Source organism: Bufo gargarizans, chromosome 5, assembly GCF_014858855.1.
Source record: "Bufo gargarizans isolate SCDJY-AF-19 chromosome 5, ASM1485885v1, whole genome shotgun sequence".
Lineage (NCBI taxonomy): Eukaryota > Metazoa > Chordata > Amphibia > Anura > Bufonidae > Bufo > Bufo gargarizans.
Window position 1 is genome coordinate 65,980,140 of NC_058084.1, and position 72,089 is coordinate 66,052,228.

Below are 72,089 nucleotides of genomic sequence, written 5' to 3' on the forward strand. Positions count from 1 at the left end.
AGAAAGAAGGAACAATCGGAGCAAACACTAGTCTCATCGAGTATAGTAAATCTAAGCAAAATACAGTTGACGGATTCACAAATAACTCTCCTAAACAAGGGCCTAAAATATGCTCCTACGACCAAATTGGACAAATTCTCCACGTATATAGTATAGGCATGAAAAATATATAGGAAAAATTTGCCTAAAAAAATATTTTATCAAAAATCCAATAATTAATGGCGCTGATCCAATTGTAAATGGCAATAGATACCAACACAGGGTCGGCGTCATAACCCGGCATCCCCGGGCAAGTGCCGGGGCCCAATGCTCCTGGGGGGGCCCACTGAGCTGCTATGAGCACTTCCATCAATACAGATGGAAGGTCTCACTGCTGTCATTTCAGTTACGCAGTACCCCTTTGGTGGGCCCTCTGAGCTGCAGAGACTCAGACACGCCCCCTCTACACAGGACACGCCCCCTCTACACAGGACACACCCCCTCTACACAGGACACATGCTGCCTGAGGAGAGAGACCGGAGGGCTGGAGCTGGAGCAGAGAAGTGTGAAGACTGTGAGTGAGTCTGCACTGTGACTGTCTCTTGTCTGTGGGACATAAGGAAAGGGGGGGACTCTTCGATCGGCTGCTGCTTCATTCTATTTAGTTGTGTTACTGTTTCATTAAGCAGTTTGCCTCCATGACACCTGCCCTCCCCCATATCCTGTCCTATGTCATCCTCATGGAGCCCCTTCTGTCTCCTTTCCTCCCTCATGTATCCAGAGCTCCTGTTTCACCCTCCTATCTCCTATTGCTGCCCTGCACAGACCTCCTGCCCCTACTTGTATGAATCCCCCTCAGAGCCCCTTCCACCTACTTTCTGTGTCCACCCCTCCTGTCAATCCAAGGCCCCTGTCTCACTCCTCTGCCTCTCATTATGGTGGCATCTGAACAGCATTCACCATAAGGACCTTCTAACGTCACAGGGTCATGTGACTGTGCCCCCCACACCGTTCTGTGCCCCTTTATACCCTGAATTGTGTCTCCTCTTACCATACCCTGTGCAGTGCCCATAGTCATTCCCTGTACTGTGCCCTCTTATACCCTTTTATCCAGTCACTGTATGGTGGTTTTATCATTGTATGGCGGTGTTATCACTATATGGCGGTGGTATCCAATAACTGCATGGCCATAACTATATCCCCTTCCCTGCCCACACCACTTTTTTTAGACCTGGCATGAGCAGGAAAAGATACAGATTGCGGTGCTAAGGACCTTTGCGCCACAATCTGTGTCAGTAATACGCCTAATATAGACGTATTTCTATATAATAAATGACCCCCTAATTGTATTATTCGGGGGTAGGGATAATATCTTTATATTATATAGATTCTAGTGTATTATACTGTGCCCTGTATTTCCCAGTAGAAAATGATCCTTGGGAAACACAGTCCTAATCCCTGACCACCAGGACCAGGTAGCGCTCTGTCAGTACATGGCGGCCTCCCCTCTCCGCTCCGCTGTGTACTGGTGCTTATTCTGACACTAGAGATGGGTTCACATCCCATTTGTGCCATCCATTTAATGTATACCAAAAATGTATGCGTTAACAGATGCCTCAGACTGATGCCGTACAGTGGCGTCCGGTCACCATACAGTTCCATTGTAAAAAAACATATACGTTAACGTATGCATTTTTTACTTGACTCTGCAGGATACAAAAACGTGGAGTGCTGCACATTTGTATACATCAAACCGATAGGAAAAACGTGATGTGAACACACATTGGGGGGGAGGGGGGCATACTAAAATTAGCTGTGGGGCCCAGTCAGTTCTACCTACATCCCTGCACATCTCCTTCTCTCCTCCAGGCCTGGCTCACTGCTGCAGCGGGCCGCCGGAGAGAAGGAGCGCAGGGAGCTGCGGCAGTGAATGACAGGACCACCAGCTCCCCTGCAATGATAGGTATGTGAGGGGGCCACTGGGGGGTCATTCATCACACTGTGAGGGCCCCTTACACAGTATAATGACTCCCAGTGCCCCCCATTTAGTATAATGATCCCCATTGACCCTCCATTTAGCATAATGACCACCAGAGCCCCCATTAAATATAATAACCCGTCGTGCCCCCTCCATACAGTATAACCCCCAGTGTGGGGGCGACTGGGGGTCATTATTCTGAATGGAGGGTCATTCTACTGTGAGGGCCCTTTACATAGTATAATGACCCCCAGTGTCCCCCATTTAGTATAATGATCACCAATGACCCTCCATTCAGTATAATGACCCCCAGAGCCCCCTCCATACAGTATTCCCCCAGTGTGGGGGCTACTGGGGGTCATTATTCTGAATGGGGTGACTGGGGGTTATTATTCCGAATGCAAGGCCACAGGTGGTCATTATACAGTGTGTGTGTGTGTGGGGGGGGGGGGAATTGGGGGTTCATTATACTGTGTGAAGGGCCACTAGTAGTCATTATACTGTGTGAAGGGCCACTAGTAGTCATTATACTGTATAGGGGCCACTGGGGGTCATTATACCGTGTGGGAGCCACAGGGGGTCAATGTAAAAAAATGCCTCATGGGGGCCCACTGGGATTTATCACCCAAGGGCCCACATGAACCTGGAGCCGGCCCTGTACCAACATACAGATCTTAAAATGAGATCTAAAAAAAAAAACAGACAGGAAATAGGTCAGCAAATAGCAACATTTAAAAAGAATGTAAAGGGAGACCTAAGGAAAATAAAAGATCGTAAGATCATAAATAATCTTACGAGGAAAGAAATAGAAGCTATACAGGAATTACAATCAGAAAATGAGATTATAATACGTCTAGCTGATAATGGAAGGGCAATAGTGATCCTCAATACCGAAGACTATATACAGGAATGTAGGAGTCAACTAAATGATGAACAAACATACAATAAATTAAAACAAGACCCTACAGAAATGTGTTATAAACAACTCATTCAGTATTGTGTAAAAGGAACTACATTAGGAATTCTTTTGGAACAAGATTTTATATAAATATATTAGAGATACACAAAAGAGAATACCGGTGCTGTACTGTATCCCTAAAATGCACAAAGACATGAGTAAGCCACCAGGTAGGCCGATAGTATCGGGGATCAATTCAATAACCTCTAATTTATCGTGCTATATAGACAAAATATTACAACCAGTGGTAAAAAAATATTCCCTCATATATCAAGGATACGACTGATATAATAAAAATAATAGAACAGATTGAATATGGGGGAAAATGTTTTTTAGGGACTTTGGATGTTAATTCCTTGTATACTACAATTGATCATGAACATGGGTTGGAGGCACTTTATAAACAACTTTCAACAAATAACACGATGAAGGAGGAATAAATCCGATTTGTGATAGAAGGAGTGGAGTACATATTAACACACAATTATTTTTTATTTGAAGATCTTATTATGCCAATCTATTTATGGCACAATGGGAGGCGGATACCATCCAGCTATTCCTGGGGGCGGGTCTGGCCCTATGGCGTAGATATATAGATGATATCATTTTTATTTGGGATGACACAGAAGAACGACTAAATAGCTTCCTTGAACATATAAACTCCATAGGAATATAGGAATTTGAAATTTACCTCCACTGTTATTGAAACCAACATACAATTTTTAGACCTTGATATCAAGGGAGAACAGCAAAAATTAATACGTAGTACATATTCAAAACCTGTATCAAGAAATAATCACATCCTATATTCCAGTTGTCACCTGCCTAGGTGGTTAACTAATATTCCTAGGAGTCATTTTAGGAGATTAAAATGCAATTGTACACAAGAAGAACAGTTTGAAATAGAGGCCAAGGAATTACAACAATTTTTGCATAAAAAATATTCCCCAAATACATTAGAAGAATCCCTAAAAAAGGTAAGGGAAATGAACAGAGGAGATTTCTTCACATCGGGTGGGACACCACAAGTTAACGATACAATTAGGATGATTCTACCATTCAATGTACAACGTAAGAAGGTAGAAAAGATTATAAACAACCACTGGCATCATTTACTTGATGATAAAATAATAGGACCCATACTCACAAACACCCCTAAAATCACGTATACTAAGGTCCAAAACCTGGGTTTAAAAGTAGCACCCACTGTTAAAAATAAGAAAAGCATAATTAATAAAAGCAATTGGCTCTCTTTCAGTGGGTTCCATAGATGTGGGCGATGTCCAAATTGCAAGATCACATCCTTTCCCAAAAAAACTTGAGTGCACAATCTAGACAAAATATGTTCTACATAGACATAAAAGAAGGTTTAACATGTGACTCGACTGAGGTAATATACCTAATAGAATGTCCTTGTTTTAAGCAGTATATAGGGAGAACAAAAAGAACCCTACGTAAATGAATAACAGAACATATTTCAAACATAAAGAAGAGGTATGAGTTGCATTCTCTATCTTAGCATTACAAAGAAGTACATAGTTGTAATCCTCTACATTAAAATATATGGCAATTGAGAAGATCAAGAAACCATGGAGGGGGGAGACCTAATCGCTCAAATGTCTAGAAGAGAGTCTAGAAGGATTTTCGAGTTTGATACCATCATTCCTAGGAGTCTCAATAGTGAAATGGAGTTATTTGAATTTTATAGATGAGGGTGCACTTCCATGATGAGACATATGGGTCTGGCTTTTTTCTAGCACTCAGATCTCTCCTCCTGGATGTGCTTACCTTCATGTCCATCTCCCAGTGTTGCCATATGTAACACTATACATGAGATCAAAAAGATACATGTCAAGGATGCAGATAAAGTATGCTTTCTAGCCTCTATTTTGAATATTATTTGCAAACCACCTACTAATTTGAAGACGATACATGATCTTGCTTACACATGACCTTCCTTAACAAAATTTTGATGTGTTCAATAATGTGTAGGAAATGCATGTGCACCCAACATATATGGGTAATACATATGCAGGTTCACGCCCTATAGATATATGTTTGTCACAACGAACGGATATTCCTTCTTTTACCATTAATGGTGTACAAAGGGATTTTTAACACTAAAATTTATCAAATTTAACCACCTCAGCCCCCCTAGCTTAAACACCCTTAATGACCAGACCACTTTTTACACTTCTGCACTACACTACTTTCACCGTTTATTGCTTGGTCATGCAACTTACCAACCAAATGAATTTTACCTCCTTTTCTTCTCACTAATAGAGCTTTCATTTGGTGGTATTTCATTGCTGCTGACATTTTTACTTTTTTGTTATTAATCAGAATTTTTGCAAAGAAATTACATTTTTCACTTTCAGTTGTAATTTTTTTTTAAAAACGACATCTATATATAAATTTTACTCTAAATGTATTGTTCTACATGTCTTTAATAAAAAAAAAATAATGTTTGGGCAAAAAAAAAAAATGGTTTGTGAAAAGTTTTAGCTTTTGCAAACTATGGTACAAAAATGTGAATTTCCGCTCTTTAAAGCAGCTCTGACTTTCTGAGCACCTGTCCTGTTTCCTGAGGTTCTACAATGCCCAGACAGTAGAAAACCCCCACAAATGACCCCATTTTGGAAAGTAGACACCCTAAGGTATTTGCTGATGGGCATAGTGAGTTCATGGAAGTTTTTATTTTTTGTCACAAGTTAGCGGAAAATGATGATTTTTTTTTTCTTACAAAGTCTCATATTCCACTAACTTGTAACAAAAAAATAAAAACTTCCATGAACTCACTATGCCCATCACAAAATACATTGGGGTGTCTCCAAAATGGGGTCACTTATGGGGTAGTTATACTGCCCTGGCATTTTAGGGGCCCTAATGCGTGAGAAGTAGTTTGAAATCCAAATGTGTTAAAAATGCCCTGTGAAATCCTAAAGGTGCTCTTTGGAATGTGGGCCCCTTTGCCCACCTAGGCTGCAAAAAAGTGTCACACGTGGTATCGTCGTACTCATAAGAAGTAGGGCAATGTGTTTTGGGGTGTATTTGTTACATATACCCATGCTGGGTGAGAGAAATATCACTCTAAAAGTAAACTTTTCCCATTTTTTTATACAAAGTTGTCATTATAGAGAGATATTTCTCTCACCCAGCATAGGTATATGTAAAAAGACACCCCAAAACACATTGCCCTACTTCTCCTGAGTACAGCGATACCATATGTGTGACACTTTTTTGCAGCCTAGATGCGCAAAGGGGCCCCAAATTCCTTTTAGGAGGGCATTTTTAGACATTTGGATCCCAGACTTCTTCTCACGCTTTAGGGCCCCTAAAATGCCAGGGCAGTATAAATACCCCACATGTGACCCCATTTTGGAAAGAAGACACCCCAAGGTATTCAATGAGGGGCATGGCGAGTTCATAGAAGATTTTTTTTTGGGCACAAGTTAGCGGAAATTGTTTTTTTTTTTTTTTTTTCTCACAAAGTCTTCCTTTCCGCTAACTTGGGACAAAAAGTTCATTCTTTCATGGACTCAATATGCCCCTCAGCGAATACCTTGGGGTGTCTTCTTTCTGAAATTGGGTCACATGTGGAGTATTTATACTGCCCTGGCATTTTAGGGGCCCTAAAGCGTGAGAAGAAGTCTGGAATATAAATGTCTAAAAATTTTTACGCATTTGGATTCCGTGAGGGGTATGGTGAGTTCATGTGAGATTTTATTTTTTGACACCAGTTAGTAGAATATGAGACTTTATAAGAAAACAAAATATAAAAGAAATCAATTTCCGCTAACTTGTGCCCAAAAAATTTCTAAATGGAGCTTTACAGGGGGGTGATCAATTACAGGGGGGTGATCAGGGAGTCTGTATGGGGTGATCACCACCCTGTCATTGATCATCCCCCTGTAAGGCTCCATTCAGATGTCCGTATGTGTTTTGCAGATCCGCGGTGTCCGTGTTTTGCGGATCCACGGATCCGCAAAACACATACGGACGTCTGAATGGAGCCTTACAGGGGGGTGATCAATGATGGGGGATGATCACCCCATATAGACTCCCTGATCACCCCCCTGTCATTGATCAGCCCCCTGTAACGCTCCATTCAGAGGTCCGTATGTGTTTTGCGGATCCGCGGATCCACGGATCCATGGATCGGATCCGCAAAACGCATACGGACGTCTGAATGGAGCCTTAAAGGGGGTGATCAATGACAGGGGGGTGATCAGGGAGTCTATATGGGGTGATCACCCCCCTGTCATTGATCACCCCCCTGTAAGGCTCCATTCAGACGTCCGTATGTGTTTTACGGATCCACAGATCCATGGATCTGTGGATCCGTAAAACACATACGGACGTCTGAATGGAGCCTTACAGGGGGGTGATCAATGACAGGGGGGTGATCATGGAGTCTATGTGGGGTGATCACCCCCCTGTAAGGCTCCATTCAGACGTCTGTATGTGTTTTGCGGATCCGATCCATAGATCCGTGGATCTGTAAAACACATACGGACGTCTGAATGGAGCCTTACCTGGGGGTGATCATCCCATATAGACTCCCTGATCACCCCCCTGTAAGGCTCCATTCAGACGTCCGTATGTGTTTTGCGGATCCGATCCATGGATCCGCGTATCCGCAAAACACATACTGACGTCTGAATGGAGCCTTACAGGGGGGTGATCAATGACAGGGGGGTGATCAGGAAGTCTATATGGGGTGATCATCCCCCTGTCATTGATCACCCCCCTGTAAGGCTCCATTCAGACGTCCGTATGTATTTTGCGGATCCGATCCACTTACAGGGGGGTGATCAATGACAGGGGGGTGATCAATGACAGGGGGGTGATCAGGGAGTCTATATGGGGTGATCAGGGGTTAATAAGGGGTTAATAAGTGACAGGGGGGTGTAGTGTAGTGTGGTGCTTGGTGCTACTTATTACAGAGCTGCCTGTGTCCTCTGGTGGTCGATCCAAGCAAAAGGGACCACTAGAGGACGAGGTAGCAGGTATATTAGACTCTGTTATCAAAACAGCGCCTAATATACCTGTTAGGGGTTAAAAAAAATCGCATCTCCAGCCTGCCAGCGAACGATCGCCGCTGGCAGGCTGTAGATCCACTCTCTTACCTGCCGATCCTGTGAACGCGCGTGCCTGTGTGCGCGGGTTCACAGGAAGTCTCGCGTCTCGCGAGATGACGCGTAGACGCGTGACTCTGCCTGAGACAGCCGCCTCCGGACCACGATCCTGCGTTAGGCGGTTAAAAAATGTTTTTTTATATTTTTTTACTGCAAATTTTACTATTTTTAAATACCTTGTATTTTTATACATAGACATGGTCACATCATTATCAAGGAAGACGCATGTGCGTTTCTTTAAAAATTTTTTAGGGAAAACGCACACGCGTTTTTATATGGTGGAAAGTGACATTGCCTATAGTGGAATAATGACAATAATACAGAATACATTAATGAATTTTATTCTCATTTTTACTATTGATTGAGTCACCACTGGGTATTATGGTCGGAATGTATATAAGAATTGGGGATAATTTGAATTATAAGATTTTATTTTGATATTATATGGTTGAAAAAAGCAATTTTGGAAAGAACATATGGAAAGCGCAGAGGTAATTTTGAGAAACGTATAAAAAACGCACATGCGTTTTGAAAAACGCACATGCAATTTTGAGAAATAATTGAGTGATTATAATGTGCCCTTTAAAAATAGGACATGATTGTCGCTCTCAATATGGAAATACATGTGAAGTTTCGAAAATGTATATGCGATTAATTGTTTAAGATATGTTCAGCGAAAATATGTGTAGATATGTGTGACTATAATATGTTCTTGAAAAGTACAACATGAATATCGCTTTGAATACGAAAACACATGTGAAATTGGGAAAACATAATTGTGATTTATTGCTTCTGATGTTGTCTTTCGAAAATATGATGGAATTTATGCTCTTAATATGAAGACGTACATGTGCGATTTACTGATTAAAACTATCGCTTTTTATGCGATATTTTCCATTCAAAGACACTTTTTGAAAAAAAGCTTGATTTCTCATCTTCATCTGTAAATGTTTGATTCGATATTCAAAGACACGCCTTTATTCAGAGTCACGTGAAAACCAGGTGACCGATTACCAGGGATACTGCAGACCACGTGGGATGCCACAGGTCCTGCAACAAACTACCTTGGATTCAAACATCGCGGTGAGAACTTCGCTACATGTGCGATTCGATTCTATATCTAACGATCGAATAAATAGGACACCTATCTACCCACTGTGAGTAAAATACAATCGATCACGAGAGGTAAGAGACAACTTATATTACTAAGTATTATTGATATTTATTGCGATCTTATGTTGATTGGAATTATATGCAACAAAACACAATTTATGCTAATTGGAACTTTGCTTGGCAGAATACCACTATTTTCCAAGGCGATTTCCCCAAGGCGTTTTTTTCTCGAGTATCATCGATATTTTGGACCATTATGCTATCAACTGATAGATAGACATTGTGTCACTTTTATATCCTATTTTGTACTTTTATTGTTGTTTACATTGTTTATTATTGTTCATTATTATAGTTTTTGATGATTTTATATGTGACAATAAACCTATCATCTTAATTCATGTGTGGCCAAATTTAGAGTGCCCCTCATCCACTTTATTGCATATATCTTTAGGTCGATTTTAGCATAGGGGGTGCTAAGGGGTGTGCACCTATCCATCAGGAGGACTGGTGAGCCACTAATATTTAGCTTTTCGTACTTCTGATATATATGAATGCATAATATGTGGGAAACTACTACTAAAGTTTTTACCCATAATAGATTTGCATATATTATAATATATTATATATTCTAAATATATAATAATATATGTAAATATATAATGACAAAAAAATATATATAAAATTTAGCCTCTATTTCTGAAAAGTTTCTGCTGGGATTTGAACTCATAACCTTCTACATTAGAGCCAAGAACCTTAACCACTACACTATACAGCTACACGTTAACCTATAGTGAAATATGAAATTATACTTCTGCTGTATAGGCATACACTGACCCCCCCCAAAGTGCCCCGTCCCTTTAAATTGGACCTCCACAGCAGCCCGCCTCCTTAACTTTGATCTTTACAGCAGCCTTCCCCTTTAACAGTGATTTTCACAGCATACCACCCCCTTGACAGTGACCTCCACAGGGGCCCACCCCCTTAACAGTGGCCTTTACTGGATCGGGGGCTTGTCCTTTTGAACAGCTCATTCTAAGACAGCACTACTGTACTGTCTGAGTGTGAGCTGCAGGGAGAAAGTCACCCTCGCTCCCACCCCTGCAACTGACAGAAGTTGATTTATACCTTCATTTTTTCAATCCCCGTCAGCTGAGGAGTGGAGGGAGCGTGGCCTTACCATATCAGGGGCATATCATATCATATATTTCCTTTTGAACAGATCACTCTAAGGGTCCATTCACACGTCTGTAGAATGGGTCCGCATCCGTTCCACAATTATGCGAAACAGGTGCGGACCCATTCATTCTCTATGGGGCCGGAAGAGATGCAGACATTTACGGAGCATGGCCCCTGCAGCGGACAGAAGTTGATTTTTACCTTCATTTTTTCAATCCCCATCGGTTCAGGAGTGGGAGGGGGCGTGGCCTAGACAGATAAAGGCGTGATTCTGCAGACCTGGGGGCGGGGTTTTAAGTCTTTTGAGGGTGGACACATTGTGGCAGGGGGCAAGTCTGAGCTCCTTCCCGCAAGAGTGACGCTCTTCTGGGCACCTTACTGGCTCATTTGCATATCAAATAAACTGGATTTTCAGAGAATAAAAATAACTATTGCTGGAACAAAGGCACATCTTGAAATAAGGTACTAAGTGCTATTAGGCCATGGCTTTACTTCAATAGCGATTATCCTTGTGACAGATTTCCTTGAAAACTCATCTACAGCAGTGAAAATAAATGACTGGGTTGTTATGGAAACCTGAAGTAAAACTGTATGTGGAGGCTGAAGGACCTATTCTATTGGCTAACGGTCATGTGACCAAGCTTCTATTGGCTAATACCTTTTTTTGAGGAATATCTCAAGAACGGTACACCCTAGAGAGCTGAGACCTGGTCTAAAACCTCCCTGGACACCTGATATACCTCTGTGCCAAATTTCATGATTGCAAATGCGATGGTGCAGATTCCTTTAGCAGCATACACACACACACACACACATACACTCAGCTTTATATATTATATATATATATATATATATATATATATATATTGTAGGGATTTGCTCTGGTAGGCAGGGTAAGCGAATGCAACACAGAGGCAAGACCACGGTTGAAAAACAAAAGTTCAGTGTTTATTCACACCAAAACAAGCAGAAAAGGAAAAACACTTCACAGGGTCTTGGTATTAATTCACACAGCAAAATTCCACAAATCACCTGGCAGTCCACAGCAGGCTGCTCTCATGTGTCTCTCAGCCTGGCAGCGTGGAGGATCTCCTCAGCTCCGAAAACACAGAGATTCCAGAGCTCCAGTATCAATGGAGAATCACACCACACTCAGCTGATCTGCTGGCTGGGTTTTTAAACCCCAGCCCAAAACCTGGCCTGGACGTGGGGAACAGCCACCCACCCTGCTCTTTGGCTGCTCCCAATAAGAACCGGCCCGGATTGGCTTTACAGCCATACTAAATACAACAGTGTCAGCGAGCACTAGCTGCCACTGACCCACAAAATTACCGGTTCTTATCTCACCGAGGCCAGGAACCTCGGTGACACGTACCTTCCGTCAATGAAGACCCATGCTCCTTCCAACATACCTCCCCCTTTGTTCAACCCTGAGGGGGTGAACACACGCCATACAGTGTACTCAGGACAGGGCATTAGCTTTTCCCTGTAACCGGCCTGCCCTGTGTTCTACTGTAAACTTAAAGTTTTGCAGAGACAAGAACCACCTGGTGACCCGAGCATTCCTCTCCTTGGGCTGGCTCATCCACTTGAGAAGGGAGTGGTCGGTCACCAGATGGAACTTCCTCCCCAACAAATAATAGTGGAGATACTCGAGTGCCCACTTGATGGCCAGGCACTCTCTCTCCACTATACTGTACCGGGTGTCCGCTGGAGTGAGCTTACGGCTGAGGAAGATAACGGGATGCTCTTCCCCGTTGACTTCCTGAGACAGTACCGCACCAAGACCTACTTCAGAGGCATTGGTCTGTACCACAAATTCCCTCTTGAAGTTGGGCGTCACCAAAACTGGGGACCCACACAGGGCTGACTTCAAAGCGGAGAAAGCCTCTTCCACCTGGTCATTCCAGCGGACTATCACAGACTTCCGTCCCTTTAAGAGCCCTGTCAACAGAGCCGCTAAAGTGGCAAAATGGGGGACAAACCTCATATAATATCCCACCATCACCAGGAACAACTTTACTTGTCTAGAGGTGGCAGGTCGGGGCCAATTCCGTATCGCCTCTATTTTGTCTACTTGGGGTTTGATGACTTCGTTCTCAATGACATACCCAAGGAATTTAGTCTCCTCTAACCCTATCGCACATTTCTTTGGGTTAGCTGTTAGTCTCGCCTTTCGAAGGCAGTCCACTACAGCCTGTACTATAGGCAGGTGACTTTCCCAGTCGGTACTGTCAATGATAATATCGTCCAGGTAAGCCGAGACGTACCGCCGATGTGGACAAAGTACAATATCAATTAGACGTTGAAAAGTGGTGGGGCGCCATGCAGGCCAAAGGGTAACACCTTATATGGATTGGTACAAGCCCTTCTGGTGTGACGAAGGCAGTTTTCTCTTTGGCAGCCTCCGTCAAGGGTACCTGCCAGTACTCTTTGGTGAGGTCCAAAACAGAAAAATACCTGGCTTGGCCTAACTTTTCAATTAGTTCATCTATCCGAGGCATGGGATATGCATCGAATTTAGATATTTTGTTCAACTTCCTAAACTCATTACAAAATCGCAACGTCCCATCTGGCTTAGGAATTAAGACTATAGGACTGGCCCACTCAGTTTTAGATTCCTCACTGACGTCTAGCCGCAGCATGAGCTGCACTTCCTCCGGGATGGCTTTTCGCCGATCCTCGGGCACCCGGTATGGCTTTAAGCGGACTTTTGCCTGAGGCTCAGTGACAATGTTATGTTGGATTACGGAAGTGAATCCAGGGAGGTCCGAGAACACATCCGTGTTCCGACTAACAAACTCCCTGGTCTCCTGAGCCTGTTTAGAGGAGAGGCTGTCAGCAATTTTTATTGTGGCAACCGCTGCCCTTGCATCAGACAGAGATGCCGGAATCTCTTCCCCTAGAATACCCGGTCGCGAGCTGTCTTCCGTATAGGTTTCCCTATCCTTCCAAGGTTTTAGTAAATTAACATGGTAAATCTGCTCTGGCTTTCGCCTCCCTGGCTGGTGTACCTTGTAATTTATGTCTCCAATTTTTTCACGTACCTCATAGGGCCCCTGCCACCTGGATAGGAACTTACTGTCCACGGTCGGCACCAGAACCAAAACCCGATCACCTGGGTTAAAGATCCGGACCTGGGCCTGCCGATTATAGATCCGACTCTGGGCTCGCTGAGAGTCCTCCATATGCTCCCTGACAAGAGGCAAAACGGTCTCTATGAGCTGTTGCATCTTGGTAATAAATTCAAGGACGCTTTTATTCAGAGTGGGTTGTTGTTCCCATGCCTCTTTGGCTACGTCCAACAAACCACGAGGATGTCTCCCATATAGCAATTTTAAGGGCGAGAACCCAGTAGAGGCCTGGGGAACCTCTCTCACTGCGAACATGAGATAGGGCAGAAGAAGGTCCCAATCCTTTCCATTTTTGGACACCACTCTTTTTAGCATGGTTTTTAGAGTTTTGTTAAACCTTTCAACCAGTCTGTCCGTTTGTGGATGCTACACGGACGTCCGTAACTGTTTAATACACAGTGACTTACAGAGTTCCCTCATGACCTTGGACAAAAAAGAGGTCCCCTGGTCAGTCAGGACCTCTTTAGGTAGCCCCACTCGGGAGAACATTTCCATTAGCTCTTTAGCTATAAGCCTCGCCAATGTATGTCGCAGTGGCACTGCCTCCGGGTACAGAGTGGCGTAATCAAGGACAACCAAGATGTGCTAGTGTCCCCTAGCGGACTTCGGTACTGGGCCTACTAGGTCCATAGCGATTCGCTCAAATGGTACCTCAATGATTGGGAGAGATACCAAGGGACCGCGAAAAAGGTGCTGGGGGCTAGTTGCCTGGCAGGTCGGGCAAGACTTACAGAACTCGTCCACCTCTTTAAACACACTGGGCCAGTAAAACCATTGTAGTATCCGGTCCTGTGTTTTCTGCATTCCCAGATGACCTCCGAGAACATGCTGGTGGGCTAACTCTAACACGAGTTTGCGATAAGCCTGGGGCACCACCAACTGTTCAATGGATTCACCTCACAGCTGATTTACCCGATACAACATATCCTGATGAACCACAAAATGGGGGAACACTGACTCTGCCCCTGGTTGTTGTGGTTCACCATCTATTATTAGTACATTTTCCCAGGCTCGGGATAAGGTTGGATCCCGGTGTTGTGCAGTACCAAAATTATCCCCGGAGACATTGAGGTCTGCCAGCTCAGGCCCCGGCGGCAAGTCCTCCAAGTCTCCCACCATTACACTTGTAAACCGAAGTGCTGGGCACCCTTACCACTGGCCCTTCGGACTCAGGTTCTCAGGGTTCGGGTCATCCCCTGAGCTGGGCCACTCTTCTAGGGTTACCCCTGTCACATGGGTATCAGTCACTCTTGTAGCTGGCCACAGTGCCGGGAAGCCCAGGGAGTCTCTCCCTATTATAAGTTCATAGTGAAGGTTGGTTGCGACAGCCACCTCGTGGGTCCACCTGCTGGAAACCGTGGACAGAGACACCATAGCAGTGGGGTAGTCTTTTAAGTCTCCATGTATACACATGACTCTGACCTTACGGCCCTTGTACTCAGCGGAGCGTACCAGGGAAGCCCTTACCAGGGTCACCAGACTCCATGAGTCCAACAGAGCCTCCACTGGAGTGTCCCCCACCTTCACCTGGCACAGGTGGTTCAGAGACTCCGGAGCACCCACGGCACACAGTGTCCTGGCATACAATGATTAACAGAAGCCATAGTTCATGTCCATGGGTTCCCCCTGCTCGAACATGGCCAGGCTCCCTACACCGCCAGCAGATTATTGGAGCGGGGTCCACAGGGGTTACATCCCAGGCAGGTTTGGTAGGCACTAGTCGCCGGGTCCGGGGTGGAGGGATACGCGATTTAAGTGCCCCCCTCCCAAAAGAACCCCCCTATAAGTTCCGGGTAGCCTTATAGCACTCCACCAGGTCGACCATCTCCCGCACATTACCTGGAGAGACCTGGCCAATCCATTGCTGGAGAGGGCGTGGCAGAGCCCTCCAGAACCTGTCTGCTAACAACTAGTCCAGCATAGCAGTGGGGCTCAGCATGTCAGGTTGTAGACACTTTTGCAACAGGTTGAGCAGGTTATAATACTGGGGTCCCACGGGCTCAGTCGGGTTGAACTCCCACTGATGCACCCGCTGGGCCCGAACCAGCACATTCACCCCCAGTGTTGCCAAAATCTCCTCCTTTACCTTTGGGTAGTCGGCCCCTTGATCATCCGGTAAATCGAAATACACCCGCTGAGATTCTGACACAAGGAAAGGAGCAACGACCTCAGTCCACTGGTCCTGGGGCAGACTTTCCCTGGTGGCCACTTTCTCACACATTGCCATGTAGTTCTCGATGTCATCTGTGAGTGTCTGCTTAGGGATTGCTGCATGGACTGCTTTCCGGGCATCATGGACGCTTGGGGTTGCTCCTGCTGTTTGCAAAGCCATAACGTGTTGTTGCAGCAACTGGTTGGTCTCTTGCTGCTGCTTGTTAGCCTCTCGCTGCTGCAGGTTGGTCTCTTGCTGCTGCAAATTAGCCTCCATGAAGGCCTTCACAACAGCCTCCATTTTGTCGTCAGCCACAGGTTTGAATTTAGCTGGTTAAAGAAATGACATACAACCGTGCCCAAAAATGCAAACCAAAAATACTTTGGCATTCACGCCAGCCTCACTGCGCTTGCCTGCATCCTCCACCAATTGTAGGGATTTGCTCTGGTAGGCAGGGTAAGCGGATGCAACACAGAGGCAAGACCATGGTTGAAAAACAAAAGTTCCGTGTTTATTTACACCAAAACAAGCAGGAAAGGAAAAAAACACTTTACAGGGTCTTGGTATTAATTCACACAGCAAGATTCCACAAATCACCTGGCAATCCACAGCAGGCTGCTCTCATGCGGCTCTCAGCCTGGCAGCGTGGCAGGTCTCCTCAGCTCCCAAAAGACTCCACAGCTCCAGTATCACTTGGAGAATCGCACCAGACCCAGCTGATCTGCTGGCTGGGTTTTTAAACCCCAGACTAAAACCTGGCCTGGACGTGGGGAACAGCCACCCACCCTGCTCTTTGGCTGCTCCCAATAAGAACCAGCCTGGATTGGCCTTTACAGCCATACTAAGTACAACAGTGTCAGCGAGCACCAACTGCCGCTGACACACAAAATTACCGATTTCTATCTCACCGAGGCCAGGAACCTCGGTGAAACGTACCTTCCGTCAATGACTGACCCCTGCGCCTTCCTACAAGATATATATATATATATATATATATATATACACACATAGCGCTTACAAGGCTGGCTTATTTTAATAAGACTTTATAGAATAACAGTTTCTCCCTTTAGGATTTATTTTTATCTTTCTTTAGTTTAATTTAAATCTCCAAATGTACATGACACATTTTACAGGCCAGTCGTTATGACATAAAGACGTCTTTTCAATCTGTTTTCTTTATTATTAGAATTAAACCTCTTCCTCAAATTTTATAGATAAAAACAACACTAAGATGAAGCAGTTCCGGTGACTTTCTTTTATAGCCTTGCATCTCTAAGCAGAAGCATGAGTGGTTTAAGGAACTCTGTGCTGTGCATGCAGGTGGATTTTCATGACTAAAGTCTTGTTACAATTATTTTTTTGCATGTAAAGAGCTACAGAACAGGATAATCAACAATACACTTTGTGTTCTTATAAAAAAATAGAAAATAAAAAAGCTCTCAGATTTCCTCTCTCATTGTGAAAGAATGCCTTCTAATCCAGCAGTTCATTCCTCAATATTCATTAATCCCGCCGCTCTAGAATGGTTCACATGACATCCTAAAATCACCAGGCTTTATGGGGTCCAGGGACATCCTTGAATATGTAATCTAGTGATGGATTGAATTACATCTTTTACTCAATTACACAATCTTAGGAATTTATAAACTTTTGCTTCTCGTTCAAGTGAAGAGCTGAAGCAGGAAAGTGTTCAATGATCTACATGTTCACAAGAATAAGGCCTCTTTCACACTTGCGTTGTCCGGATCCGGCGTGTACTCCACTTGCCGGAATTACACGCCGGATCCTGAGAAACGCAAGTGTACTGAAAGCATTTGAAGACGGATCCGTCTTCAAAATGCTTTCAGTGTTACTATGGCAGCCAGGACGCTATTAAAGTCCTGGTTGCCATAGTAGGAGTGGGGAGCAGGGGAGCGGTATACTTACCACCCGTGCAGCTCCCGGGGCGCTCCAGAATGACGTCAGAGCGCCCCATGCGCATGGATGACGTGTCCATGTGATCACGTGATCCATGCGCTTGGGGCGCCCTGACGTCACTCTGGAGCGCCCCGGGAGCCGCACGGACAGTAAGTATTCTGCTCCCCGCTCCCCACTGCACTTTACCATGGCTGCCAGGACTTTAGCGTCCCGGCAGCCATGGTAACCATTGAGAAAAAGCAAAACGTCGCATCCGGCAATGCGCCGAAACGACGTTTAGCTTAAGGCCGGATCCGGATCAATGCCTTTCAATGGGCATTCATTCTGGATCCGGCCTTGCGGCAAGTGTTCCGGATTTTTGGCCGGAGCAAAAAGCGCAGCATGCTGCGCTATTTGCTGCGGCCAAAAAAACGTTCCGTTCCGTGATCCTGATGCATCCTGATGCATCCTGAAGGACGGACTGTCCATTCAGAATGCATTAGGAAAATCCTGATCAGTATTCTTCCGGCATAGAGCCCCGACGACGGAACTCTATGCCGGAAGACTATAACGCAGATGTGAAAGAGCCCTAAGACAAGTTTTTTGCTTTCCAGGAATAGGCAAAGACACATTTATCAGCAAAACGATTTCACATGAAGCAGTGCTACTATAATACTGTGCAGTACTACTCTATTTCATATTTATGTACATAAATTAACTCCTCGAATCACAAGTGGTCATAACATACAGATCTGATCATTCACAATAAATTAAATATATTATGTTTGAAAAAAGCCCAAGTGTGCAAGTCCTTGAGTAGACCTTTTTTGGTAACACTGATAAAAAATGTCTGAAACTGTTTCTCCAATGTGTCTATTTTGGATATTGATGCTGCCTAAAGGTAAGCAAATTTTCCCAATTTGCATGTTCACCAAACTGTTCAAATTAATTGAGTGAATCCACTTGCTACTGTATGTTTGATATTATTTTCTGAAGAATTTAAGCAATATATATTCCAGGGAACAATTCCACAAATGGTCAAAATGTATACTATAATTTGTTGATCTCTACTGCTAACATTACAGTTATTGTATGGAGTGTGATTCCAATATACAATGTATAAGTTATACCCATTAAATTGTTAAATAATTTTCTATAGTTTTGGACATCCAGCTAAAAAAGTATTATTGTATTATAGCAGCTCATTAAGAATTTGATATTGATGGCCTATCATCAGGATAGGTCATTAATATTAGATTTGCTGGGGTCCTACTCCAGTTACTCCAGCAGTTAGGTGTTTAAAGAGGCCACTAAGCCCACCAGAACTCCAAAAAGTGCTGTGGCCTATTCACAGCTTACCAAGCAAAGCACAGTACATTGTATAGTGACGGTGCTTCGTATTGCAGCTCAGGCCCATTCACTTGAATGAAACTGTGCTGCTCCTAGGCCATGTGACCGATGTACAGTGATGTCACTGGACTAGGAAGAGGCCTAAGTGCTTATGTAGTGACTAGACCTCCTCAAACTGCTGGTCCAACTCCTGGCACTCCTGCCAATCGGACATTGATGACCTAATCTGAGCATAGGCCATCAATATCAAATTCCCAGATAACTCCTTAAACTTTTTTTTTGTGTTGGTTCCCTGTCCCAATTACATCACTTCTACATCTGAGGCATGGCAAGGCTTGTAAGGTTCTAACTGAGACAATATTATCAATGACCTTGCCTCTGAGACCAGAGTTCATTCTCCTGGACCTTGCCCTGTAGACGTGATGACAGCAATGATACTGTGCCTAGGGTGTGTGGAGGAGTCAAAATGTACTCAGAATGTCATCATCTCACTTATATAATGCAGTAAGGTTGAATGCTGGTGTAATTTATTTTTTGTGTAGCCTGGAAAACCTCTTTTAATATAACTTATATGACTTTACTACTTTAGTATCTGTATCAGATCCCTCTTCATTGTCCATATAAATTTTCCTATATTTACTAATCCTGTCTATAGACAGAATAGATGTTGTGCCAAATTTATCATAGTGACTCATACAGGATGATAAATGTGGTGCATCTTCAGAAGGTCTAGTCCAGTTTACACAACATTTTAGTTGGCTTAGCTTACACTGAAAATATGCCCAAGTGCCAAAAATCTGTCCAAATGCACCAAAATTCTATCCACCAAAATCCTTTGATAAAATGTAAGTTAGTCTAATCTGCGTGACTTTTATGCGCCAGATTTGTGGATTTCAATTTCATAAATGTAGCTTAAAATGCAGACAAACGTTCACCACACCTACATTCAAACTTAAAAACTGAAATGTCAAAGATGCCAGAAAAAGTCTTCATTTTTTACATGTCTGAATAACAATTATCTAAAATGAGGTGTGCCAGAAATTTGGCACAAACAATATCAAGAAATCGACTTTCCCAATTTTATCTTCATGTAGAGTCTACCAATAACATAAGAATAAAAGTTTTTTATTGAAATAATAAAAATACTTCTATATGTAGGTTTTGCTGTTACATACTTATAATGGTGCCCCATATGATTCCCTTATTAGAATGTCCATTTTATGTGTTTAATTTCAGTGCTAAGAAGTGGCTTCTTTCCAACACTCATTTTAAAAGGGTGGAAGCTGTGGAACTGAGCAGCTTAGCATGTACAAATGTAGCAGAGCTAAAATTTATCTCTGATAACACATGGCACAGTGTTATCTTGGTTATCTCATGACAAAAGCCATTAAAATCCATTGAAAAGTTAGTTATCGTTTTCATGCCGTTCTTTACTTAACTCATTAACCATCAAGTTTTGCTTGACTGCATCTCTATATGTACTGTCATTGGACATAGTTTTTTTGTTGTTGCGTATTTTTATTAAAGATTTTTGAATTTTAAATGTCAAAATAAAATCCCCCCCCCCCCACACACAGATATAACACACATAACCTTCAGTATATTTAAAAGTGTACCAGTCTTAAAAAGTCCAACACCCCCTCACTACTCGTGGCACACCAGCAAGATCATAAAGTATAGCAACAGAAAAGAAACATGCACTTTCATGAAGACAAACCATGGCTCTCAAACAACAAGTAGGCACTCAGGCCATCAAGCCAGTTGCTAGCTACAGAAAACAAATTCCATCCATTATAATAAACTCATACTTTTTAAATTTAGACATCACTCCTCTTTTTCAGTAAACCCCCTTTTCTAAATGTTGTTACTATTTTATCTCGACTAAATATTCTCTTCTAGTGGTTTCATCCAGATAGTGCTAGGTAATTAACTTCTGGGTCATGTAAAACATTCAGACATCCACTATGTTACCATCTTGGCTGCCTACTGTCCCCCAGTGTTCTCACCCTCGAATCTCATCTCAGGTGAGGACTTTGCCACATACTTTAAAGAAAAGATTGACAACAACATCAGAGAAAGCTTCAGTCCCCCTACACAATTACTCAGTCCTCTTCTCCTAAAACCTGCTTCTCCACTATTACAACGGAAAACCTTTCCACCCTAATCTCCAAATCACATCTAACCACCTGTGCACTTGACTCAATATCATCCCACCTCATCCCCAACCTCACCACAGTGTTTATTTCAACCCTATCTCATCACTCTCCAGGTCGCACCTAACCACCTGTGCACTTGACCTGATCCCATCCCACCTCATCCCCAACCTCACCGCAGTGTTTATTAGTGTTGAGCGAGCATGCTCGGCCGAACACCAGTTTGGCTCGAGCATCGCGATGCTCGGCCGAACACCTTGTGTGCTCGAGCGAGATGATAGAGTCAGTGTATTCAAATCCAATTTAGCCTCTATTTCTGAAAAGTTTCAGCCAGGATTTGAACTCACAACCTTCTACATTAGAGGCAAGGACCTTATCCACTCAGCTATAAAGCTGAATGATAAACCCCGCCCCCAGGTCCCACAAAGCCACGCCCTTGTCTGGTTAGGCCACGCCCCAACTCCTGGACTGACGGGGATTGAAAAAATGAAGGTAAAAATCTACTTCCGTCAGCTGCACTCAGGCTCCACTACACTTAGGCTCCATTCAGATGTCTGTAGTGCATTGCAGATCCACAATACACCCAGCTGGCACCCCAATAGAAATGCCTATTCTTGCCCGCAATTGCGAACAAGAATAGGACATGCTCTACTTTTTTCCTGGGCTGCAGACTGGAAGAACGGGGCCGCGCTCCGGAAATTCGGATGTTGACAGCCCACTGTGTGCTGTCCGCATCTCTTCCGACCCCATAGAGAATGAATGGGTCCGCACCTGTTCCGTATAATTGTGGAACGGATGCGGACCCATTCTATGGATGTGTGAATGGACCCTTAGAGTGAGCTGTTCAAAATGACTACGCCCCTCCACCGGTTAGGCCACTCCCACTCCTCAGCCAACAGAGATTGAAAAAATGAAGTTGAAAATCAACTTCTAGGTCCCGATAATCCACGGCCCTATCTGGTTAGGCCACGCCCCCTCCACTCCTCAGCCGATGGGGATTGAAAAAATGAAGGCGAAAAGCAACTTCTGTCAGTTGCAGGGGTGGGAGAGAGGGTGACTTTCTCCCTGCAGCTCAGACTCAGACAGTACAGTGCTGCTGTCTTAGAGTGAGCTGTTCTAAAGGACACGCCCCTCATCCAGTAAAGGCCACTGTTAAAGGCGCGTGCCCCTGTGGCGGTCACCTTTTAAGGGGGTGGTATGCTGTGAAAATCATTGTTAAAGGGGAAGGCTGCTGTAAAGGTCAAAGTTAAGGGGGTGTGCTGCTGTGGAGGTCCAATGCTGTGGAGGTCTAATAGGTCTAGTGAATTGAGTAGGAAGTTTTCTTTATATAGCCATGCTGTGTTAGATGTGTGAACTATAGGCATGGTAGATTTTCATGTTTACAAGAAATTATAAACTATCATCTATCTCTAGGAAAGGGGTTAACTTGCCGATTGCTGGAAGTCCAACCACTAGGACCTAGTGAACAGGTATTGGGGTTTCGTTGCCCCATTCTGATGGAGCGTCAGGTTGTGCATGAACACTGCCGCCCCATTTATTCTCTATGGGAGCGCCGGAGACAGCTGAGTAGAGCAGTGTGCCTGCATGACCTGCCACTCGATTAGAACAGAAGAAAAGCGACCCCCGTTCTCTTGGGGGTCTCAGTGATTAGACCCCTAGCATTGGCAAGTTAGGTGCTATCCTGTGGCCTAAACCCCTTAGGCTAAAACTAGAATTACCAGATGGGTTTTCTTTTTGCCACATACATAATGTGGCAACTAAGGAATAGGACATCACTGGTGCATCACTTGTCATGGATTTCTTTGACATTTAGAATTAATGAAAAATAATAATAATAATAATAATAATAATAATAATAATAATATTGTTATTTACTGAAGAAAAAGGTATATAGCACAACACAAGATCACAGTTGGTGTTCGTATTAATCACTTGTTGAAATACTTCCAGGAATCTAGGACGTGGCTATGTGTGCAGATCCCAGCAATGTGGCTTTCTGAAAATGACAGATGGTAATTTTGTCAACATTCAGTTGTTTTCAGTGCCTTCCAAGGTCTTGGGGGATGTCACCCAGTGTGCCGATCACCACTGGCACCACAGCTGCTGGTTTGTGCCAGAATCTTTGCACCTTCATTTTCAAATCTTCGTATTTAGCAATTTTTTCTTGATGTTTCTCATCAACATTGATGTCACCAGGCATTGCGATGTCGGTGGGCCACACCTTTTTCTTTTCCATGATGTTCAAATCGGGTGTGTAGTGGGCTAGAAGTTTGTCAGTTTGAATATCATTAAATCCCAGAGTATTTTGGCACATTCCTTTCTAAACAACCATCTCAGGCCCACCAGATTTTTGCTGTTGGTTAACAGGTAGTTTTTACAAAGATTCCAGTGGACCATATCTGCCACTGAGTTTTGCCGTTCTTTATAGTCAGTCTGTTCAATCTACTTGCTGCGTTTGAGTATGTGGTAAATTGTTTCATCAGGTTCTTTGCTAAGTCTGCACTTAGTATCAGTTGTTGACTTTTCAATCCTGGATTTTATGACATTAGCCCTGATGGCCTGTTATTGTGCTACGATGATCAATCCTTCAGCTTCTTTTTTCAATGTTCCACATGTCAACCATGTCAGGTCTTTTCTTTATCCACTTTGCCCTCGTTCTTTACCGAGTCCTCTTTTCCCTGATATTGTGGGCAAGTAGAGTCGATCAACATCACTAAATGGATTTAAACTATAGTAGATTAATAATAATAATAATAATAATAATAATAATAATTATTATTATTTAGTCCAGCATTGACTTTTGTTAATTGCATGAAAATTAATTCTCCAGAATGTCATTTGTTTGGGAGGTCAGGATTCTCAAGGCTCCCCATTTTAATCCTTTCTGTAATTTTAGCTTACCATCTTATTTACGGTTGTCCTCTTGTATCTCTAATATCTAACATGGCAATAGGCTTTATCAGTTAAGGGTCTAATATTTTGTTTCCTGCTTTGCTTTCTCAAAACATTTTGCTAACTGCAATACTTAAGAAACCTACTTTTTTCTCCAGCTGTCATATGAAAACACCATAGCCTGAAAAAAATCTATCCTAATGCCACAATCAGCAGAATAAGAACAAAGTTGGCCAAAAATGGAATGTAGACTCAGCATCTAAAAGGCACTGTCTGATGTTCAAAAAAATTGTAAGGGAGGCTGGACTAAAAGAAGAAGAAGAAGAAAAAACACAAATTTGTTCCCAGTGTCTGGGTCCAGCACCACAGCTTCTATCCCTGCCAATCAATGGCCCCAGTGGTCATGGACACATCATCACTGAGGTCATTGATTGGCTGGCAGCGGTCACATGATCACTTCTGGCATGGCAGGAAAAGGAAATGGTGTGGATGGAGACACAACATTGGAAACAAGAAACTGTGAAGAGATAAGTTATTTTTTTCTTTTTCACACACTGCCTGGCTGCCCTGTAAATTCTTTTGACACTTTTAAAGGGGTTGTCCTGCCATACATTTTGATGACCTATCATCAGTGTAAGCCCTCTTGCACACAACTGTATGGTTTTGCAGTCCATTTTAAATGGATCAGTTTTTCAGTTTATTTGTTTCAGTAGTGCTTCCGTTTCCGCTCCACTTCCTTTCCGTTTTTTCCGTTCCTTTTTTCCGTTTGGTTTCCATTTGTGATCCTTTTTTTGCAGATCTCAAATGGAAACGGAAGCATGTAATAATGTTTAAACAGTAAGTATATAAAAAAATTGGTCTGGGCATAAAATTTTCAATAGATGGTTCCGCAAAAACGTAACGGATACAGAAGACATACGGATGCATTCAAAATGCATTCTAATTTTTTGCGGAACCATTGACTTGAATAGAGCCACGGAACGTGATTTGCGGGCAATAATAAGATATGTTCTATCTTTGAATGGAACGTTAATATGGAAAGAGGGAAACAGAATGCATATGGAGAAACTTCTGATGTTTTTAAGGACCCATTGAAGTGAATAGTTCCGCATACGAACCGCAAACGGAATCCGCAAAAACGGAACGGAAACAGAAAAAATAAACATTGGTGTGCAAGAGGTCTAAGTAATCAATATTAGATTGGAAGTTATCCAATACCCTGGTACCCTAGCTGATCAGCTGTTTGAAGGGGAGGTGGCGCTCCATGCAAACACTGCTACCTGTATATTACACTGCACGTCGTTTTGGAAAGTGCGCTGTAATGATAAGTACTCGAGTTATTTACTTAAATGGAATGAATGCATGTAATCACACTACACCGCCTCTCCAGAGGAGACAATGCATAATGCAATGATCAGGAAGCAGCACTCGCATGGAGTGCCGCCTCCTTTGCAAACAGGATAGGTCAACAATACCAGATTGGCAGGGGTCTGACACCCGGCACCTCTGCCAATCTGATATTGGTGACCTATCCTGAGAATAGGTTATCAAACTATATTGCAGTACAACCCCTTTAAAGGGGTGCTCCGGGAATAAAAAAAAATAAAAAATCTAAAATATTACTTTATTATAAATATATTCCCAAATACATTTAATTAGGTATAATGGCTCGTTTTGTCTAGGGAGCAATCATCAGGAGAAATAAAATAACCACCGTCCTATTAGTACACACAAAACCTGTCCTAATTACACAGCAGGGCAAGTTACTTCACAAGACTGAGCTATAGAGCTGCCTCAGCCTTCTCTCTGCTCTGCCTGTCAAATGTTATGATCCTGAATACAGCTGATAAGATCTTCAGCTGAATCTCTGTAGGAAGGGCATTCATGAGGAGACATGAAGTACAGAGAGGAGGTGAGGATGTGGCTAATGAGCAGCAGCACTTGTATGCAGTCTCCATTACCACAGCCCCACATTACAAAAGTCTGTCCTGTCTGTCCTCTTTGCACTTCATATCTCTTCATGAACTTTATTTCAACAGATATTTGGCTAAAGATCAGCTGTATTCAGGATCATAGCCCCTGACAAGTAGAGCAGAGAGTAGGATGAAGCAGCTCTTTAGCTCAGTGTTGTGAAGTAACTTGTCCTCCTGTGTGACTAGGACAGCGTTTGTGTGTACTAATACAAAGCGGCCATTTAATTTTTCCTAATGATTGCTTCCTAGATGAAACAAGCCATTATAACCAATGAAAGGTATTTGGGAATGTATTTATAATAAAGTAATATTTAAGTATTTTAATTTTCTTAATTCTCGGAGAACCCCTTTAAAGCCTCTTCAATAATTACTGACACAGAGGAATTGAATCATCAAATCATAATGTGAACCCCTAATGCAGATCATGCCAGGCAGGTGTCTTCGGTGCAGTTTCTATATAAAACTTCGGTGGAGCTCAGTATATATAGTAAAGACATAGGTAAATATGTCACTCTAATATTCAAAAGAGCAAAGAAATAAAACACTCATAAAATTTTTGGCATAATGTGTTAAAACTACCCACAAATGCTCTGTAAAGTTAAAATACACTGATAAATTGTTATATCTAAATTGATATTCAGTTATTTAACCCCATAAGGATAGAAAAGTTGAGCCTTAAAGTGGTTGTGCAGATTTTTTCTTGTCACATTGAACATGGTGTCTGAGCTACAGGCAGCATGTTATAGAGCAGGAGAATCTGGGCAGATTGATATAGAGTTTTATGGGAAATTTGTATTTCATTTATCTAAATTTCTGCTCATTCTGGGCTTTGAAGTCAAGGAGGCGGCCCTAGCAGTGATTGACAGCTATCTCTGTATACACATAGAGGGTAGGCTGTCAATCACTGCTAGGACCGCCTCCTTAACTTCAAAGCCCAGGAGGAGCAGGAATTTTTATGGTGGCAGGTTTCCTTTAAGTCTGTGAAGAAATCTATAGTGACTTGCTCCCTGACACTCCATTCTAGCTCTGCTCCTCTCAATTTCATCACACTGGACTTCCACTCCTCATTTGTCAACTCCTGGATGGATAGGGTTACATGCTTCACTGCAGCCAATGACTGACGTCAGAGGGTCATGTCCCCAAGCAGCAGATGACCCAGCACCACTGAGGCCTGTAATTGACTGGTTTATTGCATGTGACTCCATCCATGTGGAAGATGACAGAGAGGAGTGGAAGACCAGTGAAGAGACGCAGGAAGCCAGAATGGTGTGGCAGGAAGTAGGTGAATATCGGTTTCCCCACAAGTATTCTAGGCTGGGTGTAAGTTTAAAAAAAAAAATCTTGACTTCTCTCCAATTCCTGGCACCTCTGCCAATCAGCTATTTGCAGTAGCTCTGTTCTTAAACCAGGCACCAGGTCTACACAGCTCTTTTGACTATGTAGTTGACATGCCTGATATTATAAGGGCCTTGTCTGGATACTGTAGTGCTGATCCCATTCACTTGAGGCACGGTCACTACAGTGGATGGAGCTGTATAGTTTAGGCACCTAGTTCTAGTTATACAGAAGATTGTCAGGGATGTGAAGGTCGGACCCCTCAACTAATATTGATAACCTATCCTAGGAATAGGTTATCAGTAGAGATGAGCGAATCAAATCCCATGAAGTGGAATTCCATCCGGATTTCAGGATAAATTTGATTAGCCTAGAAGCTGTATTTCCTTGTGCTACATGTCAGCAAATCGATTTAACCTTAAATTGTATAAAAAACAAAAAAATCAAACTTGCCTCCTCCATTTGTTCGCGACGGGCCGCCAGTCTCCATCTTGCTTGAAGGTCTCGGCCGAAATCCCGTGCGCGCAAGATTATATCATCACGCCGGACGGCGTGATGAAGTCATAAGTCACCACGCCAGCCAGCGTGATGATGTAATCTCGCGCCGCACAGGATTTCGACCGAGATCTTCAAGCAAAATGGTGGCTGCCGGCCCGTCGTGAGCCAATGGAGGCGGTAAGTTTGATGTAATTTTTTTTTATTGTTAATTTTACACTCAGATGCTGCGATCATGTATGAACGCGGCATCTGAGGGGTACACTGATGGGGCGGCGCTATCGCAGCTCCCTGTCATTGCACCCACTACTTACAAAAAAATGTGCTTCGTGACGAAATAATTCGTCACAAAGCAAATTTTTTGGTGAACATCAGCGAATCTCTAGTTATCAGTAAAGGGGTTTTCTAGGCAGTAGCTCTAGTAACCAGAAGGGGAAGAATGTACCTTATACACCATGGATGTCAAACTCATGGCCCTCCAGATGTTGCAAAACTACAACTCCCATCATTCCCTGATAGCTGTAGTATGCCCAGGCATGATGGGAGTTGTAGTTTTGCAACAGCTGGAGGGCCACGAGTTTGACATCCCTGTTATACACCATATATTCCTTGAGCGAATATATGGTATATATACCATATACAATTGGCTCATAGAATAAGTTGTTTTGTTATTATTAATACATGAATAAACATATCATACATTGGCATTTAGATCATTACAACCAAATACCCGTTTTATTGACTGGTCATTTCAGGATGATATAGTAATATATTACAACATGTCATAGTTTTCAAATTTAATTAACCTCTTTCTGCACAATAATATACACTTACAGAGTGGCTGAAAAACAACGTGGTCATGTGTGTCCATGCGATCACGAGGGGGAGGATTGATGTAACAGTTGCAATCACATTGTTATGAGTGAGAACATTGAAATCACCAGAAAACTCCAAATTCCCCCAATCTTAATTGCGGTGGTCAATACTGATTGTGGTATGTTTAAGGGGGTGACATACAGTAATTTACAACAACTGTTTGTATATGCCAATACTGTATACTGTATGGTGGTGAAATTTTTGTGTAAAAAAAATACTGATCAAAGTAACTGTTAATAGGTCTAAAACATGAAAAATAATACAAATAAAAAGTTTTGGAAAATACAAAATTTTAAAATGAAATTAATGTTATTTCTGATATTTCAGATGACATTTTAAAAGCTTACTAAGCTAAAGTACATGTACCCCAAAAACTACAATATATCCCATAAAAAAACAATAGAGATGAGCAAATATTTTACTTAATCCAATTCTCATTTTTCACAATCGTCACATTTACTGATTCATGTTTTGCTGGCTTACCATCAACCACTGGTCAATTCAATTCTCCATGTAGGAGATTGACTTTTGTCAAATTTTAAGCAACGTGTTCCTTCGATTACATTTTATGTAGTATCTCGTGCTCATTAGGCAAAATAGCAAAATGGCAATTAGTCAAGCTCATCTCTACTGATAACTATTCATTCAAGATAGACATATTTACACCTAAAAAAAAATAAGATAAAAAATAAACAGCTCAATAAGGCATATTGGGAATGCATATTCCTAGGAGAATTTATTATATGGTACAGTACATAGATTATAACTCAAAACATAGTAATCGATGCAAAACCATATTTAAAGATTTTTTTAGTTTGCATTTTAAAGGGCATCTGTCAGTAAATTTGTACTTATGAAACTGGCTGACCTGTTGCATTTGTTTTAACCCTTTCATGACTAAGACCTGTTGCATGTGTTTTAACCCTTTCATGACCAAGGGTCATTGATGCCCCAGTGTCCAGGTCAAATTTTACAAATCTGACATGCATCACTTTATGTGGTAATAGCTTTGGAACACTTTTATTTATCCAAGCCATTCTGTGATTGTTTTCTTGTGACACATTCTACTTCATGACAGTCAAAAAATTGGAGTCAATATATTTTTACCTTTATGAAAAAATCCCAAATTTACCAAAAAGTTAGAAAAATTCACAATTTTCAAAATTTCAATTTCTCTGCTTTTAAAACAGAAAGTGATTCCTCATAAAACATTTATTACTTAACATTCCCCATATGTCTACTTTATGTTGGCTTCATTTTGGAAATGTCATTTTATTTTTTTAGAACATTAGAAGGCTTAGAAGTTTAGAAGCAATTCTTAAAATTTTTAAGAAAATTTCTAAAACCCACTTTTTAAGGACCAGTTCAGATGTGAAGTCACTTTGTGCGGCTTACATAGTGGATACCCCCATAAATGACCCCATTGTAGAAACTACACCCCTCAAGTTACTCAAAACTGATTTTACAAACTTTGTTAACCCTTTAGGTGTTCCACAAGAATTAAAGGAAATGGAGATTACATTTCTAAATTTCACTTTTTTAGCAGATTTTGCATTTTATTACATTTTTTTTCTTTAACACATTGAGGGTTAACAGCAAAACAAAACTCAATATTTATTACCCTGATTCTGCGGTTTACAGAAACACCCCACATGTGGTCGTAAACTGATGTAAGGGCGCACGGCAGAGCGCAGAAGAAAAGGATCGCTCCATGGTTTTTGGAAGGCAGATTTTGCTGGACTGGTTTTTAGATGCCATGTCCCATTTAAAGCCCCCTGATGCACCCCTACAGTAGAAACTTCCCAAAAAGTGACCCTATTTTGGAAACTGGGGGATAAGGTGCCAGATTTATTGGTACTATTTTGGGGTACATATGATTTTTAATTGCTCTATATAAAGTTTTTTGTGAGGCAAGGTAACCAGAAAATGGCTGTTTTGGCACTGGTTTGTTATTTTTAATATTTTACAAGATTCATCTGACAGGGTAGATCATGTGCCATTTTAATAGAGCAGGTTGTTATGGACGCAATGATATCAAATATGTTTACTTTATTTACTTTCTTTGTTTCAGTTTTAAATAATAAAGCATTTTTGAAAAATAAATTGTTTTTGTGTGTCCATTTTTTGAACGCCATATTTTTTTTTATTTTTTTGCCCATCGTCTTGTGCAGAGGCTCGTTTTTTGCAGAAAGAATTGAGGTTTTTATTGGTACCATTTTGGGGTACATAGGATTTTTTGATCATTCATTATTACACTTTATTACACTCCCTCTATTAACCCCATGGATGCCGCTACCGCGGCATCTAAGGGGTTACAGCAGAGTGTCAGCATACAGCTGACACTCGCTGCTGATGTCGGCGGCTCAGGAATGGAGCTGATAATGTTCTGGTTCTGGTTCTGACCCAATAGTCAGGCTAGGTTGATGCACTGCTCCGAATGCTATCAAATGGTAGGCATACGTATGCCGAGAGAAATCACACACAGACTGTCACAGAGAAGTCAATGCTAGATGTTCCGTTTATTACTTGTGTTACATGGGTTTTTATAGCAGAAAAGGGGAACTTTATGACTCAGCTAATTGATCTCATTGTCACATTACTAAAGTCCAATGGTCACGTATTACACCATACTTAGCAAAAGTCAGCAATATCATAAAGTGATTAGTAAGGGATTAATAAGGGTGTTGGCTGCTGCTTCAGGGGCCATTTTGTTAAGCAAACTGTTAGTTATAATACAAGCAAGTATACATTTCATATGTATGATTCCACAACAGTCCCCCCTTGTAGACTTGATTGTAGACTTTCCCTAAACCTAGCGAATCCACAGTGAATACCATTCGTATCCTCTTCACCGACAGTGGCGACAACCTATCCCTTGTGGATAAGTTCCCGGTTAAGCGGACCTCTGGTAATACCCTGGGATTCATCTGTCCCTAATTCTCATGTCTTGGATCTTCAGTCTTGAGTGGAGGAGCTTCATCAGCTGGAGATGGAGAAGGCAGGGGTGTCGGGTATGAAGGGATCACATCCACATCTATTGCGGTACTAGCAATTTGTTCATAGAGAAGTAGTATAGGTTCTTCAGCAGTCTTCTTTCTCTTGGTGATGCGGTTAATGCAAGAAACAACAACTTTGATCAATATGTAGCTTATCAACAATATCTGTAATATCCCCTGAATTATTCCCATCAGCCATCCACTAATTCCCTTGAACCAGTTACTAGGATTAAGGAATGAGAAAGTGTCAGACCACCATGTTGATTTATCTGCACTATGAGCCTCTAGCCATTTATCACGTATCTCACTCATCTTTTCCAAACCTGCTTTCACTTGTAGATTACCTTGTGGATCAATATAATGGCAGCATGCGGTACCTACTATCTGACACATACCTCCATCCTTCGCAGTCAAATAGTCTAATACTAAAGCGTGTTGATTAGTGACTATGATGAGCTGATTCTGGACAATATTAGATGTGTTCATCAGTTTCATAATCTCCCAAATCTGATCATCTAAGTAGTCAGTAGCCATTACTAGTTTGTCATACGTTTGCATAATCATAGGATAGATAAACAGAGTACTAAAGAATTTGTTGGCACCACTCATTTCCACAAGATGGGGTTTTCCATTTGGTCTAGGAGTGTTATCTGCAGCTCTTTTATATAAGGTGTGTTTGGGAATAGTATTGACATTTAAATTTCCATGGGGCAGTGTAAAAGTGGCTGGCGTGAGCCTAGCAATTGTACATAAACCATTGAAATCCAGAGGGAGACACTTATATGCCGTGTGTCCACATACCAGGTATCTATTTTCTGGGACTGAGACCACTGTACTATTGAACAAACGAGTGATTAAGTGGGCTAATACTACACCTTCTGCTAGTTCTTGACCCTCTTTTTGACCCTCTGTGGTGTTACTAGTTATTCCTGTTACCAGGTTACTTATGCTGCGGCGAGCGCAGGCTAGATCACCACTTGCTCCAGCATATATACCAATGCACTGTACTGGACTGTCCGGGTTGGAATCATTACAGCCTGATTTGTTGTGGGAACTAAAAACCATACCTTGGGTCTGTACCTGCAGACAGTGACAGTGGGTCCAATTTGGAAAGCAGGATACATTGCTCCACATATAGTCATTCCAGGGCATATTGCTATTCTCAGCTGAGGGTCCGGTTCTGTTTATCATTAGCCATGGGGACCCATCCCATGCTACCACCATTAGGGAAGCTTTCCTGTTGCCATCTTTGGAATTAACCTAATTTATACTAGAAAGGAAGACAGCTGATCCTGCCAAATCTTTTAACTCTTGGAAGGTTAGGGGTACAGCTAAATAAGGCATAGCTCTAGCATTTACTGGGCCATGTGTACATATCCAACAATCTTTTAGTGAGGAGGTGGTGTCAGAGTCACCTTCCTTCAGGCTCTTATACAACACCTGATGATGTTTGACAAACTTATTGTCCCACCCGTCATCCATTTCTGGGGGAGGAGTGTATGCACTGGTGAGTGTCAATAGTGCTATCAGACAAAAGAAAATCATTTTATTATCTCTGGATCTGGCGGATTCCTTATCCTTTTGCAGTGAGAGGAGTGGATCCAGGTGGATCTCCCTTCGAGCTTTACAGAAGTCGCAGTGGTCAGTAGTACTTGGTAAGGCCCCTCGAAGCGTGGTTCTAGGGTACTTCTGATGTGTTTCTTGACCACTACCCACTCTCCTGGTTTCAGAGTGTGGCTGCCTTCTAGGGAGTCAGGATCTGGAATGGAAGAAGAGACTTGTACATGGATGTTAGACAACTGTTTCCTTAAAGCTATCACATACTTTGCAATAGATTCATAATGCATTTGCAATTGTTGAGGGAAGTACAGCCCCATCCGGGGTCCTGACCCAAACAATATCTCATGTGGAGTCAGCTTATGGGGAGGTTTGGGAGTGTGCCTGACTGCAAAGAGTGCTATTGGTAAACACTGAACCCAGTTGAGCCCTGTCTCCCTAGTCATTTTCAGCATTTTTGACTTTAATACCCCATTCAGTCTCTCGACCTTGACGCTACTTTGGGGTCTGTAAGGGGTGTGGAATGCCAGGTGTGACCCTACCATCTTCCAGACCTCTTGGGTTAGGTTAGCAGTGAATGCTGGGCCCTGATCACTCTCAATGACCTCAGGTACCCCGTACCTACAGACAGTTTCCTGTATCAATTTCTTAGCAGTAGTTGTTGCTGTCTGATTCCTGACGGGGTAGGCTTCTGGCCACCCAGAGAACATGTCTACCACTACTAATACGTATTGAAACCCTTGGCACATTGGCATCTGGATACCCATATTTTATCGATGAGCTCTTTCATTATTGTCCTAGATTGATGAGTGGGCAAGCACACTTTCTTCCCTTGTGTCCAAAGTCCGGATTCTTCTTCCAGGGCTGACTCTTTTAGCCAGGTTTCCTTTTCTGAGCGAGTGGCTTGCTTCTGCATTTGTTTCAGTAGATCCCATGATACTTCTTGTTGCTTGACATCCGGTTGTGCTAGCATGATTTTATCTGGCTGTGCTCTTTCCTCTTCCATTGCTGCCTGTTTGGCTGCTTGGTAAGCCAACGCATTTCCTTTGGCTTCTGGTGTGTCAGCACGGGTATGCGCCTTTACTTTGATTACTGCCACTTTGGTGGGCAGGAGTACTGCAGCCATTAAAGCCTCTACTGCTAAAGCATGTTTAATTGGGGTTCCTGCTGTTGTAATGTAATCTCTGGCCTTCCATATTATTCCAAAATCATGAACTACTCCAAAGGCATATCTGGAGTCTGTGTAGATGTTGGCAGTGGAGTCTTTTGCTATGAGGCAGGCCTCAGTAAGGGCTATGAGTTCAGCCTCTTGTGCTGACTGGTCTGGGCGCAATTGCCTTGCACACAGCACTTCATACTCACTAGTGACTGCCATGCCTGTATGGAATTTCCCTTTATCATCGGCATACCTTGAACCGTCTACAAAGAGTGTCCAGTGTGGGTTTTGCAAAGGAGTATCTTGTATTGATGGTGGTGTTCCTACTTCAGCCTCCATCATTGTAATGCAATCATGATCTGGTTCCTCAGTGGGTGAGTCAATAGCTGTCCATAATTCCTCTTCCTGGAGATCTTCTTCTGCTTGTAAATCAAGAAAATCTACAGAATCTCTATCTGCAGTATACTCCCCCCTTGGGAGAGGAAGGAGTGCAGCCGGGTTGAGGATGTTGCATCTCTGGATGGTGACATTATCTGGCAGAAGCAGACTACACTGGAGCCTGAGGTGGCGTTGTGCAGTGAGGTGTTTAGGTTGTGTCTGTTGAAGGATAGCCGAGATGTCATGGGGAGCCATGATGGTGAGGGGGTGTCCTAGGATGATGTCAGCGGTGGCGTTCAAAAGGGAACTAGCAGCATGAACGGCCCTAACACAGGAAGGGGTGGCTCTGGCTACAGGGTCTAGACATTTTGAAAAGTAGCCTAGAGGTCTATTACGACCCCCATGGCTCTGGGTGAGAACTCCTGTAGCATGACCCTGACGTTCCATGACATAAAGGCAAAAGGGAAGTTTATAGTTAGGGATGCCAAGAGCTGGGGCAGTGACAATGGCTTTTTTGAGAGATTTGAATGCTTCTATAGCTTCTGCAGTCATTTGAAAAGGGACAGTAGCAACACGGGGTATGCAATCAAACAGTGGCTGCATCAGAACGGATGCATCAGGGATCCATGGTCTACAGTATGAAATTAGTCCCAGAAAGGTTTTCAGTTGGTGAGGGGTATCTGGCAGTGGGATGTCTGAGACTGCTTTCTTTCTGGCATCCGTAAGATGCTTACTGCCTTGTGAGATGCAGTGACCTAGGAAAACAACTTTTGGAAGACACAACTGTAATTTAGAACGTGAGACTTTGCACCCAGCATCTGCCAGGAAGAAGTGAGGTAGATGAGTCCAGGCAGACGGGGTGTGAGTCAGCACAGAGGAGTAAATCATCCACATATTGTAAGAGTTCCACCTCTGGGTGATCTGCTTGCCATGGTTGTAAGATGGATGCCATTGCTTTGCTAAAGCAGGAAGGACTATTCTGAGCTCCTTGAGGCAAAACCTTCCAGGTGTATTGTTTTCCATCATGTGTAAAAGCAAAGAGAAATTGGGAGTCATCGTGTAATGGGACAGAGAAAAAGGCATTTGCTAGATCAATGACTGTAAAGATAGTGGCCGTAGGAGGAATGCTAGCAAGCAAGGTGTGGGGATTTGGAACAATGGGGGTTTCAAAGACCGTAGCCTCATTGATTGCTCTGAGGTCTTGAACCATGCGATATACAGGAGACTGTCCTTTTTCCCTTTTCTTTTTGACCGGATATAGGGGAGTGTTACACGGTGAGGTGGTAATTTTGATAGCCCCATTTGCTAGAAGAGCCTGTATCTGGAGGGTGATAGCATCTCTCTGGGAAATGGAGAGAGGGTATTGTGCTTTGTAGGGTAATAAGTTGGGATTCTTCAAGGTTACAGTGACTGGTGGGACCTTGAGACGCCCAATGTCCTGGGGACCTTTTGCCCAAAGGGTATCAGGGATGAGGTGCCAAATGCTTTGCATCGTATCCCCTTCTTGTTCGGGTGATTCAGAGGGCTGGGCTGTCAATGCCATCAGGAGGCAGACTTCTTCAGGACACAGTGCTGTACCTAGGACAACTGTACCATTTTCTTTGAATTGGATGTTGGCCCGTATTTTCTGAAGAAAATCTGAGCCTAATAAGTTAAAAGGACATGTCTGGCTTACAACAAATTGTGACATTACTCCAGTGGGCAGATGCAACTGTGGAGATTGGCCTTGGGACTTAGTGGAGGGAGTAATCAAGAGAGGCTTTGTAACAGGGTTGTGCTGGGTGACCCCTTCTAAACCAGAGCAGGGTAAATGTATATCTGTAAGCCAGGAAGGGAGTATGGCGGTCTCACATAACACACTGCGGGCTGCACCAGTGTCTACAAGGAATGAGAGTTCCTTCCCTGCCACATCGAGGGTGATTCGAGGGGCGGGGCCTGCAGGAGGGGCAGAGACTGCCATACACGGGGTGTCCCCTCCCAGCAACACTGGTTTGCCAACGTCCTATTGGGATGGAGCTGGCCATGGAGGAGGAGGAGGAGTTCCTCTTTGGCTCTGGTTTGCTGGCCACAGATGTCTGGAGCGACAGTTTCTCTTAATGTGCCCTGGTTTGCCACACCCATAACAGACACGGGGTGGGGGTCTTTCCTCTCTTTCTTCTCCCATCATGACTGTCATAACTGCTGTGCGGGTTTTCTTGGTACTGCTCTCCAGCCCTTTCGCAACTTGTTCTAAGACTTCTAAAGGTAATGATTTCCATTCTGGGCGGCAGGTGACAAGAGCTTTGTTCAGGTCTGGCCTAAGGCCATCTACAAATGACCGTGCCAGGAGTCTCAAGTGCACAGGTTCATTTGGACTGAATCCCATATCTTTATAACTTTGTTTAACTCTTTGAACAAACTTTTCTACCGACTCTGCTTTATCCTGCACCATATCCTGCAGGGTGGTGGACTGCTCTGCTAGTCTGTCTTTTGCCCACTTGTACAATTGTTGAATAAATTTGCCGCCAGATTCTGGGCTTCAAGCGTCAAAGTTCGCTCCAGGAGGCTCTGGTTGGCGTATGTGATCCATTATAAGTGAAGAAAATTCACCAGTCTTATTTTGTACAATACTTTGCAAGTCTGACCAAGTACACCCGTATGTTTGATATACTTGTGACAATTTTCTGTAAAAGGGCATAGGGTGAGTATCTGGGTCAGGCATGAGGTTCACTATGGTGAACAACTGCTGGGGGGTGAAGGACACATACTTAGGTGGCCCGACTGGGCGGGTGTTTAAAAATACCTCCTTTAAGACTTCAAGATTTCCTTGTCCTAAGTTATGGATTTCTCTTTGCAGCTGTGTAATATGGTTTTGAAAAGACTCATTCGCTGCTCTTGCACCCTGGCTACTTAGAGAAATATCAGAGAATGGTCTAAGAGGCGGCATCATCGGCATCATCCTATGTACCGGAGTTTGTCCTGCGTCAGTTGCATCAGCTGCATAGTCCACTGTCTGCTGTGACTCTTCCCTCACGTCTTCTTTAAGTCCCTCCTCAGCCTCATCTTCCTGATCTACGCCACTACCTCCTACCATTATATGAGCTGGTACTATGGGTTGACTGGGTAGCATGTAGGTGCCGTCAGGATTCATAAGGGGGTATATAGCAGTGACTTGAGGCATGACTGAAGAAGCAGGTTTTGGGGAGATTACAAGTCCGGCCTTGGGCGTTGGCTGAGGACAAGATGGCGCCGTTGCCGGGACTGGTGTGACGTGCTGGGGGGCTAAAAGAGTGTGGTCATGTGGGCGTGGAGCACCACAAGCTAAGCACGTATCACGGGAGGCAGGGTTCTGCTGACCACAATGTGTACAAGTCCAACTTCCCCTTTTTCTCTCAGCGGCGCCATTATAGGGCGGTGGCTGTTCCCGCGCTAAGACTGGGCCAGGCCGATAGTAATGGCGTCCTGACTTTTCATCAAACATTGCATCTCTTTTTGTCTGTTCAAATTCTTTGCTACAGTCCAGCCATACCCTAACTGTATCTATCAACTTATCATCGTTCAATTTGCCTCTCTTCTCAGTTAACAATGTCTGCCATGTAGAGGACCACAATATACCTCCTTTTGCAATATCATAACTCTTTTCTAACTTGCTCAATCCTTTAACATAACTTTTTCCTCTCCGGTCCGCCACGTACTGTTCAGGTGAACAATAGCCCTTCGGGACACTATTTTGGTTACCCATTTTTCAAAAACACGTTCTGGAGCCTTCACTTACTGTCTCTGATAGTTGGATTAGCACAGACACTGACAAACAAACACCTTGAGCTTGAGATTAACACACACTGGGTTATCAATAAGCTGTCTCCTTCCCTTCTACAAACCGGATTCCAAAAAAGTTGGGACACTAAACAAATTGTGAATAAAAACTGAATGCAATGATGTGGAGATGGCAAATGTCAATATTTTATTTGTAATAGAACGTAGATGACAGATCAAACGTTTAATCCGAGTAAATGTATAATTTTAAAGGAAAAATACGTTGATTCAAATTTTCACGGTGTCAACAAATCCCAAGAAAGTTGGGACAAGTAGCAATAAGAGGCTGGAAAAAGTAAATTTGAGCATAACGAAGAGCTGGAAGACCAATTAACACTAATTAGGTCAATTGGCAACATGATTGGGTATAAAAAGAGCTTCTCAGATTGGCAGTGTCTCTCAGAAGCCAAGATGGGTAGAGGATCACCAATTCCCACAATGTTGCGCAGAAAGATAGTGGAGCAATATCAAAAAGGTGTTACCCAGCGAAAAATTGCAAAGACTTTGCATCTATCATCATCAACTGTGCATAACATCATCCGAAGATTCAGAGAATCTGGAACAATCTCTGTGCGTAAGGGTCAAGGCCGTAAAACCATACTGGATGCCCATGATCTCCGGGCACTTAAACGACACTGCACCACAAACAGGAACGCTACTGTAAAGTAAATCACAGAATGGGCTCAGGAATACTTCCAGAAACCATTGTCAGTCAACACAATCCACCGTGCCATCCGCCGTTGCCAGCTGAAACTCTACAGTACAAAGAAGAAGCCATTTCTAAGCAAGATCCACAAGCTCAGGCGTTTTCACTGGGCCAGGGATAATTTAAAATGTGTGGCAAAATGGAAGACTGTTCTGTGGTCAGACGAGTCACGATTCAAAGTTCTTTTTGGAAATCTGGGACGCCATGTCATCCGGACCAAAGAGGACAAGGACAACCCAAGTTGTTATCAACGCTCAGTTCAGAAGCCTGCATCTCTGATGGTATGGGGTTGCATGAGTGCGTGTGGCATGGTCAGCTTGCATGTCTGGAAAGGCACAATCAATGCAGAAAAATATATTCAGGTTCTAGAACAAAATATGCTCCCATCCAGACGTCATCTCTTTCAGGGAAGACCCTGCATTTTTCAACAAGATAATGCCAGACCACATTCTACATCAATCACAACATCATGGCTGCGTAGGAGAAGGATCCGGGTACTGAAATGGCCAGTCTGCAGTCCAGATCTTTCACCTATAGAGAACATTTGGCGCATCATAAAGAGGAAGGTGCAACAAAGAAGGCCCAAGACGATTGAACAGTTAGAGGCCTGTATTAGACAAGAATGGGAGAGCATTCCTATTTCTAAACTTGAGAAACTGGTCTCCTCGGTCCCCAGACGTCTGAGTGTTGTAAGAAGAAGGGGAGATGCCACACAGTGGTGAAAATGGCCTTGTCCCAACTTTTTGGGAATTTGTTGACACCATGAAATTTAGATTCAACATATTTTTCCCTTAAAATGGTACATTTTCTCAGTTTAAACTTTTGTTCCGTGATTTATGTTCTATTCTGAATAAAATATTAGAAGTTGGCACCTCCACATCATTGCATTCAGTTTTTATTCACGATTTGTATAGTGTCCCAACTTTTTTGGAATCCGGTTTGTACTATTTCTTGGGGTCACACATCAGGGTTACCCCTCAATGTAGGCACTTTGGGAGACTTCCTTCTGTTGTTCTGTCAGTCTATGCCTCTCCTTTCAGAGAAACCAACCATACACATAAAATAATAAAACACAGTACATCAAGCTTTAGCAATACAATGGGGTTCTTACTCTCATGCCCCTGAGGATGCCTCACTGTCGGTGCACCCCTCCCTAGAACCAATATGGATAGACTAGGCCAAGGGACACAGAATAGGTAAGATGAATATATTTTCTCACCTCTTATTGCGGGCCGCGCGGTCTCGGTGTCCGTTGGCTTGTCTCTCCTGGTCCAGTCTCCGGGGGTACGCCAGCAGGAGGTCCAATCCTTTGAGCCCCACGTTGGGCGCCAGCTGATAATGTTCTGGTTCTGACCCAATAGTCAGGCTAGGTTGATGCACTGCTCCGAATGGTATCAAATGGTAGGCATACGTACGCCGAGAGAAATCACACACAGACTGTCACAGAGAAGTCAATGCTAGATGTTCCGTTTATTACTTGTGTTACATGGGTTTTTATAGCAGAAAAGGGGAACTTTATGACTCAGCTTATTGATCTCATTGTCACATTACTAAAGTCCAATGGTCACGTATCACACCATACTTAGCAAAAGTCAGCAATATCATAAAGTGATTAGTAAGGGATTAATAAGGGTGTTGGCTGCTGCTTCAGGGGCCATTTTGTTAAGCAAACTGTTAGTTATAATACAAGCAAGTATACATTTCATATATATGATTCCACAATAGAGCAGCCGACATCAAATAAACCAGGGGGACCGCATCGGGGGCAGGAGGCACAGATAGGGGCAGCGCTGTAAAGGGGGGGCATGGCCAGCAGGAGGGGGCACATTTGGGGACAGGATGCATGCATGGGGGACCGCATCAGGGGTACAATACATGGATGGGGTGCAGGGATCGTATCGGAGGCAGAGCTCACAGGAGGGGTGGGGGGGTTGGAGGCGCACAGGAAGGGGGCAAAAATCCGGGGCACAGATCGGGGGGCTTCATTACACATTACCTGATTTCCGGCTCTGATCTGCAGAGCGCAGATCAGAGTCTGGAACAGGCACTTTTTCACTGCCGCGATCCGATTGGTTAGTCTGCACAGACTAACCAATCGGATCGATTGACGGCAAGGGGCCACTCTGGTCCCTTGCCGGCATTACTGAACTGTGTGCTTTCCGTGACAGCAGCAGGGCAGGGGAAGAAGCTTTAATCCAAGCTCTTTGCAGCGCTTGGATTAAAGAACTGCCATGACGTCTATATACGTGGTAGCTGCACGGCATGTGCAAATATCACATATATAGACGGATTGCAGTCGGGAAGGGGTTAATAACAGTGAAAGCGTCATTATGCCTGGCCCTGTCTATCAAAGTGCAGAGGCAGCGGCAGCCTCTAGGTGTAATGTTAACACCCCTATTGCCCTTAAAGGCTCATTTGCATATATTAAAACATAATTTCTCTCAGCAATGTGGACACATATGAACATAGGACCAACACAGATGCCACCACCTGCCAAGCACACATGTAACAGGTCAGCCAGTGTCATAGGTACAAATCTGCTGACAGATGCCCTTTAAAGGGATTGTCCACGCTTTGACTATTGATGACCTATCCTCCGGATAGGTAATCAATATCAGAGCAGCAGGGGTCCCCGCCCATCAGCTGCATGAGGAGACTGCAAGCGCAGTGCGCACGTGCCGTCTCCCTTCTCTCTTCCTGTACGCTGCTTCAGTCTATGATCTTAGCCATAGTAAGCAGCGGTCTGACACCTGGCACCCACGTCGATCTGATATTGATGACCTATCCTGAGGATAGATCATCAATAGTTAAAGCCCGAACAGCCCCTTTAATTAACAGCTGCATAGTTGTAATATATTATTTGTAATTAATTGTTCACACTCCTATTCTTTATAACACAGATGTAATTTATATTTGCATGGTCTTCAGGTCAGTTTGAAAATAACACTACAATTCTTTAAGAATATGGGTCATGACAAATTGATAATCACAAATATTCAAGATTTATAATGCATCGCTTTATAGAACAAAGCAAATGATAAATAGTGTATGGTAATGGTAGCAACCAGCGTTTTCTGTTTGACTAATTGCAAATTTGTCCGTTCAAAGGCATTAGAAAATGATTTCCTCTGAGCTATAAGGGCTGATAATAGGGACAGTATTTTCTGTTTAAATAATTGCATAAGTTAGTTGCAAAGTCATAAGTTAGTTATTAGTAATTTTATTGTTCTTGATGAACTGAAAACTTAAGGAAATGTAACAATCATTGGCAAATACAAGTTACCAAGTTTCTCTCGGAATTTAATTTGAACAGCTAAACATATTACATGTATAATAAGCACATATATGATCTGGCTGTCAACAGAGAGTATGGAGGATGCCATCCAGGTACCTGAGACTCTGGAAAATCCCAGCAGCAGAACATTTTAGGAATAAAAGATTCCCAGATCAGATGTGTCCTCTACTTCTTGCTAACCTATCAAAGATATATTAACATGGCTGGGCCAGACTACACATTTTGTTGTCTGTTACTATGGTAATGCATAGTCTGCATACAAGAAAACTTGAATAAGACCTATTATAAACTTTCTTCATCTTTCATTTTAGATAAATTGGTCCAATAACAATAATATCATTTGGTGCAGGATATGATTGAGAACAGGAACCTGAGCCCTGTAATATATAGGTTTATAGAGTTTGGAGATGAATTTCTGAGTAAAAAGTAGAGTAAATACTGAAAAACACCTACAAGAGATAGTGAGAGTCCTGATTACCCTGCACACAGGGATGGATAGCCTTCTGTGTACACACACTGATATAGGGAGAGCTGTCAGTCGCTCTGTGTAGGGGGAATTTAGTGCATCTTTTTAAAAATAATTCTGATTGTATAAAGCCCTATGATGCATTGTGTTGCAAGCAGGAATTTGTATGGTCCATTGTATAGCAAACAAGATCACAGCTTTTTAAGGAGCCCTCCAAGATTAGAAAAATATGGCTACTTTCTTCCAAAAACAGCCCCACACCAGTCCATAGGTTGTAGGTGTATTGTAGCTCAACCCCATTCATTTCAATGGCACTGAGATTAAATACCACACACAACATACTTATGGACAGGTGTGGGGCTGTTTCTGAAAGAAAGCAGCCATGTTTTCCTAATCCTGGACAACCCTTTAAGATTCCAAATAAATACTGGTCATATATTTGACACTATATAAATGGTGCAGGCACAATATTCTGGCTCAATATGAACCTCCATTGTTTTACTCCATTGTTCCAAAAGTTCTGGTGTTTTGGTCTTGTGTGTTTATCACCAAACTTTTGTCTGGCCCACATGGGTTTTCTGGACAGAATTTTTTTCTGGTTCACCTCCAATGTAGACATAATGGAGCCTGCTACTAATGGTAAAAAAAAAAAAAAAAAAATGCACATTAACCTCAATGGTGGTGAGAGCTACATGTAGATACTTGAGATGAAGTTCTGAAGTTTGTAGAAACTGCTTTCAGCTTTTTTCATTTTGCTTTTGATCTAGTTGAACATGCTCGTACAGACTGACCTGGGCAAAATGCCAGTTGTGTGAAATCTTCTGAACTTGTAGATGACCTTCTATACAGAAGAATAATTGATGTTCAGTCGCTTGGTCTTTTAAAAATATAAATAAATAATAAATAATCTTAGAATTGATTTGTCTCTTATATTATTGGAAAGTCAAATTGTTTATATTGTCACTTTAATAAGTGGCAAGCAGTGGGTAAAACCCCCAAAAGTTAACCCTTAGATAACTACAGCAATACATATAGTGTATAGTGTAAAGTTATCACTTTAAATATGGCACTCACTCATGAGCCCAGTGGGCGCCACAGCCACAGCAGACACCCAGGGCTAATGTCTGCAATCAACAATAATGCAGATCATAGACATCTAACCCCTCATATACTGTAGGCAATTGTGGCCACGGCATCTGTGTGGTGAAAATGTGGGAACAGTGCGCTCCAGCACCGGTAACAGCTTCCCCTCGCTGAAATTGGAAAGGCTATTACCTTGTAATGATAGGCCGGAGCCTGTTAGAGGCTTTGATGCCTATCACAGTAAATTAAAATACAGGCCTGCAGGTAGCAACACTGCATTGGAATGTAATGAATTGTATATTCAGTAATAGATCAAAATGCATTAGTGAACAGTAGTGGCAATCTAATGGTTGCTTGTTATAGCAACTTGACTCAAAAAAAGTAAAAAAAAAAAAAGTTTTTCAAACTATAATAAAAATAAAAGCAAAGCAATTGTACAGTAAAAGATTACTATTTTATTGAATATCTAAAAACAAGGTATTGGAGATAAGTATTCCTACAATAGGTATCAATAGTACAAATAGACAATAAATATATGTGAAAAAGGTGGATATAAATCTGACAAAAGTATTATGTAAAAATATCACTGGTGGATTTGAGGATAAAAATGAAAGTAAAAATAATAAAGATAAAAAAAGGTAAAAATAAAAATAAGGATGAGTCTCTTATTTCGTTGGTATTAGTGCAAAAATGAATGTCTCTTATTCCATTGATATTGTGCAAAATGCAAAAAATGTGTGACAAAACATTGGTGCAGGAGATATTTTAATTCCAGTGCAAGTTGAGTGACTTCCATTAAACACTGAAGTTTCACTTTAGAGACATCTGTGTTTGGTAACAATATTGCGGATGGTAGATATCAAGTGTCTATATTGGTAGAGGATTTTGTCTTAAAAGGTCAAATATTTTGAAACCATCAGTGTTCCTGGCAGAGTGCTGTGATTATCACACTTAAAGGAAAATACTGTGCCAGCTATATTTACAGCAGACCTTCATAAACAACACACCTGGAGGGTGAAAATAATGTTAGTCCCACCCGTTCCACAGCCACTCACCCGTCCTGCTGTGTCTGCGTTGGTCCTATGCTTGTGCAGATGGGGGTTCCGTGTAGCTGACCTCGCTACACTGTCGGCATCTCACGTGACTATGGGTCGTTCACGTGATCGCCCATCTTGTCACATGTTGTTTGAGGTACTAGCGATTATCTTTAAAATGTTCGTAGTGTTCCGATTGTTCGAAACTAAAAGTTTCGGTGATCCTTTAATGGAGTCTTCAAACTTTAAGGGTGAATAGAGTTGAGTTCTCCTATATCATTGGAGTGTCCATTTTAGTTGCAACATGGTAAAGATTCGAATTGTGTGTATAGTCCGGAATTCTCTGTTTGTTGTGGATAAATACTGTGATGAATTTGTGGTAGTCCAGAAAAAGGGGGTTCCCATGCAATGACCGAGACGTTAAATGTTGTATCGTTATAATCGTACTTACCCAGAGAATTAAGATAACAGATCATTTTTACTGCACAGGCAATGCCGTAAAAACAAAACCGGTGAAACTGTGACAGAATTGTGTTTTTTTTCCCAATTCCACCTTCCTACTACATCAGTGTTTCCCAACCAGTGTTCCTCCAGCTGTTGCAAAACTACAACTCCCAGCATGCCCGGACAGCATTTGGCTGTGCGGGCATGCCTGGAGTTGTAGTTTTGTAACAGCTGGAGGCAACACTGGTTGGGAAACACTGTACTACATCACATGCAAAATAAATGGTGATGTTAGAAAGTACAACCTGTCTTGCAAAAAACAAGCCCTCAAACGGCTATGTAAACAGAGAAAAATAGAAAAGTTATGGCTCCCGAAAAGCAGAAAGTGAAAAATGAAAGCACAAAAATGAAAAATCCTCCGAGGCTCAAGAGGTTAATTGTTTTGTTGATATACTCTTCCAAAGTGATTTATATAAGTAACTTACTAAGGCCTCATGCACATGGCCGTTGTTTGGGTCCGCATCCGAGCCGCCATTTTTGCGGCTTGGATGCGGACCCATTCACTTCAATGGGGCCACAAAAGATGTGGACAGCACTCTGTGTGCTGTCCGCATCCGTTGCTCCGTTCCGTGGCCCCGCAAAAAAAATAGAACATGTCCTATTCTTGTCCATTTTGCGGACAAGAATAGGCATTTCTACAATGGGCCACCCATTCTGCAAATTGGGGGTAGGCACAAGGGCGGCTTACGTTTTTTGCGGATCGCAAAAAATTAAACGGTCGTGTGCATGAGGCCTTATGAAGACAGCCAGGGACCATTAATGAATGTTTAAAAATTAAATACATTTGCCTGGTCAGTGCAAAAGATGTCAGCAGCTCAGTGTCAGTTAAGTTCAAATGGTTGCAATAGTGTCTGTAATAGTGCAAGGAAATATAAAGGGCTAATGAGGGAGCTCTGGAAAACGAGGATTGTTGTGCAAGCCATTGGCTCATCTTTCCAGAAACACAGGTGGGAGTGCTGATCTGCTTGTTGTGACTGCAGCTGTTCTCCGAGATGATGGGAAAATTTCTGTTCTATACAAGGGATTAGAGGAGCATAATGTAATTGTTTCAGCCAAAACATGCATCAGATGGGAAAAAGGGAAGACTTGGGAAAGCAAAATATCTAGATAACAAATTCTGTGTTGTAAGCATGGTATAAAATATCTTCAAACTTTTTAAAAAATGTACCTTAAAAATAAATCATCATTGTGCCTTGTTAATGAAGATGTTTGCGTGTTAATGATTTTACATGATATTTAGGACAAAATCTGTTACATTCAAAATATACAAAGAATCTTCTGCGTATGTTCTAGGACGTTGGGTTTGCGGACAAGAATAGACATTTCTACAATGGGCTTTCCGTTACCCAAATTGCAGAAGGCACACTGGTGGCTTCCGTTTTTTTCGTATCTCAACCGTCATTGTGAAGCCAAATTTCCCCCCGCGTGGTAATTAATCTATTTTTCCTGAAATGGCAGAAAACAAAACCCCTCACCTCATCCATTTCGTTGCGGAGAGGCCGTCCCAGCCATCTTGATTGAAGAAACCATGTCACCACACCCGGCCAGCATGATGACATCATCACATATGAGATTTGGCACTTTTTTTTCAGTCAAGGTGGCCGCGACGGCCTCTCTGCAAATAGATAAGGTGAGTATGTAAATTTTTTTTAACCTTTGATTAACCCCTGAAAGGTCTCAATTAGTGTTGATCGAGCATGCACCAGCTTGGCACATGACGGTGTTCGTCCGAATACCGCGTGTGCTCGAGCGCGATGCTCGAGTCTGCTCCCCGCATGTTTGTTGGCTGCTACACAGCCAATAACCGTGTAGGTAAGTACTGCCACTCACTGTAATGCCGTAGCCATGTTGGTTACTGGCATTACAGTGATTGGCTGGCTTGAACGCATCATCGGGGGCTATAAAGCACCCGATGACACGTGGTTCGGCTCAGTGTTAGTCAGGGAGAGCTGTGCTGTAGAAGGGACAGATGTAGGGAATTGATTCAATTGAATTTTATTTTTTTGTTAGGCAGGATTTGTGTTAGAGACCCAAAAGTCCTTTTAAGGACTATTGTGTCTGGCACCAATATATATTTTTAGCGCAACCTGCGCTAAATTGCGTGCAATTGTAGAGACCCAAAAGTCCCTTTATGGACTATTGTTGTATCTGGCAGCAATATATATTATTAGCGCAACCGGCACTAAATTGCGTGCAATTGTTAGAGACCCAAAAGTCCTTTTAAGGACTATTGTTGTATCTGGCAGCAATATATATTTTTAGCGCAATCTGTGCTAAATAGCTTGCAATTGTTTTGCTGCTGCAGACAGCGACATTTTCTGCGCTACATCTCCTGTCCTGTGTAACGTGTGCGCAGCCTAAAAATATCTGTGACATCCAGTGTACTTTTTCCATAGACGGTGTCCGCTGCTGACAGCGACATTATCTGCGCTACATCTCCTGTATAACGTGTGCGCAGCCTAAAAATATCTGTGATATTGACTGTAACTTTTTCTTTGCCGCTGGTGACAGCAGCGCCATTACCTGTGTTACCTCTCCTGTAAAACATTTCCGCATCCCAAATATCTGTGACATTGACTGTAATTGTTTCTTAGCCGCTGGTGACAGCAGCGACATTACCTGCGCTACATCTCCTGTATAATGTTAGCCGCTGGTGACAGCAGCGACATTACCTGCGCTACATCTCCTGTATAACGTTAGCCGCTGGTGACAGCAGCGACATTACCTGCGCTACATCTCCTGTATAACGTTAGCCGCTGGTGACAGCAGTGACATTACCTGCGCTACATCTCCTGTATAATGTTAGCCGCTGGTGACAGCAGCGACATTACCTGCACTACATCTCCTGTATAACGTTAGCCGCTGGTGACAGCAGCGACATTACCTGTGCTACATCTCCTGTATAATGTTAGCCGCTGGTGACAGCAGCGGCATTGCCTGCGCTACTTCTCCTGTATAACGTTAGCCGCTGGTAACAGCAGTGACATTTCCTGCGCTACATCTCTTGTATAACGTTAGCCGCTGGTGACAGCAGCAACATTACCTGCGCTACATCTTCTGTAAAACATTAGTCGCTGGTGACAGCAGCGGCATTGCCTGCACTACATCTCCTGTATAACGTTTGCACATCATTAATATCAGTGACATTCAGTTTAATTTATCTGCGCATTGTGGGGCTTCGCTTTGGTAGTTAGGACTACCGGATGCAGTATAGAGGCAAAGTACACAGTTCTTGAATCAAACAGCGGTGTTTATTCACACTTTGGTGTATAACAAAATGCAGATAAGGTGTATCACAAAATGCAGGTGGCTTGGTGTTTGTTCACACACAAGGAAAGTCCATAAACAATAAAAGTCACCTTTTCTCCTGGGTGTTAATTCACACCCTGTTAGCCGTTCAGCCTCATCAAGTCCATAGGTGGCCTGTTCGCCTTTAGAGGGGCCTGAGTCCTCCAGCCCGGCTCAAACCTCAAATCCCAGCACAGCCCTCAATTCACAGCACACAGACTCCTGAGCTCCACTGTCAGAGGGAGGTAAATCCAGATACCTGGCAGTTCTGGCTGGTTTTTATGCCTGGCAAAACCCGGCCTGGAACATGGGGAGTAGTCACCCACCCAGCACTTTGATTACTCCCAGTAAGAGCTATCCTGGATCAGCTATAACAGCCATGCTAAATCTTTAGGTGTCAATAAGCAATAGTTGCTGCTGACACTTAAAATACAGGCTCTTACTTCACCGAGGCCACGAACCTCGGTGACACACACATACCTTCCATTCACGATGATTACAGGTACCTTCTTACCTACCCCCCCTTTGTTCAACCCTTAGGGGGTGAACACCTGCCATACAGTATACCCGGGACAGGGCATCTGTGTTTCCCTGCATCCACCCTGCCCTGTGTTCCACAGAGAACTTAAAGTTCTGCAAGGACAGGAACCACCTGGTGACTCAGGCATTTTTCTCTTTGGCCTGGCTCATCCATTTGAGAGGGAAGTGGTCAGTCACCGGGCGGAACTTTCTCCCCAACAAATAGTAGTGTAGAGACTCGAGTGCCCACTTGATAGCCAGGCACTCTCTCTCCACGATGCTATACCTGGTTTCGGCTGGGGTGAGCTTGCAACTTAAAAAGACAGTGGGATGCTCCTCCCCATTGACTTCCTGAGAGAATACAGCTCCGAGGCCTACTTCGGAGGCATCTGTCTGTACCACAAACTCCCTATTGTAGTCGGGTGTCACCAAAACCGGTGACCCGCACTAGGCCGACTTCAAAGTGGAAAAAGCCTCTTCCGCCTGCTCATCCCAGCGAAACATCACTGATTTTCGTCCCTTCAAGAGCTCTGTCAAGGGCATGGCTATAGTGGCAAGGTGGGGAACAAATCTCATGTAATAGCTTATCATTCCTAGAACGACTTTACTTGTTTAGTGGTGACAGGTCAGGGCCAATTTCTTAGCGCCTCACTTTTGTTTACTTGGGGTTTGATCACTACACCCGTAATTACATACCTCAGGTATTTTGTTTTCTTTAACCCTTGGTGTCAATTAGCAATAGCTTCTGCTGACAGATGAAATACCGGCTTTTACTTCACTAAGGCCAGGAACCTCGGTGACACATACCTTCCATCCACGATGATTCCAGGTATCTTCTTACAGCATACACTTACAAAACCTGCGCTACTGTACATGTGACATATTGCAAGCATGTATACCACTTAATATGCAGAAGGTGAGCAGTAAGGGACGGGGAAGTGGCCATGCTGCTGATGGTTCACGCAGAGGGCGTGGCCCCGGGCGCAGTGAAACTGTGCCTGCTGCCAGAGCACAAGAAACACACTCATCCACGATACCTAGCTCATGTCCCAGTTTACAGGGTGGCGCAGGACACCACTATCGAAGTCAGACCAGTGCGACCAGGTGGTCGGTTGGATTGCAGCAGATAATGCTTCCAGTCGGTTAAGCACCACCCTGTCTTCCACAAAGTCCAGTCTCAGTAGCCACGAGTCTGGTCAACAGAATCCTCACCCTGATCCTCCTTCCTCCCCCCCATGGAGAGTCTTGCCAAACAAGTGATCCCATACTCGGATATTCTGAGGAGCTCTTTTGATCGCCATTCCTTGATTTGGGCCTTTCGCCAAGCCCGCTTGAAGAGGGACATGGCAATTAGTGTTTTTACGAGGTGGATGATCAGACACAGTTACCAATAATTCAATGGCAATTAGTGTCTCAAGAGGTTGATGATGAGGATGAGACACAGTTGTGAAAAACTGAGGTTGTTGTTAGGTCAACAAGTCAGAAGTAAAGTAAAGACAGGGAGGGATCCGCAGCACCGCAACAGGCCGGAAGAGGCAGTGAGGTGGCAAAAGGGAGAAGGTGGGCCACACCAAACAGGCCAGCAACTGTTCCCCAGTCTGGCGCTTTTTTGAGGAAAGTGCGGACGATAAAAGAATTGTCATTTGCAACCTGTGCCGTACCAAAATCAGCAGGGGCGTGAACACTAGCAACCTCACCACCACCAGCATGATCCGCCACATGGAATCAAAGCTCCCTAATAGGTGGGCCGAACGCCTGGGTCCACAATCAGTGTCTGCGGTTCACACCACTGCCTCCTCTTCACCTGTGTTACGTGCTGGCCAATCCTCTGTCCCCAGGTGTTCTACTCGAGCACCCGAGCACTTTGGTGCTCGATCAACACTAGTCTCAATATGACGGTAAGATGCCACGATCAGTGCTGAATGAGGCATATGATAGGTTCAGTGATGGGGGGGCGGTGCCATCACCTGCTACATACAATGGAATTTGATTTGTGACAACTTTGTGAACTTTTCCTTCTTGATGTTGCAATTTCAATGTTGAGGAGTGTATTAATGGTTTAAATAATATTTATATAAATATTACAACTCATAAGTAGATGAAAGCAAAAAAATATTAATATTGTCTGAACATAATCTAAGCTGGGTGACAACCTGCTATCAAATAGCGAATAACAGGTGAAATTCAAAATTTTTACTATCGTGCAAAAGTTAATTTATTTCAGGAAACTTAAAAGGAGTTGCATTAATGCAACTTAAAATTAGAATATTGTGAAAAGATCAATATTCTAGACTCAAAGTGTCACACTCTAGTCAGCTAATTAATCCATACCCCCTGAGCAAAGGGTACCTGAGATTGTGACTTTGGGGTTTTCATAAGCTGTAAGCCATAATCATCCAAATTATAACAAATAAAGGCTTGAAATATCTTGCTTTGCATGTAATGAGTCTATCTCATATATTAGTTTCACCCTTGAAGGCTACTCTTACACTGGCATTTCTGGGTCCGCTTGTGAGATCCGTTTCAGGGCTCTCACAAGCAGCCCAAAAGGGATCAGTTCAGCCCCAATGCATTCTGAATGGAAAATGATCCGTTCAGAATGCATCAATTTGGCCGCGTTTGGTCTCTGTTGTATTTTTTATACGGTCACTAAAACGCAGCTTTCAGCGTTTTGGTGACCGTCTGACTATGCACAGCCAAACGGATCCGTCTAGACTTACAATGTAAGTCAATGGGGACAGATCCCTTTTTCACTGACACAATATGGTGCAATTGAAAACGGATCCGTCCCCCATTGCTTTTAATGTAAGTCAAGACGGATCCGTTTTTTTCTATGAATAATGCAAACGGATCCATTATTAACGAATGCAAGCGTTTGTATTATTGGTGCGGATCCGTCTGTGCAGCTACAAGACGGATCTGCACCAAACGCAAGTGCGAAAGTAGCTTAAGTTGCATTACTGAATTAAATAAACTTTGCACAATATTCTAATTTTTCCAGTTTCACCCTTATAGCAATACAAATGGGGGGTGAGGCTTCCTCCCGGATCTTCTTAGACCACTACTGGAACTTAGCTTATAGTCTTCCAGAATTCCTACTCAGAACTTCACCAATCTACCGCCTGTAGGACTAATCTAACCAGTCACAAAATAACCTGCAAAAAAGTTCTAGAAAGGTGAGTACCAAAAGCATCCTTATAAAGGGGAGGTGGACAATTTCAATAATAATAATTCCAAGGGAAACCCCCAAAAATGTGGGACTAAGAAAAAGAGTGGGGAAAGAGAGAGTTGAAGGGATAAACAAAGTATATTAGAAAATGGTATAATTATTAGGGATGAACATAATGATTCTAAATTAAATTGATTATAAATTTCACAAAAAAAACCCGTTGGTTTTCAATGAATCTAAAACTTTTGGCTTCTCCAATTTTACAGATGAACTTTAGCAAATCATTATTTTACTCCTAAAAACGTGTACTTTGATATCTGACTTTAGTTAACCATTTTACAGATGATTCAGAATTCAAGAAGACAGTATGGAATATGAAGGAGAATCACATGACCTTAGGTGGCACACTGGCCGACAAGCTTGCCATACTGCCTTGCAGGCGGCCTCAGGCAATCAGGTAGGATTATAATGAAATGTGTCAAAGGCACTATATATGATTACAGCTAAACTACTTTTTTCTGGGCTTGTACATTGCTGGAATAGAGAGAAAAGAGATATTATCTTTAATGGAAAATTGTCGTCAAAAATTGTATCTGCTAGTTAAAAACCAGATGGCAACATGCATTCTTTTTTCTAATATATTTTTATTTTTTGATTGCTGATTTAGTTATTCTATTTCCTGAACATTATTATGGGGCTGCCATCTTGCCTGAGCTGTTCTTAACAGAATTTAGCAAGCAATAAGAAAACCGCTTTATGGCATCCCCATGGGCCATACATACATACATGGAAAAGTTTCTTAGGCATGCTCTGTGACCTGTGCAAAGGTCATTGTACAAGGAAGGAGTAATCAACTATTGTTAATGTTGGATCCTGTGTTATCTATACAAAGAGGTGATATAATTACAGGCAGGATTAGAATGACAGATAAGCAGATAACTGCAGTAAAGAGATCTGTACAGACCAAGAAGTGCCGCCAATTGTTAGGCTTAGTGTCAGTTTAAAAACTGCAGGATTTTATAGTTTTTGTTGGATAATTAAAAATAATGATAAAAAAATTTCAAAAGAGTTTAACATAAAAATGTGGTCATTTTCTGATGTCACATTACTTTCAAATGTACACTACAGCTAGTTTAGTCTCAGGGAAGACTAGCTAGTTAGTAAGATTAAATATATTTACAGACAGAGAGACAGGTTTTATGGTCAGGACAGGAGCTAGTGTAGCGTGTCATTATGTAAAGCCTCATTCATACGTCAGTGATTCACGGACGTGTGTTGTACGTGTTCTCCACAGACAGCACACGTCCCTATTCTATGGGTCCCTGTTGCATCCCTGTTTCCTGGATCTTTAGGAAGAGATGCTTTGAAAATTATTTCACAGCTGTTCAGTGTCAGTGAAACACGAATGACACACGGACAGCAAAAAATGGACGCACGGACCCAACACGGATCATTCACAGAGATCTTCACGAATGCATCACTGAACACCTTCTCATGGATTTGAACAGAGACACAGACAACTCAGTCAGGCTGCCAACCATTTTCAGTGAGTGCTGAAGCAACATTTAATGCTATACCATTTTTAAAAATTCATGTGTATACAACCCTAATCTACATCACATAATTTATGTCCACAGATGCAAATTGTTTACAATGGTATTCCTGGTGCTCATGATGTACTGCCTGACATACTTTTCTGGCAATGGTTGCCATATATTTTACCAGACGCGGTCCAATTGACAATTTTTTTTTTATATTTAAAAGTAAAAAAAAAAAAAGTTCCATTGATCACAGACTAGTATAGCTGACATATTAGACTGATTTATGGTTGCTATAAATGTACCATTCTCTGTCCACGTTTTCTAAAATAAAAAACTTTCAAAGTTAAAAACTTTGACGGGTGCCATTTTTAAAAGCCTGACTGATGATGTAAATTAAATGTCGGTGGTCGGGAAAAGGTTACCTTCTAAGCTTTCACACAGAGATTGGGTCACCAAGTGGTAAGAGAATGATCAGGCAGAGTGGCCTGAGTATACTTGGTTTATACCAATTTGTGATTAATTAATTCATAACAAATCAAATTCCTTGGCGAACTTCGACGAAGATGCCAAATCAAATTTTTCAAAACTTAACAAAGATTTTCAAAAATCTTTGCAGCATAAATTCACAATCCTTGTTCCTCTTTTATCATGTAATTATTATTAATATATTTCATGTATTATATTTCATGTATTTTCTTCTCAATCTTAGTAAATAAGCAATTATATATCAATAAGAGCTGAAAATATAGAAAAGCTAAATAACTTGCTTCTTTGTTACATACACTAAAGGCTAATGCTCCTGCTTGCAGATGTGAAAGTCATCTGAAGTCTGTAAAACATATAGCCATATTGAAATGATTAAGGCATGGCAAGATTTAGGAAATCCACAGTATTTTATGGATAAAGTGACTTGCATTAAAGTGTGGTTGACTATATCCTAATTCATCACGTTTTGCTTATCATATCATGTTGAATGACAACTTTATATCTGAAAACTATCTGCCTGAGAAAGCTGGTTTGGATTTTTGTGCTACATATTACATGGCCATAATGCCAGTTAAAACGGTGATAGTATAGAAAATATGTCTGAACCACCAAATTTAATCATTTCATAGCTAAGAAGCACCTCCTTTACTGGCTAGATTCATTTTTCCACCTTGTAATCCAGCAGTGGTGGTCGTGCTGCACGATATAGGAAAAAGCGCAGGTCTCTCTGGTGGCTGGGACTGTGGGAGTGCGCATAGGCTGGCAACTTTATCTGTAGTGTGCAAGCACAGCCATTGCAGGGTGATCATAACCATGGAGACTAGCAGTGTATAATGTGATGTAAAAATGTATCTATCCAGCAAAGGAAGCAATATGGACAATCAAAGTAGCTGCCTTGTATTAACCTTCTCTACATGATAAATGCTATTTGCTTAAGTGAGAAAACTTCAGCAAATAAAATAAAATGAAATAAAATTGGGGAAGGTTAATAAAGTCTTGCGTTTCACTACACACTGTAGTCTTCGAGGAATCAAGCTCTTGATCACAATGACAGCAATAGTAAATCATGTCTGAGTGACACTGACATAAATACTGTGGCTATGGGTAAATGTACATTTGGCGGCGTTACCAAACAGCGTGTTTAAAAACACACTGCTCCAGAACATGTGTTATACGCAAAAATTGTCCCTTATTGAAGGCGTTTGATATTGAAACACACACGGTGTTATTGGATTAAAAGAAAATGTAAAAGTGGCTTGGGGAACAGGGTCAGAATGCCTGCCCAAACAAAACTCGCAAGTGTTCATTGTCAGAAGAAAAAGTGGCTCATTGTGAACAAGCCTATAAAAATTCTCCCTTTAATTTGGGAGAAGAAGCAGTGCAGTGTGGATATGGAAAGGGTAGGGTAATAAGAGGCACATGACTATGGGGGAAGAAATAGAGTCTCTGTGGGGGAGGCGGATAAGTGCCTCCTGTGGGTGCCATCCCAATGAATTTGTGGCTAAAGGGGGGGGGGGGTTAGTGGGTCAAAAGGACCTGTCCTGGCCATGTTGCTGGGGTGCTGCCTTGCCATGTGTTATGGCTCCTGGTCCCATACTACTGTTAGAGATGGGCTAAGTGTCTGCGCATGGAGGTGGCTGCTCTGGGAGCTGTACTGAAGAGTTTGTGGGTAAGGAGGGTTGCTGGTAAAAAGGACCTGTCCTGGCCCTGTTTCTAGGGTGATGCCTTGCCATGTGTTATGGCTTCTGATCCCATGCTACTGTTGGACATTGTCTGAGTTTCCATGTGTGTAGAGGTGCCAGCTGTTGGAGCCATCCAAAAGAATTTGTGGGTAAGAGGGGTTTGTGGCTCAAAAGGACCTCTCCTGGCCATGTTGCGGGGGAGCTGCCTCTCTGCTGCTACAAAAAATATTGACCCAGTGGGCCATGAAAGACTGTGCTAATGTCAGCTGAACATTACTATTTTAGTGCCATCTCACTGCCTGCCGCTGTTATTGAGAAAAACTAACTTTTATAATATGCTAATGAGCCTTAGGAGCGGGGCTTGCCCCTGCTCCTAGAGGCTCCGTTCTCCTGCCTCTGGTCACGCCCTGCTACTCTAGATTGACAGGGGCAGGCATCGTTGGTCTCCTACCTCCGGCCCTGTCTGCAGTGTAAATCTCGCACCGTTCAGTATTCGGCGCAGGCACAGTGAGAAAGCTGGCAGCCGGCGAGAGCCCTTCACTCACTGCGCCTGCGCTGAATACTGAACGGCGCGAGATTTACACTGCAAACAGGGCTGGAGGTAGGAGACCAACGATGCCTGCCGCTGTCAATCTAGAGTAGCAGGGCGTGACCAGAGGCGGGAGAACGGAGCCTCTAGGAAGGAGCAGGGGCAGTGCCCCCCCCCTCTGCTCCTAGAGGCTAATTAGCATATTATAAAAGTTAGTTTTTCTCAATAATGGCAGCAGTGACATGGGACTAATATAGTTATGTTCAGCTGGCATTAGCACATCGCTACTGTCAGCCAGCATTAATACCCATTTTTCAGGTGACAGAAACCCTTTAAGTAGACATCCCGGGCCACAGAAGACAATGTAGCTTGCTTGTGATGATGCATTTCGAGTGGAAACTCCACTCTTGATATAATAAAAATAAAAAAAAAACATTGTTACACATATTTGCAACATAGATTTTTTTGCTGTTATTTTATTGAAATCTTTTCAGAATTTTTCTTTATAGCCCCAGCAGGAGAGTTCTTCTGTATTACATGGCATTAGCCTAACATTGCAATATATTATGCTTGTCAGCATTACACTAACAAGCAGCCTATTACATCCTGCCTCTGGAAAGGCCTGGTAGGCATATCTACATGGCGGACCTGCCTGTCATGGCAACCATCAACATCCTATGATTTTGCTGTGATTAGAAGTGGAGTGAAAAGTAGGTCAGGATTAGGCTACTTTCACACTGGCGTTTTGGCTTTCCGTTTGTGAGATCCGTTCAGGGCTCTCACAAGCGTTCCAAGATGGATCAGTTTTGCCTTAATGCATTCTGAATAGAAAAGGATACGCTCAGAATGCCTCCGTTCCGTCTCCATTCCGCTTTGGAGATGGACATCAAAACGCTTCTTGCAGCGTTTTGGTGTACGTCTGACAAAACTGAGCCAAACGGATCCGTCCTGACACACAGTGTAAGTCAATGGGGACGGATCCATTTTCTATGACACAATCTGGCACAATAGAAAACAGATCCGTCCTCCATTGACTTTCAATGTTGGTCAAGACTTATCCGTCTTGGCTATGTTAAAAATAATAAAAACAGATCCTTCTGAACGGATGCAGACAGTTGTATTATCTGAACGGATCCGTCTGTGCAGATCCATGATGGATCCACACCAAACGATTGTGGGAAAGTAGCCTTATGGATTAGAACACCTCTAAATCTCATTTATGATGTGCAGATTCTTAAAAGGTTGCATCTCCATTCCAGGCAACCCCCCTGGTGTACTTTTGCAGACATATTGCACTTGCGCCAAATATAATATTATGCACCAATTCATAAATTTGGTACAACCGCACAAAGCAAAAACTAACTAAAACTGATACCAAAACCATTGCAAATAATAAATCCCCCCCCCCCCCAAACTGTCTATCAAGAAAGGAGAATAAAACGGGAATAGATTATAAAGCAATTTGCTCCTCTGCAAAAGTTGTTACAGACAATATTTGTATATCTTTGTGTAGCTGTATTTATCCATGAACACAGCAAAGGATTTATTGCAGAGATTACAGTGTTATACCGTTCTATACACCGATCCAAAGGCGGACTTGTATACCAAACTACTTAGCGTAGACTCCAAGGACCACACATACGTAGGAGTAAACCCTCCACAGGATGTGTTTGAGTGTTAGCTGTTAAGAGAGCACTGCGAGTGATCGGTAAAAAGGACTCATGTCACAGTGCTGTCTATTCCTGATGCTGGAGAGATTACATATGTTACCACAAATGAAAAACAGGTGAAATAGTAAAAAAGAGTCTAAACTGAACCAGCTAAGGTGGAGACTAGGGATGAGCAAATCGACTTCGGATGAAACATCGGATGAAGCAAGAGCTCTGTACAGTATTAGAATGTATTGGCTCTGATGAGCCGAACTTATTGCTTTGCGAAGTCTCGGGAGACTTTGCACAATAACTTCAAAAAATTAGTTTGTACTGTAAAAAAAACTTGAGTTCGGTTCCAAGTGGTACCTTGAAACCAAACTAACTACCAATGCTAGGCATTACAGATAGCAATAAAGAGCTGAAAGTAGAAACCAGAAATAAAAATATTCATAATATATAAAAAATATATACAATAGGAACAGTTATTGGGCCAGATTTATCATTAGCTCAGGTCAGAATAATGGAGTGAAAAAGTCCCCAAAAAGTCCCAAACGCTAAAACTGCGCACAAATTTGCGAAGTTTTTTGAAAGTGGGTGTTTTTTCTTATGTAAATGAATCTCTAGACAGATTTACTATTGGGACTATTTAAAAAGTCGCAAAAAAGTCGCTAATTTCACTCCAGTGAGGACCATGCTTATCTTATGAGACTTTTTAATAGAACATGCGACTTTTTCATAAAAACTTGCGACTTTTTCGTAAAGATGTGCGATTTTTGTAAAGCTGCTTACTGACGGATAAACTGCTACCATCAAACCACATTTATTATAGTCTTACCCTGGGTTCACACCTGAGTCGCGCGTTTTTATGCGCGTTTTTGCAATAGTAAACGCGCGTTTGTGTGATTGACTGCAGTGTTGTCCAATGAGTCTATGGGCCAAAACACGCGACAAACGCCCAAAAAAAAGCTCAAGAACTTGTTTATGCGTCGGGAGTTTTACAGCGCGTTCAAACGCGCTGTAAAACGCTCAAGTTTGAACCAGGGCCATAGGGAAGCATTGGTTTTCACGTGTTGAGAGTTTTACAGTGCGTTTGAACGTGCTGTAAAACGCTCAGGTGTGAACTTAGGGTTAAAGGGCCGATCATAAATCTGACTTGGCTAAAACTGACTTTAGCCATATGTGAAAGTGGAGTGAGCTGTCAGAGTCATGATAAATCTGGCCCATAGAGTGTTGGCTTATGGATAGCTATAATACCTTTATTATTTATTTATTTATTTATTAATTTTACACATTAGACTTTGAGCTATCCATCTATTAAAGGGGAAAATGAGGATCCGCAAAACACAGATACTGGCTGTATGAGTTCCACATTTTGCAAACTGGGGAGTCTTTCCCTATGATAGAAATGCTTATTCTTGAACAAATGGAAAAGAATAGTACATGTTCTATGTTTTTTTGCGGGGCTGCAGAAGGTCATGTTGCTCACAGGAATGCCGCTGCCTTCTCAAACAATCAGTATCAGGTGTTGGACCCCCCACCAATCAGATACTGATGACCTATCCTGAGGATAGGTAATCTGTATTAAAAATCTTGGAAAACCCCTTTAAAATATGCTCTAGAACAATAGGAAAACTTTCAATTTCTAGACCCCGCTGTACTGCCTACAACACAATTGGTATATGAGCCACAGCATTTTTCAGGAACAATAAAAAGGACTGATTAAGGATCGGTTTATTGCTTGAAGCCCATAAGGAAAACCCTTTTCCACATACTTCTGGGGTATGGACTGTCTACATTATTGCATTAGTGTGCTCAAAGATATGTTATGGTAAATAGTAGTGTTCAGCGAGCATGCTCGGTCAAACACAGCGTATTCGGCCAAATACTGCGTGTGCACGAGCGTGATGCTCGAGTATACTCCCGCACGTTTGTTGGCTGCTATGCAGCCAATAAACGTGCAGGTAAGTGCTGCCACTCACTGTAATGCCGTAGCCATGTTGATTACTGGTATTACAGTGATTGGCTGGCCGAAACATGTCAACGGGTGCTATAAAGCACCCGATGACACGTGGTTCGGTTCAGTCTTAGTCAGGGAGATCTGTGCTGTAGAAGGGACAGATAGTGTAGGGAATTGAATAGAATTTTTTTGTTAGGCAAGGTTGGTGTAAGAGACCCAAAAGTCCTTTTAAGTACTATTGTTGTGTTTGGCAGCAATATATATTATTAGCACAACCTGCGCTAAATTGCATGCAATTGTAGAGACCCAAAAGTCCTTTTAAGGACTATTGTTGTATCTGGCAGCAATATATATTATTAGCACAACCTGCGCTAAATAGCTTGCAATTGTTTGGCCGCTGCAGACAGTGACATTATCTGCGCTAAATCTCCTGTGTAACGTGTGCGCAGCCTAAAAATATCTGTGACATCCAGTGTACTGTTTCAGTAGACGCTGGAGACAGTGACACTACCTGCGCTACATCTCCTGTTTAACGTTTGCGCATCCTAACAACATATGTGACATCCAGTGTAATTTTTCTGTAGACGCTGCAGACAGCAATATTCACTGCGCTACATCTCCTGTTTAATGTGTGCGCATACTAAAAGTATCTGTGACATCCAGTGTACTTTTTCTGTAGATGGTGTCCGCTGCGGACAATTTCATTACCTGTGCTACATCTCCTGAATAACGTTTGCGCAGCCTAAAAATATCTGTTGACATCCAGTGTACTTTTTCCATAGACGCTGCGGACAGTGGCCCAGATTCAAGAAGCACTTGCGCGGGAACAAGTGTGATTTGCGCCGCGCAAGTACTGATTTGCTCCTATGCAAATTTGCGGCTGATTCTGTAAACCAGTTAAGCCTGAAATGCGGCCATTTTCCCGCGCACGCAGCCTAGCTGTTCCTGCGCAATTTGCGTGCAATTTTGCGCGGGGTGTAAGTTGCGCCTTCATGGAATTCCCTCAGCGAATATGCAAATTAGGTACTGCCGATGATTCAGAAACATGCGCGTGTGATGCGCATCTTGCGCTGGAAGCGTGCAAGCTTTTTTCCCTGGGCAAACTTGCTCCTGTTAAAAGCAGGGGCAAGTTAGCAAAAGATGGCCAAATGTCATCCCAGGTACGCACTTCATTACCCAGGGCATTGATGTCCAGGGCAATGGCTTCATATATAGCCCTCCTTTGGGCAATGGTGGTGTTTGCCCGCTGGGCACCATATAGGACTTCCTTATGCTGCTGGAGTGCAGCAATCAGGATGTCCATCTCTGCAGCCACAAAGTTGGCCTTCCTTATTTTGGTCCCTTTGGGAGGTGCCATGTCTTGCAAAAGGGCTGAATTTCCTTGCTCAGGGGGGGGTAGGAAAAAGCAGGATGAAATTCAGCAAAGAACCTGCGCAAGTCTGCTCCTATTTATTTGCTCAGTGCAAGCAGCTGAGCAGGATTTGCCCTGAAATTCTGCTAGCAAACCTCTGCTGAGCCGAAAATTCCTCATTTACATAGGGGCACACCCACTTTGACTTGCACGGCCTTGCGCCCTCAGCTTTGCCTTAAACAGGAGCAAATTAAATGAACAAACGATTCCTGAATCAGGTGGCAATTTGGCAAAATTGCTCCAGCGCAGAGAAATTCAGCTGAGCGGCTCAGGTGTAAGTAATGGGCAGTGAATCTGGGCCAGTGACATTACCTGCGCTACATCTCCTGTATAACGTTTCCGCATCCCAGATATCTGTGACATTGACTGTAATTTTTTCTTAGCCGCTGTTGACAGCAGCGCCATTACCTGTGGTTCCTCTACTGCAGTGATGGCGAACCTATGGCACGGGTGCCAGAGGCGGCACTCAGAGCCCTCTCTGTGGGCACCCGCACCCTAGAGAAAGTCTATAGTGTACCAATATGCCTTAGAATTTGCCTGCCATTCAATAGTGCAGGACATGCTATGAACAGCACAGGCAGCACATTGAATGTAGGCAGGTTTTTATAGCTAAATGATAAAGTACATGGAAGATATATGATATTGGTGTTCAGGTTAAATTGCCGTGTTGGCACTTTGTGATAAATAAGTGGGTTTTGGGTTGCAGTTTGGGCACTCGGTCTCTAAGAGGTTCACCATCACTGCTCTACTGTATAACGTTTCTGCATCCCAAACATCAGTGACATTGACTGTAATTTTTTCTTAGCCGCTGATGACAGCAGCGCCATTACCTGTGGTGCCTCTTCTGTATAACGTTTCGGCATCCCAAATATCTGTGACATTGACTGTAATGTATTTGCGCATACACTTTAAAAAACTGCGCTACTGTATGTGTATATACCATTTAATACGATGAAGACGAGCAGTAAGGGATTGGGAAGTGGCCATGCTGCTGATGGAGCACGCAGAGGCCGTGGCCCTGGGTGCGGTGAAACTGTGCCTGCTGCCAGAGCAGAAGAAACACACTCATCCACAATACCTAGCTTCATGTCCCAGTTTGCAGGGTGGCGCAGGACACCACTCTCGAAGTCACAGCAGTGCGACCAGTGGTCAGTTGGATTGCAGCAGATAATGCTTCCAGTCGGTTAAGCACCACCCTGCCTACCACAAAGTCCAGTCTCAGTAGCCAAGAGTCTGGTCAACACAATTCTCACCCTCATTCTCCTTTCTCCCACCATGAAGAGTATTTGCAAACAAGTGATCCCACACTCGGATATTCCGAGGAGCTCTTTTCAGCACCGTTCTCTCCAAGCCTCTCGCCAAACCCACTTGAAGAGGGACATAAGGAGATCTTGTGCCCTGATTCCCAAATTCTTGAGCATCCACAGTCAGAAGAAGATGAAGGTAGGGAATGGCAATTAGTGTTTCACGAGGTGGATGATGATGATGAGACACAGTTGCCAATAAGTCAACGGCAATTAGTGTCTCAAGAGGTTGATGATGAGGATAAGACACAGTTGTCAATAAGTGAGGTTATTGTTAGGTAAACAAGTCAGGAGGATGACCAGAGTGAGGAAGTGGAAGAGGAGATGGTGGACGATGAAATCACTGACCCAACCTGGGAAGGTGGCAAGCCTAACGAGGACAGCATTACAGAGGGGGAGGGATCCACAGCACCGCAACAGGCTGGAAGAGGTAGTAGGGTGGCAAAAGGGAGAAGGCAGGCAACACCTAATAGGCCTGGAACTGTTCCCCTGAGCACACCCTTGTGGAAATCTAACTTTATGTTATGCTGCCTTTCCTGGGACCCTTGCGTTATATGCATTTTGGCCAACACCGATTACTGGTTGTTCACCCTTCTCGACCTCCAGCTACAAAAATAAATTCTTATTTCTCATTGCTGTGGTGGAGAGGACTAGCAAAATGGTGCAATACCAGAAGTTCCTTGTGGGAAAATTGCTCCAAAAATTTCCAGCTGTCAACGCTGGCGGGAGAGTACGTAGTTCTTTGGGAAACCTAGGAGGGGAGACGAGGGGAACACACAGCAGTTCCAACAGAGGCAGGGCAACACTCTCCAAGGCCTGGGACAATTTCTTGACACCCCGCCAGCACCCTCATCCTGATGCGCGGCCTACTGTCATAAGGAGGGAAAATTTTGAAAGATGGTGAAGGTGTACGTAGCAGACAGTGTCTGCGTCTTCAATGATCCCTCTGTGCCTTACAACTATTGGGTGTCCAAGCTAAACCGGTGGCATGAACTGGCGCTCTATGCCTTGGAGGTGCTGGCCTGCCCTGCCACCAGTGTTTTGTCAGAGCGGGTATTTAGTGCTGCTGGGGGCATAATAACTGATAAGTGCATCCGCCTGTCAACTGAAAATGCTGACCAGTTGACTCTTATCAAAATGAACAAGGCCTGTATTGCCCCTGACTTCTCTACTCCACCAGAGGAAATCGGCTGAACATAAAGGCACTTTAAATGTGGCTTTTATGGTGTATTGAATACACTGTATTCCTATGCACCCCTTCTACCAAAAAAGGGTATATTGTTCAATCTTCCTTTTCTCGTCCTCCTCCATCATATCAACATGCCTATTAGACTGCCCTCGCTCCTAATGTTTTAGAGGGTCAGCTCAGCAGCAGGCCCTCAACTATCATTTTTTAGATGTTCAGCTCAGCAGGCACTCGCCCCTAATGTTTTAGAGAGTCAGCTCAGCAGCAGACCGTCACCGGTAATGTTTTAGATGGTCAACTGAGCAGCAGACCGTCATCCCTAATGTTTTAAATGGTTAGCTCAGCAGCAGGCCCTCGCCCATAATGTTTTAGATGGTCAGATCGGCATCAGGCCCTTGCCCATAATTTTTTAGATGGTCAGCTCAGCAGCAGGCCCTCGCCCATAATGTTTTAGATGGTCAGCTCGGCAGCAGGCCCTCGCCAATAATGTTTTTGATGGTCAGCTCGGCAGCAGGCCCTCTCCCATATTTTTTTTCATGGTTAGATCAGCAGCAGGCCCTCGCCCCTAATGTTTTAGATGGTCAGCTCAGCAACAGACCCTCGCCCCTAATGTTTTAGATGGTGAGCTCAGCAGCAGGCCCTTGCCCATAATGTTTTAGATGGTCAGATCAGCAGCAGGCACTCGCCCCTAATGTTTTCTGAGAGTCAGCTCAGCAGCAGACCCTCACCCCTAATGTTTTAGATGGTTAGCTCAGCAGCAGGCCCTCACCTATAATGTTTTAGATGGTCAGCTCAGCAGCAGGCCCTCTCCCATAATGTTTTAGATGCTCAGCTCGGCAGCAGGCCCTCGCCCATAATTTTTTCCATGGTCAGCTCAGCAGCAGGCCCTCGCCCATAATTTTTTCCATGGTCAGCTCAGCAGCAGGCCCTCACCCATAATGTTTTAGATGGTCAGCTCAGCAGCAGGTCCTCACCCATAATGTTTTAGATGGTCAGATCAGCAGCAGGCACTTGCCCCTAATGTTTTAGATGGTCAGCTCAGCAGAAGACCCCCAACCCTAATGTTTTAGATGGTCAGATCAGCAGCAGGCCCTCGCCATTAATGTTTTAGATGGTCACCAGCAGACCCTTGCTCCTAATGTTGTTGAGGGTCACCAGCAGGCCATCAATCATAATTTTTCAAGGCTATGTATGATGACCTCCTTTATGTGTAATAAAGGGTGTATTGGAGTGCTGGTTCCTTGTAATTTTTGGAAGCTCTTTCACTTAGTGCATAGGCTTTATGAGTGTAGGAGTCACATTACCTGAACAATTGTACCACGATGTGAATGAGTCCCTCCTTTATCTGATATACAGGTTGTATCGGAGTGCCTCTTCCTTGTAATTGTTGGCAGCACTTGCACTTTATATACAAGTAAATATACAGGATAGAATGTTTCCTACCAATTTTTCCTCTAAAATTGTTTTTATCTTCGGTTTTGTGCGTATTATTGTCAGTTTGTAAAATTGCCGTACTACTCGGACAACATCATTCCCAGCAGTGACCTGGAAGTCCAAGATGCATCCAGACATCCTCCCCATGCTGTTCCCGAACCATTTCTTTGGTGTTTCCATCAATTTATGACCTTTTCATATGAACCAGACACCCTACCCTCTTCAGAGCAGGGGGTGCCTGGTTTAATGTTTGGGTTCTCCCATTGACTTTCATTGTGCTCGGGTGCTCTGTAGAGCACCAGCGCATCAGGAGGTGTTCTACTCGAGCACCAGAGCACTTTGGTGCTCGATTAACAGGGCTGGTGCAAGGATTTTTGCCACCCTAGGCAAAAGCTAATTTTGCCGCCCCCTTGACTCCGCCCATTGACCACACCCCTTTTTCCGTCCCTTTTTCAGCCACCTATTGCATGCAACATTTAACTATGGTCGTGTACCCTGTGCCAGTCCGACTATGGTCATTTATATATAATATCGTGGGATTGCGCGCCCGAAGTCAGCGCTGGTGCAAGGATTTTTGTCAACAGAAGCAAATGTACATTTTGCCCCCCCCCCCCATCATTTCACATTTCTGCCCCTCATAATTCATGTCCATCTCTTGCCCCCTCCCCATCATTTCACATTTCTGCCCCTCATGATTCATGTCCATTTCTTGCCCCCCCCATGTGATAATATCATAGTGCCATCCTCTCCCCCTGCCCCCTAATGTGCCAGTATAAAGTGCCTCTCTCCTCCCCCCGCCATGTGCCAGTATCATGGTGCCAATAGCCCCCCCCTCCCCCGTGGCAGTAAAGTAACAGTCCGGTATTAAAAAAAAAAAAAAAAAAAACACTTTCAGAAAAGTTTTCCTGGGATTCGAACTCACAACCTTTACACATCAGAGGTAAGGCATTTACCCTCACAGCCATGAAAGCTGTATTACCAATTGCTTAAAAAAAAAAAAAATATAAGACTTCTACTGTAGGTAACTTTGATAGTGTACATCCATACACATGACAGCTGCCCCAGTACACTGTGTATGGATGTATTAGAGCTGGGTGTGTTGGGGCAGCTGACATGTGTATGGATGTACACTAGGTATCAAAGTTACCTACAGTAGAAGTCTTATTATTTTTTTTTTAAGCAACTAGTAATACAGCTTTCATGGCTGTGAGGGTAAATGCTTTGGCTTAGATGTGTCAAGGTCGTTAGTTCGAATCCCACGAGAAACTTTTCTGACAGAAAGCCTAGATGAGATTTAAATACACCAGGGTGTCTCAGCTGGGTGCCGCTCTCTCTGCCCGTAGTGAACTCATCGGAGCGCATCTGGCCGGCAAGAACGGAAGGAGATGATGTCAGATGGATGACACAAGTAGGGGGCGGGGCGCAGGCAGAGTGCGCTCTACGCGGTTGCCTACTCTGCTTATGGGTGGCGCCGGCCCTGTCGATTAACACTAGTAAATACCTTGCAAATACCCACAAGTGCTGTACGTAGCACTGCTCTTAGTTCAATAAATTCAGCTGAGGTACTTTAATGAAACTGAAATATCATGAGTTGAAAAACTGCAATCAGCTATCTAGCCTGGAGTCAATACCAGTATTATATTTAAGGTATTCCTAACAAATGAGACCCTACATTTGGGCTTTCTCCATATACAGTAGATGCTTTTATTGAGGAATCAGACATACAATTACATCATCGTCTGAAAAATTAATGAGGTAATCAAATAATATTAAAAAGTGTTGTGTTATTTTAAAACTTGGCAGACATGTATTTACTTCCTGCTATTTGTACTTTACGTTTGCCTTGCTGCAAGACAACTAAAAAGAAGTACCGTATTTTCCGGCGTATAAGACGACTTTTTAACACATGAAAATCTTCTCAAAAGTCGTGGGTCTTTTATACGCTGGGTGTCGTCTTTTAAGTCGGTATACGGTGTGCTGAAACTTACTTCTGAGCCGGACTGGAGAAGCTGTCCTTCTCCAGCTTCAGGGACAGGCGCCCTCTAGCTGAGCCACCGTGCGCTGCATCCCGGCCAGCCACTCCTGAAGCAGCCCCCTCTCTCTGCTCTCAGTGGTTTTCTCATGCTGGCAGTATCACATTGCATACTACAGCTCAGATTGTCTTGGAGAAAGGGAGGACTGGGCAGGCAGGGAGACCCACCCAATACAAGCAGGCTTTGTATGCAGTGTGCACAGAAAATACCGGTAAATCGCTTGCCGTGATTGGCTGGTTGTTGTATACTGGGTTGTATTGGCGATTCTGAGGGAAGGCAGGGGGAAGCAGGAGCATCTGCACTTCAGCCAATTCTAATGTTGGAACGGCGGATCGCTAATGAATTTTGGTGTCCCAGCATCTTATCTGTGGTGAAAAAACAGAGTCTATCATGTGGTTGTGAATACAGTACAGTATACAAATGGCTAACAGTCAAGTATCAGAAATATGGATGAAACTCCAATGAATTTTGATATAATTGGAAATAAAACTGTCCATCCTAAAGGTGAAAAACAATTTAAATTTAAAACAACAGAACACGAGAAGTCAATTTTTCCAGCCCAAACCCTATATTTTAACTGGAAAAGTTGAGGGTTGTCTTATACGTCCAGTCGTCTTATTTAGTCCATGGTGATGGATCATGTGACGGACCATGTGATGAGCGCAGTGACGTCACCACAGGTCATTTTCCTCCTGCACAGCAAAGAAGAAGAAAGAAGAGAAGCCGGGCTGCGCAAACAAGTGGATTAAGGTGAGTTGCATTTTTTATATTTTTTAACCCCTCCAGCCATATTTTACTAAGCATTCTGTATTAAGAATGCTAATATTTTCCGAAGAAACCAAAGATAAAAATCGATTTTAGAGGAAAAATTGATAGGAAACATTCTTTCCTGTATATTTACTTGTATATAAATTGCAAGTGCTGCCAAAAAATACAAGGAAGAGGCACTCCGATACAATCACATAAAGGAGGGCCTCAGTCACATTGTGGTACAATTGTTCATGTAGTGGGACTTCTACACTCATAAAGCCTATGTACTAAGTGAAAGGGCTGCCAAAAATTACAAGGAACAGGCACTCCAGTACACCCTTTATTACACATAAAGGAGGGCATCATACACAGCCTTGAAAAATTATGATTGATGGCCTGCTGGTGATCCTCAACAACATTTGAAGCAAAAGCCTGCTGATCTGACCATCTAAAACATTATAGGCGAGGGCCTACTGCCGCTTTAGTGACTCTAGACCTGGGGACGATCCCACGTCCCCATGATGGCGACGGTCCATTCGGATGTCTGCCCTATCAACTTTCAATGTTATTTTTAGCCCAAACCATGTAGACCATGGGTAACGGGGGAATCATGGTACGATTCTGGAGAGTGAGCCTGAGAAACATCTATAGCTACTACATCCAAGCAAGGCAGCATGCACGCAAATTACATATTAGGTATAATTAGGTGAGGGCCTGCAGGTGAGCGGACCCTGTAAAAGATTTTAGGTGCGGGCCTGCAGGTGAGCTGACCCTGTAAAAGATTTTAGGTGCGGGCCTGCAGGTGAGCTGACCCTGTAAAATATTTTAGGTGCGGGCCTGCTGGTGAGCTGACCCTGTAAAAGATTGTAGGTGAAGGCCTACAGGTGAGCTGACCCTGTAAAAGATTTTAGGTGCGGGCCTGCAGGTGAGCTGACCCTGTAAAAGATTGTAGGTGAAGGCCTGCTGGTGAGCTGACCCTGTAACATCTATAGCTACCACATCCAAGCAAGCCAGCATGCACGCAAATTACATATTAGGTATAATTAGGTGAGGGCCTGCAGGTGAGCTGACCCTGTAAAAGATTTTAGGTGCGAGCCTGCAGGTGAGCTGACCCTGTAAAAGATTTTAGGTGCAGGCCTACAGGTGAGCTGACCCTGTAAAAGATTTTAGGTGCGGGCCTGCAGGTGAGCTGACCCTGTAAAATATTTTAGGTGCGGGCCTGCTGGTGAGCTGACCCTGTAAAAGATTGTAGGTGAAGGCCTGCTGGTGAGCTGACCCTGTAAAAAAATTATATGCAAGGGCCTGCTAGTGAGTCACCCTGTAAAAGATTTTAGGTGCGGCCCAGTAGTTGTAAGGCACGGAGGTATCATTGAGGACGCTGACATGGTCTGCTATGTACTCCTTCACTATCTTCCAAAATGTTTCCCTCCTTGTGACACTAGGCTGCGTATCAGGGTAAGGGTGCTGGCGGGGTGTCATGAATCTGTCCCAGGCTTTGGAGAATGTTGCCCTGCCTCTGTTGGATAAGGACTCTGCCACCAGTGTTCTCAGATGTAAATTTTTCAAGCAATTTTTCAACAAAGATCTTCTGTTTTTGCACCGTTTTGCTCGTCCTCTCCACCAGAGGAATGAGAGATGATAAGTTCTCTTTGTAGCGGGGTCGAGAAGGGTGAACAACCAGTAATCCGTGTTTTCTAAAATGTGTATAACATGCGGTTCGCGGGAAAGGCAGCCTAACATGAAGTTAGCCATGTTTGCCAGAGTACCAACAGGCAAGACTTCGCTGTCATCATCAGAAGGATCACTCTCAATCTCCTCATCCTCTTTCTCCTCTTCTGCCCACCCAAGCTGAACAGATGGAATTAAACTTACTACCCTCTGTAGCGGAGGCAAGCGTCTCCTGCTCCTCCTCCTCTTCACCCTGTGTAATGTCTTCCCCCATTTCCACCTCTTCCACATGCAAAGCGTTGTCCCTAAGTGTGAGCAGCGAGCATTTGAGTAGACACAGAAGTGGGATGATTACGCTGATAATAGCGTTATCGCCGCTAAAAATCTGTGTTGATTCCTCAAAGTTACGTAAAACCTCACAGAGGTCAGACATTCATGCCCACTCCTTGCTTGTGAATAGCGGAAGCTAACTGAAAAGGCGACAACCTTGTTGCAGCTGGTATTCCACTACTGCCCTGCTGCACTGCTGCAGCGTTGACAGACCATCTGAAGCTGTTGGTGACTTGCGGAAATGTGCACACACGCGGCGCACCTTTACCAGTAGCTTAGGCATATTGGGGTAGGTTTTGAGAAACCACTGAACCACAAGGTTGAACACGTGGGCTAGGCTCCAAAGCTGCCACCAAGTTACGGCCATTATCAGACACAACCACGCCTGGTTGTAGGTTGAGTGGCGAGAGCCACAGCTCAGTCTGGTCTCTTATCTTCTGCCACAGCTCTGCGGCGGTGCGCTGTTTGTCCCCTAAGCATATCAGCTTCAGCACAGCCTGTTGCCACTTCCCCACTGCAGTGCTACACTGCTTCCAGCTACCAACTAATCACTGACTGGTGCTGCACGCAGATAATTCGGAGGTGGAAGTGGAGGAGGAGGCGGAGGAGGAGAAATGGTGGTTGGAGCCACTAACATAGGTGCTGGCAGAAACCCTGATCGACATAGGGCCCGCAATCCTTGACGTCCATGACACCTGTGCCATCCTAGGGTACAACTCGCTCCCTGCCTCCACAACGTTCACCCAGTGTGCTGTCAGGGGAATGTAGCGTCCCTGGCTGAATGCACTTGTTCATGTGGTTAAGTGGACCTTCCCAGTACTGCATTGGTCAGGGCACGTGTGATTTTACGGGACACATGTTGGTGTAAGGCGGGCATGGCACACCGTAAAAAATAGTGGTGGCTGGGGACTGCTTAATGAGGGATGGCTGCCGACATCAGACTGCGGAAGGCCTTAGTGTCTACAAGCCTAAATGGCAACATTTCCAGGGCCAGTAATTTGGAAAGTTGCTCATTTAGTGCTATGGCCTGTGGGTGGGTGGCTGGGTATTTGCGCTTGCGTTCAAATGCCTAGCGTAAGGACATTTGAACGCTCAGCTGGGACAGGGAAGTGGATGTGGTCGCTGATGGTGCTTGCGAAGGTCCAGGTGCAGGACGGGATACATCCGGGCCTGCACCTTCGACAGGGGATTGGCCAGCACGTAACACAAGGGAAGAGGAGGCAGTGGTGGGACCTGCAGACACAGATTGTGGACCCAGACATTTGTCCCACTTATTACGGTGCTTGGATGCCATGTGGCGGATCATGCTGGTGGTGGTGAGGTTGCTAGTGTTCATGCCCCAGCTCATTTTTGTATGGCACAGGTTGCAAACTACTATTCTTTTGTCATATAAAAAAGTGCTATACTGCGGAACATCTACCCCTTGGCAAGGGAGATTTCCGCAAGGGGTTTCTCCGTGGAACAGATGTGTTCCTGTGTGGTGTGGCCCGCCTTCTCCCTTTTGCCACCCCACTGCCTCTCCCAGCTTGTTGAGGTGCTGCAGATCCCTCCCCCTCTGTACTGCTGTCCTCACTCGGCTTTC